The 63,402-nt window shown below is 41.3% G+C and overlaps 2 protein-coding genes across 6 annotated transcripts; one reads left to right on the forward strand and one right to left on the reverse strand.

The window, feature by feature from the left end:
- The first annotated feature begins 5,920 nt into the window (after positions 1 to 5,920).
- On the forward strand, positions 5,921 to 40,485 carry CPM (carboxypeptidase M). 2 transcript variants are annotated; one of them, XM_074825449.1, is made up of 9 exons: positions 5,927 to 5,989; positions 6,173 to 6,323; positions 26,641 to 26,738; positions 34,764 to 34,936; positions 36,413 to 36,597; positions 36,845 to 37,015; positions 37,858 to 38,010; positions 38,939 to 39,087; positions 39,831 to 40,485. In XM_074825449.1, the coding sequence occupies exons 1-9, from the start codon at positions 5,972 to 5,974 to the stop codon at positions 40,062 to 40,064; spliced, it is 1,332 nt and encodes a 443-aa protein (XP_074681550.1). In that variant the 5' UTR covers positions 5,927 to 5,971; the 3' UTR covers positions 40,065 to 40,485. The 2 variants fall into 2 exon arrangements, with proteins under 2 accessions (XP_074681551.1, XP_074681550.1); XM_074825450.1 differs by lacking the exon at positions 26,641 to 26,738 and having other exon boundaries at positions 5,921 to 5,989.
- A 1,199-nt stretch (positions 40,486 to 41,684) lies between these two features.
- On the reverse strand, positions 41,685 to 60,524 carry MDM2 (MDM2 proto-oncogene). 4 transcript variants are annotated; one of them, XM_074827269.1, is made up of 12 exons: positions 60,411 to 60,524; positions 59,951 to 60,039; positions 59,756 to 59,828; positions 57,506 to 57,580; positions 57,024 to 57,157; positions 56,816 to 56,865; positions 55,423 to 55,490; positions 55,182 to 55,272; positions 52,465 to 52,622; positions 51,341 to 51,496; positions 49,609 to 49,686; positions 41,685 to 48,112 (listed from the first exon to the last, which is right to left on the reverse strand). In XM_074827269.1, exons 3-12 carry the CDS (start codon positions 59,822 to 59,824, stop codon positions 47,543 to 47,545), a joined length of 1,449 nt encoding a protein of 482 aa, XP_074683370.1. In that variant the 5' UTR covers positions 59,825 to 59,828; positions 59,951 to 60,039; positions 60,411 to 60,524; the 3' UTR covers positions 41,685 to 47,542. The 4 variants fall into 4 exon arrangements, with proteins under 4 accessions (XP_074683370.1, XP_074683367.1, XP_074683369.1 ...); XM_074827266.1 differs by having other exon boundaries at positions 52,465 to 52,625; XM_074827268.1 differs by lacking the exon at positions 59,951 to 60,039 and having other exon boundaries at positions 52,465 to 52,625; positions 60,411 to 60,518.
- Between the last annotated feature and the right edge of the window lie 2,878 nt (positions 60,525 to 63,402).

Raw genomic sequence — 63,402 nt, forward strand, 5'->3', positions numbered from 1 at the left:
AGCTATTGCTAGAACTGAGGCACAGCACAAGTCTCCCTCTTCTGAGCGCAGCTCATTCTTCTGAAGAAACTCTCTTCTGACCTGTGGTATCACATACCTACCTCCCTCTAGCCAGTAGTTCACTCTCAGTTCATTCTCCCTGTCCATGGGCCATCTAGCCCTTCTGCTCCCTCAGCCAAGGCCAGTGCTTGTATGGGCTGGATCAGGGAGCTGAGCCAGGTGAAAATGAAGAGATTTTTTGGATTTTGTGTGTGTGTGAGTTTGGGTTAACTTCCAGATGCCCCAGTTCCCCAATCCAACTGACCACATGGCTGCTTGAGTGCTCACACTGGCAAAAGGGAGACAGCAGAGTTTGGTGCAGGGATGCCTCTCTCAGGCACAGCTCAATTTTAGGTTGGTTTAAGCTGGTCACAAAACCGTGTCCATATCTTTGGAGAAATGGAGCCTTCAGAGAGCCATATGGTTTAATAAATGACAGTATAACCAGTACACAGCCAGGATGGATTAATACCAGAAAAGACTTGCCAGCTGCTTTCAGTGAGGTCAAGAAAGTGGTATATTTATTTATTGCACCACTAAACATTAATTTTTAAACTGCTGATCAGCAAATTCATAGCTATTGTATATCTAGAAAGCTCCTTTTTCATTTCTCTCCCAGAAGAAAAATGTTAGTTCAAAACATCACAATGTGTACTTTTCACTGATAGGAGATTTCAGCTCATACTGTTTACTTGGTTGTCTGTGTAGAGGCCCATTATGCATAAATCAGTGCAGAGAAATAGAGGATTTATTACACGATGATGTTTTCCAAAAATGCCTTAATTTCTTGTTCAGGAAATGGCACCATTGTTTACTTGAAACAGATATGTTAAGCGGCGGCCTGGAGGAGTTTTGTTTAAGGAGACAGATTAGCCATCATTGTGAGTAAGAGTGTTTCATTGTTCTTGACAATGGCAAATAGGAAGATATTTTGATCTGAAGGTAACTAGCAAAAATGGTGAAATGATATTCCAAAGCTTGATGAATTTTCCAACAGTTGAAAGCTGAAATTAGTCCAGTTCTTGGGACAAATTTCAGATTACTCAAAAGTATTGCTTCATATCAACAAGAAATCAGCTATGAAGAATCTCTGTAATTTCCATGGTACTAACTGCAATGCATTTCATATACAGATTAGCAGACCTGACAAGATGCTATGTCAACATCTTAAATCCCTCAAATTTTGTTATCCTGGGGACAGATTAGCAAGATGTTAGTGAGCAGAAAGATTACTCTCAGTCCTTTTGCATATGAACCCCCCCCCCAAATCCTCTCAACCTTTTTTCCCACCAACAGTATCTATAAGCCTTCCACCTTCCAGCCCCTTCTCCCCAAGCTCCAGTCCTCCCACTTCCTCAAGACCTCTATGGACATTTCTCACCTTCCTTCTTCCCATTTACTTCCCTGAAATCCATTGGTCCCCAGCCCACTGAACTTCCCATCAAACCTCCTGGCTTTCCCCATTTGCTGTGCTCTTACCTACCCAGGGACCCATTATGCCACAGGTACAAAATTAAGTTCTGCCTTTCCAGAGATAATTTATTTTCAAATTACATCCAATTCTGGTGAACTACTGAAAGGGCAAGTATAAGCCAATTTAAGAGGAGAAAGATAAAACTGAAACATTTTACAATTGTATTACAATACCCAACACACAACACTCAAGACATTTGTCTTGAACGAGATCATGTTCCCATGCTTCAACCCCCTGTGGAGCAGAACTGACCTGTTCCACCATAGCACATAACAATGTGTTGTCATACGGTAGCTCAAAATCTCTGCTGTATGCAGATTTTGCTGTTTGCAAGACGGGATGAGCGAGAGGCTTGTCAGGCAGCTAGCTGTGGTTCCAGATTCTTCAGCTAATTCAGTGCTTGTCTGGACAGCTCTAAACTATACCAGCTGCTAATAGTCCCCCTTGGGATCATTTTCTAATTGCAGATTACCAGACACAGCAGAGCATCCTTTCTTCTCCAGGGGTGATCCTTATGCTGGGATGGAGGCAAGGAGATTTATGAACCAAGTATGCAAGCCTCAGCTAAGAACTGCCTGCATGGTAGAGACAATAATAAATTGGTGAACACTTGAGCAATTTCTGGTGCTTTGTGCTCTTTCATGCAGGAAGTCTATCTGTTGCCTTACTAATATCAGCCTGTTGTTTCATCAGTGTGGGTATTATACACCAGAATGGCTTCACTGCAGTTCATTCAGGTGACTGGTATCTGGGTTTATGCTAATCCAGGACTGTGCTGCCCTAACAAATTCACGTATCTGTGTCATCACTTGTACTGAACTCACTTCTCTGGTCCATCTGACTTGAGAAAGCCTTTATCTCGTGTTTTTCCCACACTAGAAATCTGATGTCAGGTCCTTGGTGTTACATCCATTGATGCAAAGAACAGGAAGTCTGTATGCCTAGGACATGATTTGAATTGAGGAAGTTTTAATAGCAGTGGTGATCCTTAAAAATTTAATCCTTGTTAGTGAACTCTTTGTATTTATTGCCAAAAATACTTTGAAGTTTTAGGTATAACATGGGGCACTCATTTTTCTTAATAATCTTTGGACAGTGCAGAAATCCTGCATGAAAGATGACAAAACACTGAGTAAGATTTCAAATTTCAAGATTACGTCTGTCAATGGCTCTCCAAAATCACAGAAGTTTCCAGAAGATCTTTTTACTGCTGATACCTATCTTAACGTTGTGTCTGCGAAGTGTCAGTCTTGCGGTGCTACCTAACTACTGCGTGAAGAATAATTCTTCGTACCTGTTGCTTGTGATAGGATTTTCTTCACCTGTCGCTAGAGGGCAACACAGCTACTCATATCATTACACCACCCCGATATACTCTCAAGCAACTCTGCTGAGATACACGGGTGCGAATTACAGGTCAAAATTTGTGGGTTTTTTTCCCCTAGAGAACCCATGCTCACGTGCTAGCTTTAATAGTTACTTGTTGAATACTTTTGAATGGACAATCCGGAATGACACTGAGAGGAGACCAGTTAATGCTGTTTACAGCAGTAGGACTTCTCTGTTTATCTCACTTCCTCATAGAGGACATTGTCCACTGCCATGCTAAGAACAATCACTGCAATCAGGTTCAGACATGTAGTCCCTGATTTTCAACTACTGATGCCAATGGGAGATTTATCGCTGACTTAATTTCGTACAGGATTTGGTCTTTGGTACTGACTTTTACCCATAACTGCGTATACCAGAATATTATTTGACCAGGTTGGATTAAACTGACCTTCTGAAAAGTGATGCAAGAGCAACAGAATCACAGAATCACAGAATCATCTCGGTTGGAAGGGACCTTGAAGATCATCTAGTCCAACCGTTAACCTAGCACTGACAGATCCCAACTACACCATATCCCTCAGTGCTATGTCAGCCCGACTCTTAAAACACCTCCAGGGATGGGGACTCCACCACCTCCCTGAGCAGCCCATTCCAACGCCTAACAACCCGTTCTGTAAAGAAATGCTTCCTAATATCCAGTCTAAACCTTCCCTGGTGCAACTTGAGACCATTACCTCTTGTCCTATCACTTACTACTTGATTAAAGAGGCTCATCCCCAGCTTTCTGCAACCTACAGAATCACAGAATCATCTAGGTTGGAAGGGATCTTGAAGATCATCTAGTTTGTGCAGGTTGGGGGGGGGTGGGGAAGTTTGATTCTGTCACATGTAATTCAAATATTGCCAAACAGGCTGACTTGTCTTAACTTGCAAGCACCTAGCATGGAAACAATCTATCATTTTGAACACTCCTAAATACAGTAATGCTCTCATTTAACCATGACTATGTTGGCTACATTAAAGGGTGGTGTAATTTCCAAAGGAGATAACGCTGTGTGATCACCTAGTATCAAAGGTGATTTTAGTTGTTTCACTGAGATTAAATTTTTACAGCCCCCTGTGATGTTTACCATGTTGCCAACACCCTACTCTGTCTTGGAGTCAGAGCTCTCTGATTTCATGTGATTATCTTGGGACAGTTTCCAAGTATGTATATGTTGGATTACCACATAAGTATATTTTCTTCCCTGCTTACTCAAGTGGTGTCTCATCTTTCATGGAGCCTATAAATATATATAGATATATATATATTCAAGCCTCACTAATTCAAATGTGAAGCTCACATACTTGACTCCTTCCTCTTGCTTCTCTGCAAACACATCTACAGTGTAACCCCACAGTTTCTCTCCCATTCCATGTAGCAAATGCATGTAACTCTAAGCAACTGTTAGCTTTTTTTGTTGTTATTTTAGAAAGAAGGTAAAAGACATCCATATTTAGGTCTTGTCAAGTTATAAGAGTTAAAATATGATGGAGTCAGAGCATGGGAGAAAGGCTCTGGGGCTGCCCTCTCCCCCAAAATGCCATGCTTGAAGGAACACTATTCAACAGAAGCCTAATATATCTCTTTTAACCAAGTAGCCTTGTACATTGCATACCTCCTTTGTCATATCTGAAATAGAAGTCCCTCCCATGAACTAAGAATACTTGAGGGGTCTGAAGGTAGGTATCTTACCATTTTTAGATGTATATGCTTCTGGGATATTGGGATACAGCAGATACTTGTGTTAAAGTACAGTTTGATTTTTTTTTTCCTCAAAGATTTGGGGTAAAAAAGTACCTTTTAATTTAACAGCAACTTTTTATTTAACAAGAACTTTTCATTAAATACAGCATCTTCTATTCAGAATGCAGGACTTGTTATTTGGGACTGGCTCATATATTCATCTCCTTCAATATCCTTTTTCTGTCATTGACCAGCATAGCAAACTTCAGAAGGCAGCAGATGAAATCCTGCTGCTGGTTATAAAGAAAACTGCCATTTTTCTTTCTCAGAAAAATTATGCAGAATTCACAAATAGTTGTATTCTAACACTCTGCTATATCAACATATTTTAAAAGAAATTTAGATGCTATCCTAAATTTTGTTGCTGGAGGCAAGCTTCACTTTTGTCTCTTAGTCCTTTTCAATCTTAAAGACAATAAAAGGTGATGAAAAAGTCTTTGTGGTGAATCCCGAGACTAGGATATCCCCAAGGCAATGTGGTTAGTGCAAAACCAAGAAAAGCATTTAATTCTGTAGACAGAATCCAGTCCTTTCAGTGAGTGAATACAAGGCTATTAAAAACTCATCTTAAAAAAACGCTAGGCAGAGATTTTGTTAGGTTTGGGCAGATAAGTTGTCTCAAGAGTGCAGCAGGTTTTGTCTCTGTGCCTCAGGTGCTGACACCCTGATCACACCCCAGGACCACGCAGGCTCTGAGGAAGAGCAGTGGTGTGACAGTACGTGTCAGCCAGAGCCGGGCAGCTGCCACACCTCCCATTAAAAAAATATTTTAAAAATTAAAAAAAAAACAAACCAAAACAAACAAGAAAAAACAGCTGTATTTTTAAACAATGCTTCTTATGAACAAACAATCACTACAAGTCAAAATGTGAACTTTTGCGCCCCCTCATTTATTCTTTTTCCCCCTCCAGAACACCACTCACCCCCTCCGGGAAGAAAAATGAGGTAAAATCAGCTGGGACTGGCCAAAACGCCACCGCCCCGCAGCGAGGCCAGCCAGCGGGTTGGCGACGACACGGAGCCAGCAGCCAGCCGTACGGTCGGGCCCTTTCCCTCCCTTCAACCTGCAAGGCGGGACAGGAGGAGGAGGAGGAGGGTTGGCTTCACCCCAGGGGGCTGCCGAAGACAGCGGGGAAGGCTCGGCGCTGACAGCAGCCGCGCCCCGCACAGGTGAGAGCCGTGGGCGAGGCGGGAAGGAGGGAGGGGAGAAGGCCTTGGGCGGGCCGGGGGGACCTGAGTGGATGAAGCCCGCGTCAGTCAGGGGCAGGGCAAGGCCGGCGCCGGGGGATGGCGGCTCCCACCCGGCCTTGGGGCCGCAGTTGTGGAGGAGCGGTGGCATCATGCGGACGACCGCCGGGGTAAGGGCGGCGGTTGTGGGTGTCAGGGGAAAGGCACCTGCTCCCTGTGAGGGGAGACGCGGGAAAGCTCCCTCGGCGGGCTTGTCGGTGTCAGCGGCAAGCCCGCCGCTCCCCTGGGCTGTTCGGTTCATCTGTTGTTTTGTTTTTTTGGGTTTTTTTTTTTTTTTTTTTTTTTTTTTCTAGGACGTGTTGGGCATCTTCTGCCTGTTTTCTGTGGCGGCCGCGCTGGATTTCAAGTACCACCACACCGAGGAGCTGGAGGCGTACCTGAAGGGGGTTCATGCCGCCTACCCCTCCCTCACCCACTTGCACAGCATCGGGCGCTCGGTGGAAGGTAGGGGGTAAGGGCGGGGGGAGGTGGCGGGTAGGCGAAGGCTTTCTGTTTTATTTAAATCGGGATAAATGTTGGTAAAGGTGGCTGCGATGGCGTTTTCCTGCGCGCTTGCTGGCGGCGGGGCTGCTCTAATCGCAAGTGCAGGGTGCCTCTCTGCTTAAATCTCTGTGAAGTTTCCTCTTCCTCTCGCTTAAGCGTGAATAACAAGCTCTGATGACACGTACGACGCTTCAGCTAGGGTAAAAGTTCTCCCAACACCTTTTTTTTTTTTTTTTTTTTTTCTTTTTTTGAGAAGTGGCAACCTCCTGAGTGGCGGTTTCAGGAACAGGGCTGACTTTAAAGAGCTTAAAATGTGGGACCCCGTTTGTTAAGTGCCCATTCAGGGTGGGGCTGTAATAAGTGTGTTTTCTAACGTGTGGGTATCTTAAAAATATCTTCGCTTTTTGGCTTTACCTATTATTCCAGTAAATCTGGACTGACTAGAAAAAGGATTTCAAATTCCATACTGATGCAAGGTCTTGTGTTTTAAATGAAGAATGGGATTTCAGTCTTGAAAATATATTCAAATCAATTATCAGCTTTCTGGCCTTATATAGATACTTGAATTTATCTCTCTGTGATTGGTACTTTCTTACAATAAATTTATAGAAAAAAACGGAAGTTTTAAATTTGTTTAAAGGGATTAGAAAGTTTAGTGTTTTATTAGTGTATAAATACTTTAATGCAGATCTGGCTAGTTTTAAGCAAAAAAAGTAGATTTCAATTCAGAAAATTAAATGGCTTTGATAAGAAGTATAAAACTAGACGGAGGAGTTCATTCTTTAGAAATGTCATCTGTTCCTCTAATCCCATTTCATACCACTGGAAGGAGACAGTTGTAGCATCTATTATCAAAGCTATGCTTGTGTCTGAAAAAAACCCAGACCTACAATCTTCTGGGTAGATAATTATGAAGAACACTAGTAGTTTATTTTCATACCTCCTTCCTTGTGTTACCATGTGTGTCTTCAAATTTTTTAAACTGTATTTCTCTGGCACACAACTTTTAGTTGAAACGAGGATTCTGTTTCAGTGAGGTATCAAACAGCTGTCATGTTGCTGTGGATATGTGATCTTGTCTCTGTGCATGTCTGCACTCATTTTTTAGAAAGTCTCATGGGAAGGCTCAAACTGGGCAAGGAATCTTAAAGTTATTTAAGTTGTGTTCTTGGTTTCATCAAAGGCGGAATCATATTGGATTATGTTATTCATCCACACAAGAAAAAGCTAGTCCCTTTAAGTACAGTTCCTTCCAGTACAAACTACCTATTATCCACATCTTCATTTTCCTACCTTGGGGGGACTTAGCTAACATTTTAATGATAGGACTAGATTCTGACTTCTCTGGCATGAACTCTGCTGGCTTATCTTTGTGCAAGTAGGACAAAAACTTTCATCCAACCTGAGAGATTGAAATTTTGGCTTTTGCATATCTAGCCATCTGAAAGTTGGTAACATGAAGTGTTCAACTTGTCTGAGTTCCACCAGCCTGAAAACTGGAAATGCATCATCTCTTGATTGTGATTGAGCAATGCACTGAAACTTTATTCAGATTTTGGTATATTGCCTTCTGTTTGCCAAACTGTGTGAGAAAAAAGAATTACGTGGGCTCTCCCTTGTTCTGCCAGCTACACGTCATGATTCACAGATTCACAAAAAGGTGATCAGTTATGCTTTTTGCATGCCCTGTGTGCCTGCAGTATTCTTCTGAATGGAATAGGCAGTCAGTGGAAACTTTCTCAGTGCCATATAAAGCAGGATGGCAGTGAAAAATGGTCAGTGCTTCTCTGTTCCTTTTTCTTTTTTTTTTTTTTTAAATGTTAAGAGATTTCCACCTCCGTTAAGAAACGTGCCTTTTGAGTCCATAGAAATATGGTAAAGGATGGAACTGAATTGGGGTATTTTATTTTTTCCTCATACTGAAAGAAAGTTTTGTGACAACAGTGGTTATATAATTTTTGTGAAAATGAAATTTCAATTTTAGTCAGTGAGCTGAAGTTCTATTCCTCTTTTCTTAGATAAGCTGACAGAAACAAGTGGGTGCCTACTTGTATGGGTTTGCTACTGTTGTACCACTAACAATTAGCTAAACTGTGATAGCAAAATATATTAATGGATGATGAGAAACAGAAATTAATTTAAATACTATAAAATTGAGATCAATGTGATGTAGTAACTTTTCTGCTAAGCTGTTGACATTCCTGATATGAAAACTGTTGATAGTGAATACAAATCCTGTGAATGAGTGTGGTGGCTATAAAGCCACCAGACATAATTTTTGCTGTTCTCATGAATAGCTATTGTTCCCATGTTATTCTTAAATCTAATCTAGGTTTTCCTGTAATTTTATCTAATACTCTGGTACTATATACTGCTATCTAGTCTTGAATTATGAAGAATGTGAAGTGAAGGCTTGACTTTTAGTTGGCATGTGTAGAGCCTGTGAGTGTACAGAATCTACTGTGAGTAGTACAGAATCTACTCTTAGAAGCTCAAATGTGGAGAGTGATAGGGACCTCTGTATTACCACTTCGGAAAGTGATTGCATGTAGTTTTTTAACAGAAATATCTGAACGCTCTTCATGTCAGAAGCTCCAGGCAACTCATAAAGTAATTTAGGTCTGGAGGTCATCTAGTCTGAGCTCCTGTTCAAAGCAGGCTTAATTTGAAAGCTAGATTATGATGCTCAGGGCCCTCTCCACGCAAGTTTTGACTATTTGCAAGGGTAGAGATTCTACAGGGTGTCTGGGTACCTGATCCAGTGCTCAGCGACCTTTGTTGAGGAAATGTGTTTTCCTGCATCTGATTAGACCTTCCCTTACTGTGAGTTGTTACCTGCTCTTTTGCTGTGCACCTCTGAGAAGGGCCTGGCTCTGTCTTCTCTATAATGTCCCTTTAGGTAGTGGAAGGTTGTAGCTGTATCATTCTCCAGGTTAAACAAACTGACCTCCCCCAGTCTCTCCTCAGATGCAGTGTGATCATCTCAGTTGGTCCTATGCTGGAATTCCTCCAGTGTGGTGGTGCCTCTCTTGCGCTAGGGAACCCATACTCCAGATAGAACTTTGCTAATGCTGAGTGGAGGGGAATAGTAGTTTCCCTCGAGCTGCTGGTTTGTGTTCTTGCTGATGCAGCCCAGCATACAGGTTGCCTTTTCTGCTGCGAGAGCACACTACTGACTTGCATTTATCTTGTCCACCTGGATATTCCTCCCACACTCTGCAGCCCCTAAATCGCAGAGCCGCAACCTGTACAAGCATGGCGTTATCTTCTTGGGTTGATAATCCCAATATGGGGTTCTTCCATTCTAGGTGCAAGACTTTGCATTTGCCTTTGTCAAACTTTATGACTTTTCTGTTGAGAAGTTCCTTCAGCTTGTCAAGGCCCCTCTGAATGGCAGCCCTGGCCCTGATGGAGATGTTTAACAGTATCGGCCTAAGTATTGACCCTTGGGGAATGCTGCTGATAATTTGCTGTCACTTGAACCACCAATTCCTCAGTCCAGCCAGCTTCTGACCTTATTGTAGTCTACTTCTCTAATCCGTATGTTCCCAGATTGTTTACAGAGATACTGTGAGGGTGACAGCACTGGAACAGGCTTCTCAGGGAGGTTGTGAAGTCTCCATTCTTGGAGATATTCAAAAGCCGTCTGGACACAAGGCTGTGCAACTGGCTGTAGCTGGGAGGAGGGGGTAACAGCAAAAATTATGTCTGGTGGCTTTATAGCCACCACACTCATTCACATGATTTGTATTCACTATCAACTGCTTGAGCTGGGAGGAGGGGGTGTTGGACCACATGACCTCCAGAGGACCCTTCCAACAGCTTCTGTGATTCTGTTGAAAGCCTTGCTGAGGTCAAGGATAAAGAAATAGAGTGCTTTCCTCTCTCCTGCTAAGACAATCATTTCTGCATAAAAGGTAGGTGGTCAGTTATGATGTCATGGATAAATCTGAGGCAAGACTTACAAAAGTGTGTTTATTTGATGTATGTAGACCATAACATCAATGTACACAACAGAACCAGTACCAAGAGCCTCACTGGAAAACAAACTAAAAGATGCCTGATCTGCTTTGTAGTGGTTTACATCACCATATGGAAATTCACTGCCCCTCTGCCCCGATTACTGGGAACACCTTTGCTAGATTACTGGGAAGAATGTGTTCTAGACTGGCAATGGCCTGTTCAGTCTCCAGGTCTGTACATTTGGAAGCTATGATATATAATGCATATCATCTGCTGAACTATTATCCTTAAACGAGGGGATAAGGGAGCTTAAAAAGATGTAGCCCACTGGCTGATAAAACTAAGTGTTATCTGTTTGGTCTAATTTAGTAGGTAACCTCAAATCCCTCAGGATTTGTAGGTGATTTGTATGTTTGTGAGAGACCTGATACAGTCTTACCAGCAGGTAGACAGAGATGTGCGATGGCCCAGAAAATATCTTGGTTCTTTTATATTGTTTCAGATGTTGTTGAATAAGCTCGTAAAAAATCTTTGGCAGGCGCTCTGTTTTCTAATACGCACAATATCCAACCTCAGTACAGTATGTGCACTCTATAATAATAGAGGAGGCTGCAGAGCTGCGTCAGGCTGGAGAATGGGACCTGGTGTAAGCGTATTAACCTGTCCTGCCTAATGCCACCCCCATGAAAAACAGACTGACTCTTCAGTAAGCAAATCTTACAGTGTACATTATCAAAAAGAAAATATTTGATGTATGCGTATGTTCTGTGGCTTTTCATTGTTCAAGATACTGTGCTATTCTTCCTTGATAAGAAAATGAGAGTGGTGGGAAGCAGAATTGAGGATTCCCTGATGACCTTATTAGGAGAACAAAAACAAGCGAGGTTGAAAGATCTGAGTGACTTTTGTAGTCGATCCACACTCTTTAAAACTCTTTTCAAATAAAGTGATAGCATGCCAATTACATCTTGTTTTAGATCTAGCTTTTCAGGAGCCCAGTCTGCATTTTTAGAATTCCAGTCAAATTGGAACAGTTGTAAACATCATCCTTAAGCCGGATCCTGCTCACTGAGCAGAAAGTGGTGTATGGTTAAAGTACCTCTGTATTTACCTAGTGAAGAGCTTCAAAGCTGACTTAATAGATTAACATCTCCTTGGCAGATTCTATCATTGGACAGACAAAAAGCAAAACAAAAGAAACTGACCAGATTTTATTGTGGTTTCATTAGAAATTTTCAGAAATAGCTCTTGCAAAGGAGCTGTTCTGAAAGCATTTTTAGGTGAGAACTATGTGGTTTAATCATTTTATTCTGCTGCTTACTATTCAGTTGCTCTCTTTGTTGCCTTTGAACTGGCACATTCAGTCCATTAATCTTAACCACTTTGCTAGCTTTCACTAGTCTACCAAAAAAAATATCTCACTTACTAGCATTCTGTTATTTCTGCTCTATAAACAGAGAGGCTGAAGCATGCAGGGGTGTGTGTATTTGGTTGGTTTGGTTTTCAAAGTTCATGCAGGACTTCCACATAGCTGCGTGCATAGAAGATACTCTGTACTACAGGGAGGGTGTACTAAGCAGGGCTCCCAGCAGGCCAGGTTTCTCAGTGGCTCAGACAAGGTCCCTCTTGGAGCAAATCATATCTCCTTCCTGCCTGCATTCATGGGTTTCCCTCCTTGGGAAACAGAAGGGAATGACGCATGCTCAGGTTTCCATCTGATAAGCAGCTGTGACTTCAGCAAAAGGGCTCATTAGGTATTAGGATTCAGGAGCACAGCAGGAAGTGTGTGCTTGCCTGATATAGGGTTAATGGCGAACCTAGGCAACTAACCTGTCCCTGCCATCATTTTGCACAAACATCAGTGGAATGTGTGCTCAAGATGTGCCAGGGGTCAGTTTAAATCTCCTGACTGTTCTGATACAGTGTGATTGGTACTTTTAGGTGTTTACGGGAGGCTATTGAACAGGGGAGTGCTAATTTCAGGTTCATTGCACTCCAGTGAAAATATTTAATAATAAAAGACAAGGTATTGTACTTGTCTAGTCTATATATTGATAGTCTGTGTATGTAGCTGAAAAATTATGTCTACCTGGGGAAAAATAGGAACTTATTTTCAGACATTTCTTGTGATGCAGTATGGAAGGAGCCTGGGTTACTCCCATCAACAGTAAAACGCACTGAAAATTTTATTGAGTTTACATTAGAAACGCTTACATTCTGATGTTTTTACTTTGTTTAAAGTACTAGAAAACAAGTTTTACTGCTGGAGAAAACAAAACTGAAATGTATCCATAAAATGTTTATATTCTACTGGAATTGTTCTTATCAAGTTAGTTTCAGGGGTCTGGCACTGTACAAAAATAGAATGAGAAGGCAATACATAGCCCTGTGTACTTTGAGGTGAGCTTCTCAGTGTTACCCGTTATTAAATGTTTGTACAAACTAAATGTGGGTACCAGTGTATTTAAAAAGAAGGAAGAAAAAAAGGTGATGAGACTCTTTGTCTTGAAAATAAACCAATTGTCTAGAGGAAAATCCACAAAGAATGTGATCAAATGTCTTCGAAAAGAATATTGCATTTTTTTTCCTGTGGTTACATGATATGAGGTGTGTTTGTGTAGAAGGGTATTGGCTTCTGTTCGTTCCTCTTGAATAACTCCTGCAGATGGCTTTCTTTCCTGTCTCCAATCCTTGATAATGTCTCCCCTTCCCCCCTCCTCATCTCCCACCCCACAAATTTCCTCAGTACTGTGAATTACAGGCTCACCATGCAAGCATGGCTTGTGTAGATAATACAAGCAATGAGATTTTCAGTGTTCAATTTTAGAAACAAGAATGAATGAGACATTTTCCACTCTGAGGGCCTCATGTAAAGCACACTAAAGTCACTTGGCTCAAGTCCAGAGTTTCATTTAAAAATGGGCATGATAGTTAAACTTTTACCCATTCTTGCCTGCTTCTCTTCTGAATTTTTTTCCCCCCTTTGTGTGCCACTTCCTCTTTTTGGTCTCTTCATAACCATCTTTGGTCTAGTCTTTGTCAATACTTGTGGCATATAAAATGTATGTTAACAAGATTCTGGGTAGGTTTATATGTTCATTTTATTATTGAAAGGGTGTTTGGGTTCATGGATGGGCTTAATTTTAACAGCCTTGTAAACTATTTGCAGCATATTATGTGAGTCACTGTGATGGGAAGGGAAAAATAACAGAGGAGGAGGAGGAGGAGGACTGGCTCCTTCAGGGTTTATGTAGTCAAGGCTAAACATGGAAAAAAAAAAAAAAAAACCCAAACAAAACAAACAAACCAAGCCATAAAACCAAGAAGTATTAGACTGTATTTTTGAAAATCTTTGGCTTCCAACTGAGCTTTGCTCTAAACCATGTGCTTAAGTAGAACTGGATGTTACTGCATTAGCTTTAACTTCTAAGTCCCATTTGTCCTAACTGAAGCTAAAAATTCTTCAAATGTTGAAACATAGTTTCATATTTCATCTGACTGCATCCTCTAGTTACCAGAATTAGTTTAAAGGTGAATACTGTGTATGTCTACTTTATAGGAGAAAAGCCATAGCACTTCTACCTTCTGCAATAGTAGTGTAACCACTGTAATGTGACACAGGTAGTTTGTGTGCAGTCAGTCTTCTGGTAGCCAAGTACTAAGATTTTGCCTGATAGCATGACTTAACATTGCTTTCCTGTCAGTATAGCTATGCTTTTTACACAAGTAATTTATAAAAAGTACATAGCTTGGTCAGTGTCAGATGTTTAAAAGATTGATAAGACGTCACTCTTAGAGATGCAGTCAGTGACTTTGACCATGTTCCTGTTCTCTTGCAGGGAAAGTAAAATAATTTTCTTAAATCTTCTCTTCTCTACACTTGCTGTGAATTGGTCAATCATCATTGTCTTGCCTTCTATGCTATCTCCTACACCTAACAATAATAATGAAAATGTGAGTATGTATTGTGCAGTTTTCTTTTGCATATACGCGCAAATGAAACTTAAATACAGTTCTTGCAGAAAATCTTGTGGAAAGGTTTTTTTCTGTGAAACATGCCATATCAGAGATTTCTGTCCCAGCCTAAAAAAACAAAAATCAAACAACTGATTGAAAGGAACCTCTCCTAGCAACATAGATCAAACACTTCTCGTATTAAAACTGTTATCTAGTACTGGAATCTTTGTTGTAACTTTGAAATGGGAAGATCTGATCTGTTTGGAAATAGTCCTCTGTTCCTGTGAGCAGCATTTTTTAAGACCAGTGTCGTGGGAAGGATCTCTGCTCTCCTGACTCCTCTCTACCCCTTGTTTTGTAATTGTCTAGTTGCAGCAATATTTGTCAAACTTTCCTTCAGAGCAGTAAAGGTCTTAAGCCTGCAGCCATCCTGTTTTCCCTCAGCAAGGCTTTGCAGCTTTCCATGTTTGTTTAGAAGTAGACAGAATTGACAACTGGGCATAGTAATTCACACCAGTGAAGTTAGCAATGCTGGGGAGTTTGTGTAACATGGAATCAGCAATTGCAGCTGGTGAGTGCATTTTGACTCTTGTCTATCTCCTTATCCTGTAGCTGGTGTTGGAAAAACTAAGTACGTAGAAGATATTTTTGAAAAACCAACCAAGCACAAAAACACAGAGCTCAGGATACTAAACTGCGCACAATGGACAGATAAATTACCAGGACTTTTTTCCCTCACTTCTTGTAGGAGTCTGCTTTTTGGAGTATTGTATCTTTAGGCTTACATCTTGCATCTTTAGGCATGTAAGTAAGAGGTGTGATCTTGAAACATGGCTTGTGATCCCTTGTATAGCTCATAAATACACTGATAATTTAACTCTAATTTATGGTCTGCTGATTGCAAGGGGCAAATTAAACCCGTACTCTTACTTCAAGTTATTTTATATGTAACTCACTGTTGATTTACACTGATCCTAAGTAGGTATTCAGTTCCTCAAACCGGTGTTTCTTGGATGCTGTAGAGTAGCAGAAGAAGAGAAAGATTCTCCAATGAAGAAAAAAATAAAGCATAACCATTAATCAAGAGATGGCCTTCAATTAAGGGTCTTCTACCACCACATTATGTCTCTTTATTAGCCTGTTGCAGCCTACATGTGCTGGTCTTTGGGTTGTGCTACAGGGCCTGTATTTCCCTAGGAATAGGGAAAATCACATGAATGTTTATGTTAATGATCAGTGACGTGGGTTAAATTGCCCTTTCAGTACAATGTGGTTAATTTTTAAGCAAATTTTAATCACAGACTTACTTAAAAAGAAATAAAACTCTCACCCTATGCCTGTATTTTAACCAGATGGTCGATCTGCATTCTCCTCTTACTTGAGGAAAGCACAGTAACACATCCCTCCTACCCCACTTCAGGGTATGAGGCTTTTTATTAGAAGAGCGTTTCTAGTAGCTTTTTATTCATGTCCTACAAAAGGAGAAAAGTAGTGCACCTTGCATCCCTTTGGATGGCCCTTCTGCCTAGGACCTCTGGCTGTAGATCCTTGGAGCTACCGGTATTGCTGATTTGCAGGGCTGCTTAATTAAAGCTTTACTGTATGTAGCTATGGTATGGCATATTGTCTTCAGCTAGTTCACAAAAGTACAAATGGAGACATTAATTAGTTGATGGGCAAGTTGTGACTTCTTACCCTGAAGCATTTGTTCTTAGGCAGTTGTTCCATGTGTTATTTTGCATAGAAGAGAGATTTAGAAATTTTTTTTAAGACTGGGTCTTTTCTTTGCATGAAAGCTGGATGTGCACATGATTGCTAGTTCTGCTTTCAGAACTTTTTGTGAATAAGGTAGCTATTGGAGATGGAAACAAATAATATGTAGGGCTGGCTGTAGCTCTCTTCCTCTCCTAGCTGAGATACTACCCTCCCTGTAAACTGCTCCACTTCTGGCACAGCAACTTTTATAATCTATACAGTGGTTCAGATGTGAGGAAGAGTTTAGAGGATGCTTCTAAGCAGGTGATTCTGTGACTTGCTAGGGCTTACTTCTTGTTATGGGAAAGGTCAGTTCATGGCAATTGGAGTTATTTAATTAAATGACTGTAGCTACTGTGTAACACGCTGAGCTCACAGTGGATTTAGGACAGTTGAATTACATTTCCTGTTTGTTCCTAGCCAATGTGTTCTACATCTGTGGGTCGTGGGGTTACCTGGGGTGTTTAAGCAGAGCTTGAGCAGGTCTGCAAAAGTAACATTTAACCTACAGCTAAAATAAAAGCAAACTGTGCTCTCAATAAGAAATGCAGTCCTACTGTGTCAGTTCAAATGTCCAGTCTGCTTCAGTATTCTTTTTTCCAAGAATAGCTAGAGAAGAGTCTAGGAATAGGGTAGGCACAGAATGATATCTCCCCAGTATATACTTCTAGCCACATGCAACCTGACAAAGTGTATTGCCTAATTGTGGTGGACCTAAAGTAGGTTAAAGTACAAAGCTTGCTTTGATACACAATGCATTAGGGTGATCTCAAAATCCAGGAGGAAATAAAGGCCACCAGAACATGTTTCTTGAAGAGACAAAGGACTGAGATACTCAGTTCATAGGTAGTAACACTGCCTGAATTTTAGTTCCTTGTATTTTCTCTGGCCTTTCCTAAAAGGCAGTCACTGATGTTTCTGAGGAGATGTTATCCATTTTGATGGAGAATCTGGAAGCAACTGGTCAAACTAACGTAGCTTGTTAACTAAACCAGAAACAGATTATAAGGACTGACTTCTTTTAAAAAAAGTTCACCTATCTTGCATTTTTTCCCCCCTCCAGCCAGTTTAAAAAAAAAAGATGGTGAGGGGAAGCTGCTCACTGTCTGAATTTGTAGGACTCTGCTTGCCACTGTTGAGATGTTGTTTGGAGCTTCCTATTCTTGGAGCAAGTGTAATGTCAGGGATCTGCCAAGGATGTTTACAGGATGTGCACAGCAAGTCTCTTGATGAGGCACTTCAGTGCACTGAAACCCTCAAAGTGCACCAGTAACTTCTCAGCCATGTAGGAGCAACAACCTGTAGTGTCCTCCTGGTTTTCCACTCCCTCTCTTGCCTTCAGGTGGCAGGAATAGTTTTGGCCTCCTCTGCCTCTGGTGGCAAAAGGGTAGGCCAAAAAAGACGGTTGAATCTGGATAAATTACACTTAAAACCAGACCATCCCCTTCCTTGTGCCTGTCTTGTTATAAGCAATCACTCTGCTCATGACGATCCAATGGTACTACTGTCAATAGATAGTTACTTTCTTTTATGTATACAGTAGCTTTTCTGAAAATTACTAGATGCAGTTTCACACCTTTCTCAGAAAATAAAGCTATTTCCTGGTGAAAAGGAAAAATAGTCTGGTTTCTGGGAGTGAATGTGAAACCAGTTAGTGTAAATAGTGGGGAAGGCCTCTTTAGGCTAATTCTGTGTGTGTGGTGCTCTCCTCTGTGAGCAATACTGAATAAGGTTAGTGTATATTAATTTTAAAACAGTATTCCCTTCTGGGTTGTTTTTGTAAGAATTTTTTAAAAATTATTTGTATTTCTTGATTTGCGTTTAAATATATATAAGGTGCTATTGTAGTGACTGTGCTCTGGATTGGCAATTTGTCTTGTTTTTGTATATAAAGAGTGGTTGGTTATGAGAACTGGAAATGGTACAGTGTGATGAGTCACATATACGTAGGAAAGAAAGAGTTGTCGTTCTCATAAGATAGAAGTCCTGTGAAAGTGCCTAAAGCAGCTATGGATGTCCCAATCATCCAAAGATTTGTAAACCTTTAGGAAGATAAGCATGTACATCAACCACGAACTGTTCTGATTCTCTTCCCTTCTCAAATGCTTTGGTTATGAATAAACAGTATCTTTTTTTTTTTTTTTTAAAGAGTCATTGGTCATTTCTATAGTTCTGCTTATAAGGTAGTGATTCTAAATTGGATTGTCTGGTATAATCTCCAGAAGTAGATAGATGCTTATTAAATAGTGGGAAATTGTTACTTGTATTTACTTTTTCTCTTCAGAGAGAGAGGTAGCCTTATGCCTGTAAGAAGGGATACAGGGGAAGAGACCAGAAGTGATAAGCTAAGCAGTGGCCTCAGCATAGTAACTCTGACAGTGGTAGTGCATCTGTTGCTGAAACATTCTGGTACTTTGTATCTCAAGAAATACCACAAACAGGCTGAGATGGGACTGTCTGTATTAGCACTTAAAGTTGACAAGTGAAATACAGAGCACAGGATACTCCTAACACTTTGAAATAAAATTTTAAAATGCTGCACAGGTACTGTACCAATTAGTCTCTCTTGCTGTTATCCTCAAACAACCATTTGCTTGCTTGTCAATGATTTTTACTCCTTCCAATAGCTTTTTAAGAACAGTGTGGTTAGAGTAGTTCTTGCTAAGTATGAACTCTTCTACAGTCTCTCCATCAGGCAGGATACTCGGGGAAACAAAACAAGTAGCAAAACCTTTTCTCTCTGCCCCCCCCCCCCCAAGAAGTGGTATCAGTTTGGGGCAGGGCAGGGTGGGGAGGTGGCCATGGTAGACCTACAGTCTAATGTTACCCTGGGCTCTTTTGGGTTTGTTCTGCTTACTTATGCACCACGCTGAACATTGCCAGATATGCCTGGTTTACATATATGATTGATCTGTATCTTTTTAATCCTTCAAAATACCTTGAAGACTTTAAATAAAGTGTCCTAGCTCTTCTTGAGAGACCAACTTTGTTCATTACTAATGCTAATCTGGGTCAAGTCTTTAGATAATCCTTTCTGTCTCAGTGGACCATGAGAACATGGTATACTGAAAGTGAGGATGAACTCTCACAAAAGAATCTGATGTACTACAGCTGTTCATACAGATGTCTATCTGATCCCAGCTTCAGGTATGTAGGTTATTCTGAGTATAAATTAGACATTTAGAGTATCTGTGTTGTGAACACACAGCTGCCTTTTTTGGCTGATAACTTACAAAATTTATATCCCCAAAGGCTACGCTTATATTACTTACCATAATCTGGAGGGTGCTTTATTCAACAGTCTGGCTAGATTAAACTCACATATTCATTCATGTTTGTAAGGCTACTTCTGCAGTGCTACTACCTCAGTCATTCTGATTAAACATTTATGGTTGTATAAATGTGTTGGTTAACTCAAATTCTGTTAGAATCTGAGTCAAGCTGTGTGTGCTGTTGGACAGTCCCCTCACAGAAGACAAGTTCCAAAATAGCTTTAGATTTTCAAGCTTGAATTGGTGATGGCAAATCAGAGTACCAGAGGGCAAGGATGCTGCTGGTGCTTGCTTAGCAAAAGGAAATTGCTTCTGAAGTCCTTCATTAGCTGTGGTTGTGTTTTGCCAGAAGACAGTGTTGCCCCACTGTTATGGAGAAACTAACACTTTGCTTGTTGAAGCTTGGAAGTATAATACTAAGCTACATAGGCATTTAATGTCTTTGTATTTCCATCTTCTTGTCTATGTGTGTGCACATAGGTGGCAGTTGTACTCCTGTCTTAACACACTGACAGAACTGAGCGTTGCAAGGAATACAAGTACACATCAGAAAACTTAAAAGCCAAAAAATGGGTTATGTTAGTATGCAAACAGATTTACTGTGAATGTGATTTAAAAGTTAGAATTGATAAAGCCAGGATTGATTTCTTCATCTCTCTCTTCCTGCAAGACAAGGAACTTTATATAGTAATAAGCATAGTTTGACTTAGTCTTAGAACATAGGTGTCAAATGCAGCTGGGAAGATACCTTGACATAGTTCTGCAATGAAAAGAAAACTGTAAAGATGCCCTAGTATCTTGTATGGTAACAATTAACCCAGATTTACACTACTATTACAGGTAGTCAGTAAGGATGGAGTATCCCAAAGACATTGCAGAATATGTTGCCAAATGCAGTTAAGGAAATGTTTTGAATATTAGTATGCATAGTTAAAGTGGATTAAAGAGCATATGAGAGATTATGTGGGAATTGTGGTCTATCTACAGACGCATGTATCAAGGAGTGACTCTCTCATGCCATCCCGTCTCCCCACAATATTTTGTATAAGTAATGCAGATGCTAGTTATTTGCATCGTTTCTCTTTCTTCTGACAAACCATAATTATGTAATGGTTGCTCTTGCAGTGGAAGCTGTTATAAAAAACAGCTGTATGTTTATTTCACTACTGTTCCTTGGTGTTCTCATCATAGAATCTAGGCTGAAGCTCTTCTGCTTATGCTGGAATTGAGCAGGATTGACACAAGCTATGCCTAAGGCATAGCCACTACCCTCTTACCTTATCATTGAATAAAACCTTGTCTGTCTGGTCCCCCTTCTTATTTTGCACTGCTTTGGTTGTATGCTTTGGGGGTCAGAAACATATTTTAAAAGTCTGGGTGGAGCACAATAGAATGAAGCTCTGATAGGGAGAGTTTTCAGGATTGCTGAAATATCAGTAGTCAATAACAAACTGAAGAATAATGATAACGCTTTTAAGTTGTTTGCGCTTTCATTTAACTTCTCTATCTTCCTTTCTTACTATTAGTGTGGCCTTACCTACAGCTTAGGGCCACATCTTTCCGGGTAATATGCAAACCACCCTTGTAATATGCTACTTGGCCTGTAGAGTTTGTTGCCAAACATGGGATAAGTAAGAGTAAAATGAGTAAGTTTTAAGGAAGAGGATATGAAATACAAAGAAGTAAATTGTGGCTAGTATCAAATCTCAAGAGTATATTTTTTGAGGTCATTACTTTTGATTTGGTATAATGCCATATCTTTATTTATAATCTAGCTTTATGCATTTTATAGGCAACATAGATGGATCCAAGCAGATTCATATCTGAGTCTTGGATTTAGACATCTGAAAACTCCATTTTCTAGCCAGTGTCAGAGCAAGTTTTGTATGAGCTGTGTTCAGTGCTGTACTATTCAAATGGGTATTGAGTCAGATGTGGAGCCAGAGTAAACTGGTTTTGACAGTGTTTCCCACAGCCTTCTCCTGGACAAAATGGTAAGATGCAGACTGGATAGGTGGCCTGTGAGATGAGTAGGAAACTGGCTAACAGGCTGTGTTCAGAGGGTGGTCATTGATGTTTTTTACTCAGGCTGGCAGCCTGTCACAAGCAGGATCCCCCAGGGATCCGATACTGGACTCTACACTGTTCAACATCTTCATAAATGATCTGGACAATGGGATTGAACGCACTGTCACCACATTTGCTGATGATATCAAACTGGGTGGTGAGGTGGACAAGTCAGAAGGGTGAGCCGTCTTAGAGAGATCTGGACAGGCTGGAAGAGTGAGCTAGCAAGAACAGTGTGAAGTTTAACAAAGACAAATGCAGAGTCCTGCACCTGGGATGGAATAACCAAACAACCCAGCACAGGCTAGGATCTGTGTGGCTGGGGAGCAGCCTTGCGGAAAGGGAGCTGGGGGTCCTGGTGGAAATAGAGCTGAACTTTAGTCATCAGTGTGACGCTGCAGCAATGAAGGCAAATTGGATCCTGGGCTGCATCCACAGGGACATTACTAGCTGAGATAAAGGTGATCATCCCATTCGGTGCACTCAGGCTTCATCTGAAGTACTGTGTCTGGTTCTGGTACCCATAGTTCAAGAAAGATGCAGACAGACTGGAGAGGGTCCAAAGGCATGGGGGGGTAGGGTGGGGCATAAAGATATTTGAAGGACTGGAGAACCTGTCCTGTGAGAAACAACTGAAGGAGTTCAGGCTCTTCTCCCTGGAGAAGAGAATACTCAGGGTAGAACCTCATCATGGGATTCCAATACTTAAAGGGTAGCTACAAAGAGGATGGAGGTTCTCTCTTCACAAGGAGCAGTGTGGAAAAAAGACAAGGGGCAATGGATACAAGTTGCACCAGGAGAGGTTTCATCTCAATATAAGAAACAAACTCGTTATAGTGAGAACAATCATTCACTGGAACATCATCTCCAGGGATGTGGTAGAGTCCCCATCACTGGAGGTTTTCAAGATACAATTGTACAGGGTGCTTGATAATCTCACCTAGGCTTGCTTTCCCATGAAAGGTTGGACCAGATGATCTTCTGAGGTCCCTTCCAACCTGGGCTGTTCTATGGTTCTGTGATTGTTTCTATAATTAAATTGTTCATAGACCTTGCATTCTAATGAGAGTCAGTTTTCCTCTTATTTCTGTCCTGTGCCTTTCTAGGTAGGGACTGCCTCAATATGGATCAGCGTTACTGCAGTTCCTACCCATGAAGTCAGTGTGCAACACATGGCCAGCTCAGGACGACTGTAGTCAGCCTATTGCTTGTTCTGGGTCGAAGTGGACCTCCATGCAGACTTTGGAATCCATAGTCTAGCTTGAGTGGTACTGACAGTGGGTCTGGTGGGTTGCCCAGTCATTTCACTTCATTTCCTAGCCATAACTTTCTTTGAAGTGGCAATAGTTCTTTTTCAGAAATGAAGCTGTAAAGAACAAAGTGAAGAAAAGTAGGAATACATTTCAGAACAAAACAAACTAGGGAGTGCAATCCAGATGGCAACATCTACAAATGATTTGGTTTCTTTCCCACTAGATCTGGAGATCAAATTCAATTCTCCATCTTAATTCCCTGTTTTCAGAGATCTGTTTAGAATACTGGTACTCTGCCATGAACTGTAGCAATGCTAGAAAATTTTTTTAAGACTGTTAATTCTGTTAGAAGCTATGTGGCCTGGCTCTGTTCCAGTACAAGTCTTGTCCCGGGACACACAGTTAGAAACACACAGTGGTCCCGATTACTTGAAATACAGTTCACTATTTAGTTGAAGTCAGTTCTGGTTTGGCAGTGAAAAATGGCTTTTTGCTGTACATTCAGTTGATTCAAAGCATAAGAGGTAGCTCAGCTGTTCACTTCAGGTACAAAAACAGAGTTATCGAGGCTTTACTGATTAAAGGAAACTTATCTATATGCTGAATCTTTTTATATGCAGTAAATTACTGCTGTATGGAAAGAAATCTTACATCATCCCTCATAGGTACAGTATCCAGTACTGCAGGCTGAGCAGACCCAGGAATTTATTTTAATTGTTAATGGTAGGTTTAATACTTCTCACAAGCTGGAAATGCCAGGAAATAATTGGTGTCTCAGTTCATGGGAGTGTTTATCATTTAGATGGCCCTCACACAAACTATAAACAGTCTAAATACTAATGCTGGAAAGGCCAATTTAAATCGGTACTTAATGCTAGTCTATACTTAGCTCTTCCTTGTGTTTCCCATGAGTGCAGTATCACAGTGATAGCAGCAGGAATGAGCACTGCTGATAGCAAGGCACTGGAAATCTCATTTTTCTTAATTTGAAGTCAGAATACAATGTTATTTGTAGAAAGTCTTAAATGACTGGAATAACTATAGTGTTTTAGCTGTACTTGGACTCTTAGTGCTTTAGTATATATAGCACTGCATTGGTGCTAGTGCTGCTATGGGGAAGTGGCTAAAGAATATGGCACTACATTGGCTCACAAGATGCTCCAAAAAGTCTGTGTGCAATGGATGTGGATGTTGTTATTGCTAGTAGTTGGCCTTGAAATAGCCCTTGTGATCTGCTTCCTTTCCACGAAAACCAGGGACTAATCTTAATGTCTGGTGAGATAAGATGCTTCTTGTTCTAGGGACTACAGTATTGTTTGGTTTCTGTGATTGGTTGGTTATTTTATATATTAGATATATTCATATATTAGATATATTTATATATTAGATAATAATTATGTACAGAAAGGTAATATAAATGTAGTAAATATATTGGCTAGTTTAGTGCAGGATCAGGACATTAAACCTGCCTTCTAGGTCACTGCTTTGTGCTTGTGTAGGAAATCATCAAGGATTTGAGGAAGCTAATGCTTTTAATCAGCCCTTAATTCACTTGATCTGAAAGGACGTTTTACATGTAATTCACTGAACCTGTTGGCTCTGAGATATTTTGAAGACCTGTCTGTGTGCTTGATACTCATGGTGATAATGAGCAGTCCTAGGGCTGAATGAATTAATTTTTTTTATAAAAATATGTATTTTTTTATAAAAATATGCCTTTACAGAAGGCATATGTCTCCTCTGTAGAGGAGCGTCTCTTACAATTTAGCTCTATCCACCTCCATCCAGGAGGGAGCTGGGACACCATCAGGTCTCCAATATAAGTCCTTTGCTACCTTAATCTTATAATTTCACCACTGTCTTTTAGATGTGGGATGTGCTTTTTGGCGCTGCAGCTTGGTCTGATGAATCCCTAGCTAGGGAAGCTGCACGTTGTGAGTTCGCAGTAGTCATCTTAAGTTTGGACTGTGGCAGAAAGGCTGCAAATACAATTGTAAGCAGGTACATTCCTCTTGGTGCAGCAGTCCATATGGCAACTGACAAGTTGGGAACCAAGGAGGGATGTCTGAAACTTCCTTCCAGTAGAGAGGAGAGCTGGACAGAATGGCTTAGAGGGTATAGGAGCACTCTGGAAGGACATCCTTCATACTCTATTGCAGGTTGTCCCTGGATACAACCATGGAGAGGATGACACATTGCAGAGGTGGAAATTGAGATGGTTGTCCACACTTGACTATGAATAAAAGTAACATGATTTTTCCTGACTAGGATTTTTTTCAGTTCCAAACATACACTACTGCAGTAAGACTTATCATCTGTTTTCACAGAATTTCAGGCAGGTTGAGATTGGAAAGGACCTCTGGAGGTTATGTAAGAGAGAAGGGCTAGGGTGGTGGGGATGGGTGATTCTCTTTCTTTCCTTTTTGAAGAAGGATGTGCTCAAAAGCTAGTATCTCTGGTTTCTCCACTCTGTAGCTTGTCTAGACTTACAGAAATCTAAACTATTTTATTTTTTTTAATGGAACAGTAGCTCTGCATACAACAAAGCCGAATAACTACCTTCCTCACCAAAGCACTTACAGTGAACTTATTTTTAAAAGTATGGATTGCTTGCTCACATTGCCCTTTAATGCAAGAGTCAGTAGCAGCATCTCACAGCTTCATGCATAGCATGTGGATAGAACGGTTGAACACCAATGTCTTCTAGAGAGACTGTGTAAAACTACAGGATCTTGAGACCTCTCCTTGTTGAATCTGTCTCCTCTCAGTGCTGTCTTGTTCCTTCTTGATTCCAAACCTGAGACTCTTTCCTCAGTTTTACCTGTCTTGCAGTGTTTTCCTTTCTAGCTATGTGACTGGCTCACTGCAGTGATACCATGAGGGTCATGGCTTCCAACTCTGGGAAACTGTTATGCTCCAGAGGTTGTTTGTGGATCATCAAATCTGTAGTAAAGATTTAGGAAATAATGCTTTTTATAGTACTGGATATTCTGGCTCAGCCAGACCCGGTACAAGCAGCACCTACATTCGTCTTTCTTGTAAGTAATAATGACAGCTGGACTCCTGAAACAGCTCATGAGTCCCAGGAAAGCCCTTTGTGAGAGCTGGGGACAGGTAGCATGCATACAAGGGTCTGGGCATTAGCAATCTATAGGCTCTGACTGCTGTTATCAAGGATCTCATCGAGTTTCATTGCTGCCATCTACTGAAACTAGAGCTTTCCACCTCATTGAGCAGGCTAGTGGGAAGCATAGTTTTGCAGATGAGGTATGAAATGCCACAATATCCCTAAAAATAATAATAAAAATACCCCCCTTAAATGAGGACTTCCAAAATGTATGCATATTTATTTGGTTTTGTTACTTAAAGTTCAGCTTCCTATGCAGCATCAGTGGTCCTAACTAATACTCTTTCTGTGGCTACTAATTCTTTCCCTGCTGATTTTTTTGTCTCTGATACAGCTCTGCCTGGTATCTCCTGTTTTCTGAGCAGTAACTCATGAATGTGTTTAGCTTTTCTGTGTTGTCTTTAATACAAAAAATATGCTCTTTGTGAAAAAGCTCTGTATGTACTTCAGAAAACCCTTATGATTTAATATGTTGGGGGGAAGACTGTCTTATTTTAAATACTCTTTAGCTGCTCGGTGACTTTGCTTGACAAGATCTTGCTTGCTAAACTTGATTTGAAAAATGTTTATTACAAAAAAAAAACCCCAAACTCTTTTCTAGCACTGGTTAAATGCTTTTGAAATTGCAAGGTTCACTACAGACTTATGGTCAGAAGGCAAAACATGTTTATTCGTCTAACTAATATAGCAAGTACTCATAGAATAAAAACCCCACAGTCTACTTTGATGTGCTATATGTAGGACTGACTGGGCAGCAACGAAATGAGAATTTGTACGGTGGTCTTAATGACCAACTTTAGTTTGTTTTTGTTTTTTTTTTCTCTAAGGTTTGTATGATTTTATACTTGTTTAAAAAAATGTCTTTTCCCCTTCCCCTCTTAAAGGTAGAGACCTGTGGGTTCTTGTTCTGGGAAGGTTTCCAACCCATCATAAGATTGGCATTCCAGAGTTCAAGTATGTTGCTAATATGCATGGGGATGAGGTACGTTTCAACTTTTGCACTGTCATTTATATCAAATACACTTACCAGGGGTTTAGACTGAACTTCTCTCAGGCGTGTGCTACTTATTATTGAGGTATCTCATACCTCAAAGAGGACATAGTATGTGTGTATTTCTTGAGGCATTTCAAGAATAAAGTTCTCTTGTTTTAACGGAAGGGCTTTAGGCAACCTTATATCACTGCGAAGAATCCTACAATCCCACACCGAAGACCTCTCTTAAGTAGAGAGCTTTGTCTTCTCCACGTGAATAAACCCAGAGACTTTAACTTTCCCAGCAATGAGTCAGATGCAATAGTTTGCTTGTACATTATTATTACCTAGGCATGAAGATAGAACTCTTCAAATAAATCATAAGATTGAATAATAATTGCTGTGAAGCACCAGATGATTTATTTTGGGAAGAAAATTTCTCTTGGGAACTTTAAGTTAGGAATCCCTAGATTCATCTGAGATAACACAGTGAATACAAAACAAAAAGCAATTTCAGGATTAACTTGCTCTGGAAGGAATGCCCACTTATTAACGATAAAGGAGAAAATGGTGATTATGAACCTTTCTGGTTTAGTACATGAATCTGGAACAGAAAGACTCAAAGTTTCACTCTTCTCTATAATCTTTTCTTGCTTTCTATTTCCCTTATTCTTTAGCTTTATCTGCTTATATTAGTCATGTTCAGGATAAGTTTAAACTACACAATGTATTTCTATGCAGTCTTTAATGTGAAGGGTAAGTAATACAACAGAAATGACAAAATTCGTGCATATCTATATGTATATGCTAGACCGTCAATTCCAAAAATGAAGAAAAACAGATGTAGTAGGAAGTGTATCCTGTGTAAAGCATAAGATATCACAAGCTATTGCTATTACCGATACTGTGTGTGAGCACTTACACGCCTACAGACACTTGTGACGTTATGTGCCAAGAATTTTCCCCAAGTTAGACTAGTTTCACCTTGTTTGACAGTGGCTGTGCTCGAAGTGCTGCTGGGAGTCTTGAGTGCTTTGGAGTTTACCTGTGTGGGAGTAAGCTGATTCATGGTTTCAAATGGGTACACATGTTACTAGATGCCCAAGATGGGGTTTGCAACTCCTAAAACTCCTGGTGTATGTCAGCAGGCTAGTCCAGGGTGCCTTGGAGCTGAGGCTCCATATGACAGTCCCTACAGACTGCTGAAGGGAATTGCAAACCTACGGCTACAGATGACCCAGCTTCAGTGGGAAAGAGATGGAGGGCAGGATATAATCTCATCCAGAATGGCCTGACTCTCAAACTCAGTATTGCTGGACTGCAGAAGGCCACTCCTATTGAAACATCCACAATGAAGCACTCCTGCCATTACGGCTGCCCACCTGGAAATGCACAAGGAACTTTGACTGTGGAGAGACATGCATTGTTCACATATCCACAGGGTCAGGAATTGCTGGAGATCAGGCAACCTGGATCACTGCCTAGGATCTAAACTTTTATATTGACTTTGTGAGGAAATGAGGCAAGACTCTTTTTTAAAGTATCTGGCACTGTGTCTGAGTTTGAACAGGGTTGATCCTTGAGCTGCCTAGGTACCGTACAGCACTCCGTGCCATACTACATTCTAGACTGTTCATTAGACCAAGAATGCACATAAGGAAGATTCTGGAAATAGATCTATTCTTCCTTTTCAGGCCCTGATGATGAACTTTGCCTTATGTTTTTTTGTGTATGGATATAATGCACAGTTGGTGTTTGTTTTTCCTATCTGACCATGAATGTATTTCAGATGGCAGGAAATGAGTTCCTCATATAGAGGAGCATTGGAGAACTTGAATATTTTTTTCCCATGATCTGAGATTCTGCTGGGCTAATCACTGGGGAAAGATTCAACTACACCTATAATATATTAAGCAGATAATTTTTGCACTAACTGTATATGACAAGCTTCAACTTGCGCTCCAGTCTTTGGTGACATAAAACTGCAGTATTATGGCTTCATTGATCTAGTTAGGTCTCTTGTGCTTCAGTGATGCTTTCCGTAAGTGTTACAAAGTGAGAAAAGTTCTGTTCTCAAGTGTTGTTCGGTGATGCTGCCCTTCTAACTTGTCATGATCACACAAATGACACTTTCCTTTTTTGACTCAGCTGGCTGGCTGTTCCTGAAACCTAAAAGTTGCGGGGGGAGCCTGAATTGCATGTGTGCAGGCTGTTCACACATGCCGCTGAAAGAAAACCTGGGTTATTTGGAGAGCTGCCCAGTGGGGAAGTTCTAATAAAATAATGTGAGTACACAATACTAGGAAGAGAGTACTTTTTTCAGAACTGGAGGGATTTAAGTACGTTAATTTTTCTTAGTATTATAAGACATGACCAGCCAAGGTTGTGATCACCATTGCCAAATAGAGTGAACTTTTGCCCCAGATCCCCAGAGATGCCACAAAAGACTTGTCCCATTCTTTGTGTGCCTATATGAAGTTGGACACCATTTTTAACAGTACTCTTTGTTTAACCCAAGCCAGATTAAAACTAATAATTGGAAGTAGTTATCGCTTGCAGCTATGTGAGACTTTAATCAAAATGGCACTAATAGACTGCACAAAATGCATAAGCCTGTGAAATGTTAATAAAGTCTTCACTGAGAGATGAGTTGCCTGCTCTTCTGGGGCAGCTGTGGTTCTGAATTAGGCAGCAGTCTCTCTTGTCCCAGGCTTGTACTCTTACTTGAAAGATCTCTTCTTCAGTGTGTACGCTCACATGTTCCTCTCCGGGGAAGAACTCATTCCACTTAACACTGACCACAACCGAACCCCCAAACACTCCTAAGTCATAAATGGGAGCAGAACTATCACCTTTTGATCAGCTGTACCAGTGACTTGAGTCCAGTCTACACAACTGAACCATAGCATCTAATCAGAAGGCTGTTCCTAAACCATGTATCTGACAGCAGGAAAACCCTTTAAGGAAAAACATGTCTGAACAAAGTGTAAACTACCTGTGCATTTCTGTTTGTTCCTTTTAAGGAAGCCATAAACTTAATACATTAACTTTCTGCAGCTACAGTGTAACTGGGCCATCACAAGATAAACTTTTTCCCAGGATGGTAATGCTGATACCAACCCTTTTCTCCTAAATCATCCACTTCTGATCACTTTCTTAGTGTCATAGTATTTTGCCTCTTCCATTATGTGAAGCTGAGCCTGTACTGATAGGCCTAAGCTAGCCTACGTGAAAGGATGTGTTTGTCTTGCTGGCTTATCCTGTGATTTAAGTTAATGCAACTAGATCCTATTTTCCATGTCATCATAGACAGTCATATCCACAGAAGGGTTTCCTGAGATACAGTGATTTATTAGGCTTGGGTGACTGAGGACTGGGGTAGGTTTATTTGTGGTCTCAATATAATTTGGTCTTAAAAAAACAAACAACAAACTTAACGAGCCTTGTGTAGAATTTCTCACTCTCAGAAAACGAATGGAAGCTGCATTTACACTATCAAAATGTCACTGAAAAAAAAGTGGGGTTTTTAATCACCAGGTTGGACAAAGTTGTGTCTACATACTACACAATCTGCTGTAAGGAATTTTCAGCACATATTCCTATGTTGTTCTTACTGTGCAATATAGTGCAGAAGTGGTGTGGCAGGGAAACAAATACATGCTCGAGAAAAGAGGATTTAAAAAAAAAAAGTCTTGTATAGTGAACTGTTTTCCACCTGGCTTCAGTATCAGCTGATGTGATGTAAAGAAGGTCAGAAGCACCAGAGATTTCAAAATTCAAAGCAATCAAATCCATTTGCTAACAGACCTAAAAAAAAAAAAAGAAAAAAGAAAAAAGAAAAAAAAAAAAAACTGGATGCTGCTGAGATCTCTTTCAACACAGGTAGGCTTGCTGCCTTGCCCTGTTTACCTTTTTACTTATCTTTACTCCCACTCTTCTGAGTGGAAAAAGAAAAAGTGATCCATTTCTCAGCCAGGTGAAGCCTGTGCTGAGAAGCCTGAAGCCTGTGAAATTTGTCCAGGGGGTAACACCTTATGCCAGTTACTAGTTCAAATGCGGGCTTTATGTTATCATTTCCTTCAGTGATAAACTAAAGAACTGCGATTCCCTGTCATACATGGGGTAGCTCTTATATTTCTGTAGTGATTGCTGCTATAGAAATAAATGGGTATGTGCACAAACAGTCACTTTAACACTGGTGTATTTCAGTAAAGAAGGACAAACACAGTGGGGTGTGTCACAGCCATGCATAATAATTAGCGCTGTGCAAGTGTTCAGAACAAACGTCTCCTAAGTGTGGCATTGAAGTGGTAAACCAGGATGGACTATCGGTTTCTCTGCTGTAACCCTGCTTCCTTGGGCGGGGTTGTGCCTGGTATGCTGCGCTAGGTCTGTAGAGCAGTCAGGGCTGGAGCAAGGAGACTGGCAAGACCGTGCTGCTCTGAAACAGGCCCTACCTGATGGTTTGGATCTTTCTTTCAACATAGTTCAACTTAAAAACCAGGCCACGTTTAAGGAAAGAATTTTAATCATAAAAATGGGTAGAGTCTATCCACCCATAGTCCCCTGGTATTAGGTCTTTATCATGTGGTAACAAAAATGTTTTAAAAACAGGGGTGCTGCAGTAAAGCGTTACAGTGCAGGTGCAATAGGAGCTGACCTTAATCTTTTACCTGGCTGTTGCTGGGGCTTCTTGAGTAAGCTCTTCAGCAGCTGAGCAGGGTGCTGACCCAACCATGCCAGAAGCAATAGTCAGCAAGTTTACAGGGTATGTCTACAGAAGCAGCAGTCACACCCTTTTCTGCGGCGTTGATCCATGCCCTGACACATGTATGCTTCTTCACTGAGGACTTCCCCCGAGGATCACCGAAAGCCTTTCCTGCTGACTCTCTCCCTTTCGGGCACACAAGGAAACTTGACAGATGAAAGTGCACAGAGAAACTTAATGTCTAACTGTATTCCTAGAGGTGGGAGAAAGGGTTTTCCTCTGCCTTTGTGTCCCCCCTCATCTGAGCTACAGCAAAACAATGCACCTGGGCATCGCCCTTGGGCTACTGCAATTAAAACCAAATACATCATGTATTCTTCAAGTCCCAGAGCACATAAAGGCTGTCTCCGGCTGTCTCATCTTCATATTGGACTAGAGGCAGGTTAAGGTGTCTGTCCTTGACATTGCTGTGAGCAGCTTCCCTCCACTGTGTCTAGATCATTTATTTGAAGTTCCATAGTAAAAACAAGTGTCTCGTAACTTTTTTCCCCAGGTACAGCTGACCTCTCTAGTAACAGGGTAAAGCTTGGCTGGGCAGCAGATGCCTTCCAAGGGCTTGGTCAAAACTTGAGCTATATACTTTCCCAGAAACAAAAACTTTCCCTTTCCCTCCCCTCAAACACCTCCAGATGTGCTTTTTCAAGAAATGCAGGGTAGTCTGGACTAAAACCCACCCCTCTGTCACCCCACCAAAACACAGTGGTAATAAATATACTCTTCTTCCACTGGGGAATGATCAAAGTACCAACACTCTGGGATAGAGATCAGCTGAATTGTTTAATGTACTAAGTACTCAGGTACAAGAGCTATACAAGGTTTCCTATAAAATAGGGTTATTTTTTTAAAATACTGTATATGTAAGTAAGTCTGGGTTTAAGTGCAAATAGTGTCATCTATGAAAAACTTGTTATCTTCCATTCTTTATAAACATTGTCCTTTTCCTTCTTGTTGATTTTCTTCATCTTTTCCTCCTTCCTACCCTTTCTTTTCTTTTTGTCAGGCACTGAAGAGAAGTATGGTAGGAGCAGAGGCGCTTTCCCAGTTTCTTCAGAGAGCAGTCCAGTCTTGTCTGTAGCTTAGCTATCTCTGTGGTAGGGCTGTTCTTGCTGCTTCTGAGCCTGCTAGCCTTATCTCTTATGCCCAGGGCCATGATTTGGCTGACTTTTCTCTCCTCCTTTCTTCCCCCTCTCCCTGTGCTTCCCAAGATGTCTATCACCCAGAGCTGGAACTGAGCTGCCTGTACAAGACAGGTTCTATTGCATCCCTTCTTAAATTTCACAGAGCAAGTTTATCAAACCTGCAGAGCAGTCTGATTTCATGTACTCAGGTGCTGTTACAAAAGCTACTGGAAAAGGAGGAAATTAGGTACCTCCCCTCCCCCCCCCCCCCCCCCCCCGCCCCCAGCCGTAAAGCCCATTTGCTGTACTGTCTAGAAAAAGAACTGCTTACGTGGCTTCCCCAGATTACTGGATGGTGGCTTGCAGGAGACCAGCAGGAGCTGACAGGCAAGGGTTAGAGAATTTGGGAACAAATCTGCTGGGGGGCAGGGTGGGAAGAGATCCTTCCTTTTCCTTGTACAAACAGCATGGCAAAATTGCTTGAGTACCAACTCAAAGACTCTGTGGCTGCCTTCAACTATGACACTTAAAACAGTGTGATCCGCAGCTTAGTGGGATCATGTTTAGCACTACATTGTTTGTTTGTTTGTTTCTCCTGCAATAAACAGCAATTGCCAGCTCACTGGCAAGATGTGGTTTGCTCCCAGTCTGAACAGCAGTTAGGCCCAGCCCTCCTTGCCCCATGGTGTATTAACTCAGCTCCTGCAGGCAGAGCAGTGTCTGTGTTCCTGTTTACCTTAACACCCAGAGCAGGATTTGCCACTTAAAATGCACCAGTGTGAAAATTCAACAAGATATTAGTGCAGCAAATAGCTGTGGATAAATATTCCTTTTCCTCTGCCTGATTTCACCTACCTTTTACCTTAGTCTGTACCAGTCTGAAAGCAAAGACATATTTATCTGTGACACCAGGTTCATCCAGTAATGCCACTCCATGTTCCTCACTTTAGGAAAAAAAAATTCTCTGCAATATTTCCACTTCAGTGGTGCAAGACTCATTCGAAAAGATACTGAGATGCTGTAGCTCTGAATTAGAGCCTGCAGTGATTTACCAGGCTTTGTTCTTGTAGATAAAGATAAATTATCTCCAGAGCACATCTAGTTGCAAGTCTTGTTTTGTTCCCATCTCAGCCAGGGCTTAGGAACCCTACAGTGCTCTTGAGGCATGGGTTGCCATGCTATAGAAAGTGCTCCTGGAAAGTATGGTTCAGTGAATGCTATATGGTGGTTTCTGGGGTAGAAACTCACTGAAGCTGGAACTTGCCACTATTTTGCCTGAAATCTGGTAGAGTAGGCTAAAGGGAGATGTCCTGCCAGCTTTCTCAACCTATACAAACAAAAATATATATTTAGCTTTTTCTCTGCCACTGCCTTTCCTTGATCCAAAGTCTGCATCGAAATGTCCTTCCATCTCTTTTTCTAAGGATTTACATATACCTGTTTGGTTTCCCCAATGCCTGTGTTCATGGCATTAAAATAAAGCAATGTAACACAGTTTTATATATATATGTGTGTGTGTATATATATATGTGTGTGTGTGTGTCTGCGGGGCCTCTCTTGATCCTGTATTAAAGTTGACTTTCTGTAAAAGAGGAACAACAAAACCTGCTCTGTAGCACCCTGGAAATCATGGAAGGTTTCTTCTGAGCCATCACTGCCACATGGTGATGCACAGCACTGACGCTTGTGTGCAGGGCCCTGGGTCCCTCGGGCATCAGCGCAGAGCTGACTCCGCGGTGCAGCTGAGATAATGCAGTGGTGCGTTTCCAAGCCCACGTGATCTTTAACAGGCAGCCTACGCAGTTTTAGTTTTTGATAAAGCTGTGCCTTATCCATACAGGATTTAAGCAGTGCAGCTGACACAGTCAGTTTCCCATTACAGAAAAAACTCTGGTTGATCTGGGTTTAAAACCCTTGTGAAAACTTTCCAATGACTCATTCCATCTATTAAATTACTTTAAATATATTTAGGAGAGAGTGTAAAATAAAACAGTGTTAACCAGAATGTTTTTGTATGCCTTGTGTCTTGTATGTCTGTGTAATTCAGTAAGAAAAACCTGTAAATGCAAGGTGCTGGGTCTTTTTTTTTATTATTATTATTATTCTTCCATAGAAAACTTAAAATAAAATCTATGCTTCTTTATGCAGACTGTTGGGAGAGAAATCCTGCTCCATTTGATAGACTTCCTGGTGACCAGCTATAGACGTGACCCAGTTATTACCCGGTTACTCAATAATACCCGGATTCATATCATGCCAACAATGAATCCTGATGGATTTGAAGCTACAAAAGTGCCTGATTGTTATTACACACGAGGAAGGTAAGGGTGGCTTAGGAGGGTGGGAGTAGGTAAAGGAAATGGGTGGGGAGTAATAATCAGAGATAGCCAAGAGACTGAATCATACTTGGTGGAGAGGATAGCCTCGAGGATGTGTTAGGGCTAATTTTGGCCTGTGCTGTTCTGAAGACGCACTGTTACGGCATAGAGTTTTTGGAAGACTGAGTCAGACTGGTGTTTATACGTGGTGCGGCCAGAGAAAATTGGTCAGAATGGTGTAATGACCTAACCTTTTAGGCAGGAGACCCAGATTGCAAATAGAAGCACAATTACCTATTTAGACCTTTAGGGTACTACAAAAAAAGAAGGAAAACTCCACCCACGGGGATCTATTTCAATTGGAGAACCCTGTAACCCTTCTTAATGAGGAAAAGGTGTGTCTAAGCTTGTTGAATGGACTTCTAGAAGTGTGCTTAAAGATCATGTTGAATGAAGATCTAGTAAGAGGGAGGAGTTACGTAAGCAGATAGCTATAACAGGTGCTGTACTAATAGTAGTGCTAGGAAAAAAACCTGTGCAGAAGACAACCTAGCATTGCATCCTGTGCTACTTTTGCATTCTTTAACATAGCTATTGCAGAGACCAAAAAGGGGATGAGAAATTTAACAAGCTAGAAGAGGGAAGAAGAGCATAGAGTGAGAGAATGGGAAGAAGTGCCAAAGGGATAAAGTTGGAATGGGCAGAAAAAACAAACTCATGAGCTAGAAGTTCTCTTGGATCACTGGCCGTGGCAACATCAGAAGCAAGTGAAAAGGTAGTTTAGGTAGTTTAGTTCTGCAGGTGACCAGTGTAGGTGCTCCTTTTTATTAGGAAAGAAATCTATTCCTCAGCAGGACTTTTACAGAGAGTGGTATTTTTTATTCTCTCACTGTCAAATAAATAAAGTTTAACTAACTCAGTTTAAAAATTAATACAACTGACCTAAATACCCTCTCTACTCTTGTACTGACCTGTCAGAGTGAAAAAGGAAGAAAACATTTGCACAGCCTGGACCTGCAGGTACAGGGAGAAGAGAATACATTCTGTGTTTTGAGGCAGATTTTTTGCTCTACACCCAGAGTGTAGACAGCAGTGCAAGGGACACAGCCATCCAGTGTTACTTTGGTCTTCTGTACAAGTGGGAAAAACACACACAGGACAACATCCTCATTATCTGGCTTAGGTTTTTCTAATTCACATATGTGTAGGTGTGTGCATGCTGTATGTGTGTTAAATATTATCACTGTTTCCACCTGAAATACAATAGAAGAATTGTTTTATTTTGTCCTATGAAAATTCCAGTGCTGTCAGAAAGGAAACTAAAGTCTGTCTTCTTAATGCTTGAGAAGATTTGCAGGTGGTCATCTTGCCTGTTTCCTGAAGACAAGGGTGTGCCACGGATCTTAAGTATGGGGAGACTGGGGATGTGGAAGTGTCTTTAGGCAAAACAGTAATGGGAATGTCTTCTCTCTTTTTAAGGTACAATAAGAACGGAGAAGATCTGAACAGAAATTTTCCTGATGCCTTTGAAAATAACAACGCTAGCATTCAGCCAGAGACTCAAGCAGTAATGAACTGGATAAAAAATGAAACGTTTGTTCTTTCAGCAAACTTGCATGGGGGTGCCCTGGTTGCCAGTTACACCTTTGATAATGGTAACTCAGGTAAGCTCGTAACAAACTCCTCCACAGCTGATTTGGCTTAGGAATATTAGCTGAACCAAAGCAAAATTTATAAGGATTTCTGCAAGGTTTTTCCAGCTTTTTAGCTGGGATGGACAGACTCTGATATACCCCATCAAAATTCACTGCCTGACATGGCTATTTGGGAGAAGTTTAACCTGTACATAGGTCAGCACTGTATGTTACACCAGTAGTGAGAGTTAACGTGATGGCTATCTTTATTCTGCAGTTACCGGCTCTTTGAAAGGCTATAGCAGGTCTCCAGATGATGATGTCTTTATTCATCTGGCAAAAACCTATTCTTTCAACCATGCCAGCATGTACAAAGGGATGGGGTGTGACAGCAGACAGACCTTTCCGGAAGGCATTACCAACGGCTATTCTTGGTACCAGCTGGAAGGTAAGAATGTCAGTGGTAGTTTTTTCAGCTGCTTCAGGTATTATGTTCTTACTTTCTCCTGCCATCTGTGATGATGAAAGGGCTGTGATGTTGCCCAGAGTAGCAAGCTGATGGGGGGAGTAAGCCAATACATTTACACCGATTCTCTGAGCAGGACCAGGATGTTTGCAGGCTCCCCCAGTCAGCAGTTGCACAAGTGGATGAGACAGTCTCTGCTGTCTGGCTGCTGCTGTGCCCTTTCCTAAGGCCCGCATAGCTGTATAGATTACATACACATGCACGCACTGGTGTAGCACCAAGGTCTTGTCCTTTCAGAAAGAAAACCAATCTTCTGTTTGTGTATCATCCATTTTTTTAACATTTGATCACTGAAATAAATGTTTTCATTACTGTTTGTGTAGCCAAATAGAATATGGGTCCTGCGTACTGTGACACACTGCGTGTTGCTTCCACAGTCTGAATTCAAATTCTTAAAAGGCTCTTAGGATGGCTTTGGCAGTGGCAAACTCTGTGCCGGCCTGTGAATTTATCTGCCCCTATTTAGTTGGGAGTGCTTGATTTAATTTAAGTCAAAGACCCACCCTTCTTCAGCCATAATAGTCATCATTCCCGAAATGCCACTGTGCTTTAGAAAACAACACTCTACATGTAACTAGAGTAATTAAGTTGGTTTTCCGCAGGAGGCAGTAAATACAGGTGTGGCATTGAGGAATAATTTATCTGATTTAGTTTTCTTACAGGTGTGATGCAAGTACCAACATTTTAACTCTCCTGTTTTTCTTCTAGCTTGAACTGAGTGCTTCTTTGCAACTGAATGCTGTTTGTTCTATTTCACTTTTAAGGTGGAATGCAAGATTACAACTACGTTTGGGGACAATGTTTTGAAATTACATTGGAGCTGTCATGCTGTAAATATCCTCCAGCAGACCAGCTGGAAAAGTTCTGGAGAGACAACAAAGCTGCTCTGATTGAATACATAAAACAAGTACATCTAGGTGGGTATGCGAGCGGGGAAGGGAGCTAAAACTGAGGCCAGGCCGGTGGGCAAGGTCGGAACTCTTCAGGAGCCTGGGTCAGTGTCAGAGCTTGCAGGGGAAGAGCTCTGGCGGGAACTTTGGAGCTATCTCTTCTGAACAGCAAGTGCTGCAAGGCTCGGGATGGGTACAGGAGGAGAGCCCTGTACCCCCCTCAGAGACTCCGCTTTCCTGAGCAACCTTGGGGGAGTCATTTATTTCAGAGGTCTCTAAATGTCTGTGTGTATGCGTACACAACATTTCATGGGTCTTTGTTGCTTGGGTTTTGTGTTTTTACAAGGCTATTCTCAGTGTAATCTTGACTTCACAGTTAGAAGACAGCTGCTGCTTAGTGAAGCAGCGGTACTTCACAATGAGTTGATTTGCACAAATCTGTTGCTTATCTTGTGTTTTGTTGCCCAGAAAGTCTGACTGCTGTTTTATCTTTGCTTAATGTCGGTGCTGCCTTGAAGGTGGTGTGTGAGAATTTAGGGAAACTACTTCATAAGCAGACATTGTTGGTATTCTGCTATTGGGAAGTACTAGGTAAGAGTCGGACTTATTTTAAAATTTAAAAAAAAAAGGTGAAAAACCCCAAACCAGTACTGAAGATTGAGGCCCTTCAGTAAAAGACACATACAATAAGTATATATGATGCTTTCAGCAAATGAGATTAAGAAGCAGAGATTAGTGCTGCTTTCTAACTTAACGTGAGGGTAAACTATTAACAACAGCAAAGGATTTTCTATTTCAGTTCCCTTCAGTAAGATAGAAGTGACTTGTGATGGTATTAGACGTGCTTGAAATCAGTGAAATATCCTTGGAGTGCATCCAGCAACAAATAGTCTGACTTTCCCGGTAGAGGCTCACTGCAGTTACAGGTTGTGATCTTCCTCTCCCTTTTTCATAGGTGTGAAGGGTCAAGTTACTGATAGGAATGGGAATCCTATTCCCAATGCCATCGTGGAAGCCAAAGGAAGGCCTCATGTCTGCCCCTACAGAACAAATGAACACGGGGAGTACTTTCTTCTCCTTCTGCCTGGGACATATGTGATCAACGTAAGTGTGTGACCTTAGGAAATCATTGTCTCGAATTGCATGAGTTCCTGAGCACAGTGAGACCAACAAGCTGACCTTGCTCACGTCATATACAGGAGCTATAAAGACTCTTCAGCATATTTAAAAGAAAATATCTTAAAACGTGAGTCAGCAGAAAGGAAGTTTTTTGATAGAGTAAGATCTTGGGTCCCCAGAACGTCTAGAGATAAGCACTCATCTGACCCGGGTGGTGGAGCCAGCTGGGATGAGCGTCTGGACCACGGCAACAGTAGCTTGAGGTGTTGGAAACAAACCACAGAGCTGCTTGAAGGGTGAGGAGGTGGAGGCTGGGATCCATGTAGCCCCAGGCAGTGACGGGCTGACAGCGCCATCAGTGACAGTTATTTCCTTGGGTGGAAGCAGCTTCTCTGCGGAGGTTGTCAGTAGCTGGTATTTAGAGCATCTGTGCGGCGTAGGCTCTGCCCACCGCCAGCCAAGGGCTTCTGTGTAAGCAGAATGGCAGGATTCCCTCGCTCGTACAGCAGGTGGTGCCCCCCCATTATAAATATTCTATTACTGGTTCTGTCTCGGGTTTTGGGGGGTTTAGTCTTACTGCTATGATGTGAGAACTTTTTTTTCATTCTGTGTTCTCCAAGTTTTTCCTATATGCTGAGAGTGTAAATAACCACCTTAGACAATGATTTGTTTCGCAGCTGAACTCAACATTTCAAACCTAGTAAGAAAACTTCAATGTTTGCTCCTAGGCTACTGTACCAGGATTTAAATCGATGCTGAAGACAGTGGAAATACCTGACAATACCGGTAACTTCAGTGCTTTGAAACAAGACTTTTCTTTCTCAGAAGTCTCTATCAGATCACGAGCTGCTTCATGTCCCAAAACTCCCCTCTACCAAGACCTCGAACGGGCTTCAGCTGCCACAAAACCAACTCTACATATCTTGGTTTTAATGACCGTTATGCTTGTCATTTTCAAATAAAGTCAGGAATGACGTGACAGGGGCAAGGCACAATCTTCTGCACAAATGTGGCTTTTCAGACAAGGAATTGCATATGCCAAAGAATGTATGGTTTTTTTATAAACTAAATTCTCAGATTTACAATATGTTTATTGTATTTTGTAAAATACTGGCTTGACAATCAAGTGTTTTGATTATAATAGACTATCGTATTTTTCTACGTAAGTATTTTACTCTAAAGAAATTCTGTACACCCTATGTGGAAATAACTAGAATTTTGATGCAGAAAGTACAAATACATTCTGAAGAATTTGCCCAAGTTCAAAGAAGTCTAGGATTACATTGCAAATGTTTCATGTTGAACCAACAGCTCATGTGCCATGTAACTGTAAGCCATTAGCTCAACCCTAATTTCTCAGAATAAAGCCACTGCTGTAACTGAGGAATGGTGTTTTTATGGATGTTCTTTCTTACCTGGGCACCTGAGACTGCTCAGGGCTGGAGTAAGGTAAAGACCAGTAACACAGACACGTTGTAAGACAGGAAAAGGGAAATGAAGTGTAAATATGTGCTGACAGGCCGTGTTGCTGGAAGCTCAGTGATAACCTGTGGCATCAGGCAAAAGAGCGACTTGAGTCTCTGAAAACAGTGTTTGGTATGGAACAGAACTGCATACACTTTCAGAATTTTGTAATCTGAATAGTTTCAGCAAGGGCTTTAGAGTGTTTGTTTCACAGCCCCACTGCTTGGCTGTTTGGAGCATGTCTGACATGTGCCAGCAGCTGGCCGTACACGCAGCAAGGCGCAAACTGCCTCCTGATACAGAGGCTGGTTTTGGTGACAGCTGAGCTACCCCTGTTCCCCTGGCTGGGCTGTGCTATGTGCAGGAGGAGGAAGTTCCTCTCGCCTGGCAAGTCATTTTCAGGGACCTCTGAAGCTGTCCAATAAACACAAAATTTGTCAAGAAAAGCCAGTTGGTACCATCTCCTGTGTTTCTTTTAAAGCATTATCTGCCAGTAATTTTCTTAAGCGATTTCAAAAGTAACCAGAAGAGATTATCTTTGGAAACATCTTTTCCTGTATACAATAAATAAGGAAAAACACAGGAATGCAGTTAATTTTTTGATGCCTTTTTAAACACACCACCTTTACTGAGACAGCACCTGTGCCTGTCACACCAAGCCCCGCCACCTGGGCTGGGAGCTGGGGCCCTGCTCCTGTGCTTCCGCACAGCAGGTGAAGTTGTAAATGCACTTCAGAAAATGAAAGAGCGATGCCGATTTGGAACGAGGGCTGTGTGCGCACAGTCCTGGTTTATGAATGTTTTCATAATCTGTTTGAATTTTGTACCTTTTTCTCCCCCTCTTAACTGCTGTGGCTTGTCTACCAGTCAGAGTATGTAATTACCCACTACTCCCACCACTGATACTTGGTTCTGATTCTGTCACTTACAGCAGGAAGAAGTAGGGAGCCCTTGAGTTGAAAATCCCCCAAAAGCATGAAATCTGGGAGAAGCCAGCAGTCCAGGAGCTGAGGGTAGAAAGAGCCTGTGCGCTGGCTCACAGAATTAAAAATGGGTATGGAAACCATGTAGCAGAACTTGTAACAATCAAGTCATTGACATGAAAAAAGAACAGGAAGGAATATATAAACAAATCTTTATTTAAAGCTTTTAAATGCAACATAGTATTTCGTTTCCTCAGAAAAGGAAAAACTGAAAACTGAAAGACAAATGCAGTACACATGAAAGTTATTCTCATCAGTGGATCTATACTCTGCTCAAATTGCACAGATATTTGTATTTTAATGGTTACTGATTGTGGTAGTACGTGTGCACACCGTGACAAGTTCTTGAAAGCGTGGTCATCTAGGAGTAGTGGCAAAATTGCATAGCTATTTAAATTCACTATAAACCAGTCTGTTCTACCATCATTCCAGCTACATGTAGTCAGACAAGGTAAGTCTCTGCTTTTGGAAAAGCTATTTGGTATTGTTTTAGGTATTATGTATCATCATGTTGACGGCCGTTAGTTTAGCTCAAAACCAAGAACTGTCCTTTAAATCAGGCTCTTAAGTTAAAGGAGCATCTACTCAGAAGGGGACACAACACCTTTTTAAGTATCACCAACAAATTTTACATGTGGAATATATATATATATATACACACACACACAGAGACACATTACAGAGAGGCATTCACCTGAAGCTTTCAGTGCAGCTGTGCTAAACTAAAACAAAAAAGCAGCACAGTTAAAAGCAACAATTTTTCATGTTCAGTAAGTGCAATCCATGGTTAAAAGATACCTTAAGCCCAGGTTTCGGGGTGGGGGCAGGGTGGTGTTTTTTGCTTTACATTGCTTGCACAACCTTTAAATGACAAGTAACTCAAAGCTTTGACTCAGGTATGGATGAGCTGGAAAGGTCCGTTCGCGGGGTGGGCAACCCCCAGGCACAGACCCACTCCCGCCAGCCAGGAGAGCTGATGCTCTAGCGAAGCGCTGGCCAACGGGAGCTGGGGCCCTGCGCCCCAGAGTACAACCCTGCTCCGTAATGCGCTTTGTTAGGTAGGTACAGGGGTGACCCTACAGCCGCCCAAGGCCTACATCCGCCCGCCGGCACTGCGAACGACCCACAGCAGCCAAGAGAGCCCCGACAGGGCTGAACGCTGCCCTCCTGCGCCTCCCCTGCGCTTCTTGGGCGCTCCTTCCCACAGGGAAGCACCACAACAGCAACTGCCCCTTTTCAGGCTGAGTGTTGCACACAGAATGTCGGATCTTCCTGGGATAACTGCTGCCCCACCACACATGTGGCAAGTTAACATGCTGAGTAAGTTACCTGCTGTAAAACGATAAACACTACTTCTAGAGTTACACCCCAACACAACAGCAGCTTTAGATTAAGATGGGGAAGAAAAATTCTTCACCCCTAATCTTATTTATTCCTTTCAGTCTATTTAGTTTCATTATGCTTCTAATAATTTTCTAAACTTTATAAGAACACAACTTTCTGCAACAATTATTCTTTTTGATGCAGAACTGTTTTTCCCTCATATTAAGTCTTTAAGGGGAAAAATCAGCCTGAAGTCTTGCATGTGGCTTCATACCCACACAGACATTTAAGAGACAGCAACATTTAAACAAATTTACAGCAATCACAATTCAGCGATAAAAACTGTACCATGCTGCTAGAATAAATGTAACACTTTTCATCAATTAAAATTTTGTAGTACTTTTACCCTTTCTAAATCCACCTGCTAACTGAAGCAGAGCCACAGGCCCCTGCGCAGACAGCACAGCACGCATTTCTTCCAGTGGGCTCGTTAGTAACACTAAAACAACACTCAAGGGGCACTGCTCCACAAAAAGCATCATCTTTGCAGTGGGAATGTTCAATATAATCAGCAATCCAGCTACATCTGTTTCAGCTGCGCAAGTTTTTTGAAGGACAAAAGCAGCAGACTTCATAACTAATGTATCTTAAGTGAAGACTCAATATTAAAGGTTCTCAAATATAATATTCAACACTTCTAGGCTTTTTAAGAAATGTCAGACACTGAAAAAAGCAATTTTGCCACGTGCCTCAAGTACTTCACTTTGCACTTCGCTTCCTTGGGTCAAGAGTTGAATTTCAATACTAATAAATAGCTACATAGTGAAAAAGTCTTAATCAAAAAGTGGGTTTATTGTGCTTTATAAAAAAAGAATAAAAGCAAGTTCTTGTAGCATTTGTACATAACAATTGTCTACCTGAAGTACACGAAGGAACAAAGACAACTACTGAATATTGTGTACTGGCACATTTTGTCAGCATCTGGCCACCCCTTCAGCTTTCTTGGTCACGCGTGCAAAGGCAAAAGCAATTACCACCCACTGCAAATTAACTGTGAAATCTCCCCTCCCGTCCCCCCAGCTTCCAGAGCATCACCTCTGCTGTAACCAGCACAACGAAGCGGTCAGTCAGCTTCTTGGCTGTTGCACTCGGGGATGCAGAAGCATTCCAAAGGAAAACAAACACCATCAAAATATTTTCACTTTGCTAATGTTGCACCAGCCGTGTCCACCTCTGTTTAATAAACGTTGTTCAGGTTCAATGCAGAAGGTGTTTTAAGGGAAGAAAAAAAGAAAACAAAGCCATAAATCTTCCTATGCCCCTCTTCATCTGAATATAATCTGAATATTTATTTTAATGCTACAATTTCTTAAATACTCTTCTTGTGGTGATTAAGTATGCATATTTATGTATCTACACATGTACCAATAGACTAATTCAATAAATTAAATCTCAAACCACTAACTGTAAACACAAGAATATTTACAAACTGCAATAAATTAAAAACGTGTATGATAATATATAAGGATCTCAAAGACCTCACCAAGTAAAGAACAACGGCCAACTTCTGTGCTAAGATTCTGCTGACTTTTGTGCTGCTACTCAAGGCCAGAAAGAACAGGGTGATGATAAACACCAGGCTGGTCACCCCCCACTCCCACACACCCAAAGATTTCAGCCTTTCAGGCCGCAGCACCAGGGTCACAGCGCCACATACACACCCCCAGGCGTGCGCTTGCCTGCCAGTGTCTCCTACAGGAACTGGAATAGGCACCGATACTCATCACTCCCTCATTTGTAAGGCATGCTTTGGGGGGAAAAAACCCCAAACAAACACACACTAAAGTTTTACAGGAAGTTACCATGAATAATATTAAGCCAGAAAATATAATTAAAAGTAGATTCATGCTGACACAGTAGTTTGGCCATAGATGCAGAAATCAAAATTACCCATGTCCTCAGCTTTGTATGGAGCACAGGGTATTTCCAGGGCTATTCTCCCTCCACAGCAGAAGACATGCTAGGGAAGTACAATTTTAGATCATAAAAGGGAAAATTCATTACACTGTACGCTCTCAGTTTATCTTTTGCTAAAACAGAAAGTGTTACTGTGAGATTGTTTTTGAAGAAAAATCCCAAAGCTGAGTGACTGTGAACAGCAAAGCTGATCGCTCCGACCATACGTGCCTTTTTGAGAGCCAAGTATTTTTTTTAAACACGGAGATCACTCAAGGGGACTGACTGGAAGAGAATGCCAAGAGTGGGATGGCACAATTTGTCCCAGCAGGAACTAGGCAGGAACAGCTGCTCCCCCGAACGGCAGTTACACAGCCATCCCAGTGACTGTAGGGAAGGCATCACCCTGAAAAAGGGCAAGACACAGGAGACAACGCCATGGACGAAGCTTTTTAAGTACAGTCCCTGTGTTATCAACGCTTCTCCCCAATATAAACGTCTACAGTTCTCAGCTGCAGATTCCAGAGCGTGAAACGAGCGCTGTTTGGTTCTGACCTGCAGGTGCAATGGAAGAGCCTCTGCCAAGCTTCACTGCACTTATGTTTATCAAATCAAAAATTAAGAAAAATAGGAAGCAGTGTAAATTAAGGCAGGTAGCCACCTATCGGAAGCATCCCTACTTGAAAAGTTTAAATATCTACCCAAAGGACTTCTCTATCTCAGGCTGAAGGATTATCAAATCCCATGAAACACATGAAAGTTTCCTGCTGACTAAAGAATTTCAAGAACTTCCAGCTACCTGCTCCCACTTCACAAAATTGCAAGGGGCAAGAAATTTGCAAGTAAGAAGCTGAAGAAACATATACAAATGGGTTTTTTTGTTTAGTTAAAATTAATTATGGTAAAACTTCAGAGATACCAGTATCTTTTAGTAGTATTTTTCAAACATTGGCTCAAATGTACAAACAAAACATGACTGAAGCTGGTAATTCAGTCTTTACCTATGACAGTATTTCTTTGCGGGCAAGTATCAACCAAGGGCTTACCAAGTCCCTCCTGAACAGCGCTATGTCCTTTTCCTAGGTACTTCCTTGTCTCCCAGGTGTCTGCAGCCCTGGTTTACAGAGGAACTATTTCAGCTCTGACATGAAGGTAGTTATAGCAGTGAAAGTCTCTGTGCTAGCACGCAGGTGTCAGCAGTTTTGTACTGGTGGTGGTAAGGAAGCTGTCTAGCCTGCAGGATAGTAATGCAGCACAAGTCCTGCATTTAGGCTACATCTCCATTCTTGGCACTCCCTGGCTACTTATTTGCCATTGCAACTACCTGTAAAATTAAAAGGTGCTAAAACCATACAATTCCTCTCGTAATCTAGTTTTCCAAAGGAATAAATACAACTCACCGGTACAGAAACTCTCCATCTGAATGACAGCTCAGGTGAGTAATCTAACCATCCTGAAGATACCTGAGCCTACAATAACATATGCCTGCTACCTACTCTGAACACACCACAGAACCGAGTCAGTGAGTAGACTCCTTACAAAAGGAACTGATAACTTTCACAAAGTTTTTGACAAAGTACAGTGAGGAAACAAGAGCTAAAAGCAGTAAAGGACAGGTCCAATGAGACCATTTTTGAGTTGGCCAAACACCTTGCAACAGATTTTCAGAATTCTTGTGATACAGTGTAAGTTGGGAAAACTCCTGCATGTAAAGAATGTCTACGTCAACTAGAACAACACAGCTTATTTGTTGCTGCAGGTGGAGTTGGACGTTTCTTTTCTTACTATTTTTATTCAAGCGAATGTAGTAATCGAGCTGCATGCTATACTGCTGAACTCAAAAACAAGTGCAGAAAAAGAACATGATTGTCCCCTATTATGGCCTGACTTGACATTACATAGCATCTCCCTTCATTTATCTTGCTTGTTGAAATCTTTTCTCTGCTAAAATAATAATCAGGATAGCGCAGACCTCCAAACCCACAAGGCATTTTAAAAGCCAGTTTCTCAGGACATTTAAGAGATAACAGCAAGAATGAACTTGGATCAATCACTTCTCAGGACAGACACAGCAATGAAGTTTACAACACACACTATAAAAACAAAGACACACAATACCCTTTTCTATTTCCAAAACCTTACGTTATTTTCTATCGCACCTTCCCCAAGCTCCTGGTAAGATCTCCCCCATAATTTGGTTACTTGGAGGAATTTAGGTTTGGGGAATGAGGGAGACAAGATTCTATTTATTTATTTTATTGACTTATTCAGAGGGTTCTGACTGAGCCTGGTGTCTTCACCAGGCAACAGATACTGGAATCTGGAAAATCTTCCGTCTTCTTAAGAGGAGGAGCTCACATGAACTAACTCTTCAACATGCATCTCCTCCTGTAATTACTGAATTTGGGTTTTTAATGTATTAATCCAGTAAAACAAACATCACTAACTTGTATGGAACATAAAACACTTGGAAGAGGCAGGCAGTTTACAGGAATTGGTTGCTTCTATTGAGAGAGATTTAAAATCTTCAAGTTGACTTATGAATACCAGGCTAACCTCTTAACAACTCCAGTGCATTTATTTCAGCAATTACTTTTCATACCAAATGTAAAGAAACCCAAAATACTAATTTTCCAATAAGCATACAAAAATAGTTTCTTACTCTCTTAACCAGTTTATGAATTTCCTTTTGCTGCTTTCCAGTCAACATCCATCTAACTAAAATAAGTTAGCACAATCATTTGTATGGGCTGCCTGCACACCGGACAGGGTTTGTTCCTCTTCTTAAGTTTCCTTGCACAGGTGAAACATGACATGAGGTGTCCTGTTTTGCCATGTACTATGCAGCCATTTTTAGGTCTGCTCTGACATATGACACAAGGCTCTATGCTGGTAACAGGCAGACTGGATTCCAGGCTTTCCTCTTTGTCTTGCATTTCTCTCTTCTCAGGTTCCTTATAGTCCTCCTGACTGCTACAAAACATGCTGCTTGATGTTGATGGCTGGGAATAATCTTCACTTTCCTGGGACTCAGAAATTTGTACTGCTTTATCCTCACTCTCCTCCACAGCTGGTTCTTTATCTTCAGTCATTTTCACTTTCTTGCAGTCAGGAACATCAAAACCTTCTTCAGACTCTAGAAGGAAGGAACTTTCTAATTTGCTCTTTTCCAGTTTATCACTCTTTTCATCTGGAAGCCAGTCCTCACGAAGGGCCCAGCATCTGTGGCAATGTCGTGGAAGCGGAGGATTCATTTCGCTACATTCGGGACACTTCCAATAATCCTTTAGTGAATTAAAGGTTGGAACAGCTTAGGCTACTCGGAATGCTTACAACTGAAGTATTCAGAGATTACAAAACAATTTATTACTGCCAAAATAATACTTATCTTGAGCTATTGACTTGTTTATCATTTAAAAATTCCAGTGTATAACTTAAAAATTCCATTCATTTTACAGTTCTAGATTAAAATAGCCGATTTTAAAAAGGCTCTCTGATTTTTTTTTTTTTTGCAGTAGATTTGTGAAAGAGGTAGAACAGTAACGATTTATTATTTCTTAAGCAAAATGAAAGAAAGCAGACCACAAAAGTCTTCAGAGAACCTTGTGAAAAACTTTATGATAAAATGGTCACCATTCCCATTATTTTCAACAATAGACTTCTGAAATGGAAACTATTCAAGATTGAAGATTCAAGACTGAAGGACATTTAACCTGTGGGATACTAAGCTGCTGGGGTGCTAAACGGCCGGGTGAGGGCACTCTGACACAGTAGTATTAGAGAACAGAAAACATCAGTCATTAAAAAAAAAAAAGAGGGGGGGCCTGCATCACTGTCTCAGAGGTTACTCCATACGCTATCCTGAGAATAAACCATCTTATTAAAAATACACTTCACTTTTAAGGAGAAAGACCCTTCTTAGAAATACTACATGCCATAGGGGGACTAAAAATCAGTTTTGTTTCTTGTTTTTGAGTCCTGAATAACATCAGTGACATCAAAAGCTTAAAAGACCAATTTTAATTCCTAAAAATAACATGCAAACATATTCTTCCATACATAAGCAGCGCAATGTTTTTAGATGGCGCCTAGCCCTGTGTTTTACACACACAGTAAAGTCCCTGGAACACTTCAGACAGTTTCGGAGAACAGCTTTATTCAAGCTTCAACTATGAAAAGCAAACATAAAGATACACTGCGTTTTAATTTCAGTGTATGCTTTTTAAAAATACATCCACATATTTTGCCTCAAACCCCTGAATTTTTTCCCACACTTCAAGAATGGTCTCACAGAATTTAGAGAAAAACTCAGAATATTTTAATTTTACAGTACTGTTCTGAAAACAGGTATGCCTTCAGATCTGTATGCTAGATTCCTTTATTCAGGTTGGACAATAAAACCAGGTATTATGATTTACAGGAAGAGTTTTCTAAACACATGTCTAAGACTTTTTTATTGTGTGTGTGCAAAAGTCATATTTTGGCTCAAAGTAATTTTCTTCCATTAAGTCAGTGAAACTAAGCTAGTGCGGCGTTTTCTTTTAATGGATTAAGAGGCTTACCAATTTAATAAATAAAAAAAAAAAATCAAGTTTCTTAGTAATCACACATTCAGTAATTAAAATATTGTCTTGGAATCTTCAAGCATAGAAGAAAAAGTCAGTTTAATTCTTTAAAAAAAAAAAAAGTCACTGGTAGCAACAGAATTCATCTATACTCCTCGATCTAGTCTGTCAATTCCCGCAATTTATGATGCTTTGTCAGTCAAGTTTTTACTCACAGCTAAAGAAATCTCTGGATCTTCATCAAATGAATCAGCATCACTGTCTTCATCTTGGTAAATAGTCAGCTGATATACCTGGTTTAAGTAAAAAAAAGTATTGATGTTAACTGGTTTTTGGCATTCAGTTAAAAGTCTGATAGATTTTTAATCTGACTGATTTTCTGATAGACTTTTAATCAAATGTAATAATGCATATATGTTAATTTATATATGTTAATTTACGTTAGCAAGTAACTTCACAAAAACCGATGACTGGCTTGGGGGAAAGGAATTCTGCTCACACATCTAACACACAGTTTGAAGAAACATGTAGACTAGACAGACAGAAGATACCACTTTCTAGAGTACAGGTGATCCTTCCCCTCCGCTCAGCACTGGTGAGGCCACACTTGGAGCACTGTGTCCAGCTCTGGGCTTCCCAATACATGAGAGATATCCAGAGCTACTGGAGAGAGTCCAGTGAAGGGCCACACTAAGATTATTAACAGCTTGGAGGACCTCTCACATAAGGAAAGGCTGAGAGAGCTGGGACCATGCAGCCTGGAGAAGAGAAAGCTCAGGGGGTGGGGGGGTTTATCCATACGTATTAATAAGTGAAAGGAGGGTGTAAAGACAGAGCCAGGCTCTTTTCAGTGGTGTCCAGCAACAGGACAAGAGGCAATAGGCACAAATTAAAACACAGGAAGTTCTTTCTGAATGTCAGGAGACACTTTTTCTACTGTGAGGGTGACCGAGCACTTGGCACAGGTTGCCCTGAGCAGCTGTGGAGCCTCCATCCTTGGAGATACTCAAAAGTCATCTGGACATGGCCCTGAGCAATCAGCTCTGCTTGAGCCAGGGAGGTGGACAAGATGACCTCCAGAGGCCCCTTCCAACCTCAAGTGTTCAGTAATTCTCAACACTGCTGTTTGGAAGCAGGGGCACACCTCAATCTGTTCTTCCTCCAAATCACTGTCTTATCTCAGGGTGCAGCTCCACAGCACTGCATCAGTACAGTCAGTCCCACTCAGTCTCTCAAGTGTCACAATCATGTACGTCCCTGGCGAACTCTGCCTCTGGTACTTACCCAGTCTCATCATGAATGAATTCATCTCTTTGAAGTAACAGAAAACTAACCCAGAAAAAAAAATAGTTTCCCACTTCTTTCCTGACATTCCAGGTATCTAGATCTCTTGAAAATAATGGTAATCACAATTTTACTGTCTTCCTGCCTCCTACTGAAAACTTCTAAAATTGTGTTTCAGCATCTCTATGAAATATTTATATTCATAGAGGCAAATGATTCAGAAATATCCCTTTGCAAAGAGTTACTAGGAAAATTTTCATTTGGTATCAAAAGTATTGTCAAAGCTCAACACATACTTCTATAATAAAAAATGCAGAAATAGATGTAACTACACATGCTGCCTTCAACTCCAACAGCTAGTGAGTGACGCTAAACAGACAGACTTTTCCAGGCTGTCCAGAGTCTGTTTCAGAGCCTGTGGAAAGCCTTAGCACCGTTCTAGCTACTGCCTGGCAGGTGTATACTGGTGACCCAACTGCACAGGCATGTAATTTGATTTCATGAACGACTGGGTGCAGTTTGTGACATAGCCCATGCAGTCCTGAAATAAACCTGAAGAGCTACGTCTTCTTGTTGGAATCTCAACATGAAGTATTCCCAGAAGTTTCATTCCCGTCTCACCACTCCCAGTCAAAAAAAATCCCAAATAAAACAAGTGTGTACCTCATCATCTTCATCTGTGAGCTCCTGTCCTTCTTCATTATGGCTATAGTCTTCTGAATAAATAGACTCAACTTCAAACTCTACACTGAACTGGTCTGAAACAGAACTGTGCTCAAACCAATCAGAGTTTTCGCTTAATGAACTGGCATCAAGATCCTGAAAAAAAGAACGTAGCCATTCAACCTCACCAGTCCGTAACCATAACCGTTACTGTTGAGATGGCCTGTAAAACAAAACCTAACTGCTCAGTTTAATTAGCTATGGAAGAAATGAGACCAGCTGCTGATACAACATCTTTTGTGAGACAAATTATAGGTAGGTCAAAATAAAGCTGGATCTAAAAGCCTTTTGTTGGCTCTGTACTAAGAGGCTGCAGTCAACCTTCAGCCAGCGTGAAGACAGCAGCTACTATTTCACAAAGGCTCTCCTAAAAAGTGAAAGAACACATGCAAGAAGATGCTGTCTTTTGGCTGCATGTTGTTAAATTCTCTATTCTCATCAGCTTTAATGTTATTTTGAGATAGTGGCTAAACAATTATAAAATAGCAAGAGCGAAGATACAGTAGTCAATTCAGAATATAGTACGTGACTAGGAATACTGTTAGTTTAGCTCTTCATGACTTAGCCTAACCACAGATAATTTGCCTCAGTGTTTGCTGAAAACAGCAATAAAAAAAACAGTAAAGGCTTGGAAAATGAATACAGCCTATCGTCGGGGCAGTACTGTGTACAGCTACCAAAGCTGTACCAGAAATACCAACTATTCCGAACTATGGAACTTCTGTGAATCTATAACTGCTTTTCTTAGCATTCTGAGAAGTACTTATTTTAAAACACAAAATGTATCTGGCATTTTTTTCAATACTGTGCCGCGCTGTAAGAATCTGTTTTCTAAAGAACATTCAAAGTTAGTATTTTAAAAAATTTCACTTCAGCTTCGTCAGCAGATCTATGAAAGACCCCACTCCACCCACACACCAACTTTTCTTTCAGCCTCTTTTCTCTCCTCAGACACCACTAAAGGCACTGCTGCTTTTAATTAAGAACATGATGGTTTAAGATGCATATTTGCACTTGTGGTTATCTGCAAAATTTGTACCACAAAAATATATATTTTGACTTACAGGGATGGAAAGAGAATCTGTTGAATCACTGCTATTGCTTCTTTCACGGCACAGACCACTGACTACACACCATGAGAGACTTTCATCAAATGTCAACGAAATGCTGTCTGACTTGTGTCGTTTTCTTCTGTCACTATGCGGATCATCTGAAGAATTTTCTTCTGGGCACATTCAAGAATTTTTATTACTCCAAAAACATCTATGCAATGTGCAGTTTTGAATATTCTTAACAGAAGCTTAAAATATAATTTACTTATGTAGGAATTTAAGAAAAATAAAGTCATTCAGTGTTATTTTATGGGGAAAAAAGTAAAGGCACCAAATATTTGTTTAAGAAGGACACAGTAACACTGAGAAACATTAAAAGTGTGAAACATTCCTGAAACCAGTATTTCAGGGGCTGGCTTTCCCCACTTGTCCCATCAGTACAGCTTGTAAACGGCAGTCTCCACATGCAGGAAATAAAATAATTGCAAATTTGGAAGCATTTTTACTCCACACGTGACACATTAAACCCCTAATTTTCAGAAATACAGTTAGGATCTTAATTCTCTTAGCTCCCTCTAAAGTCAGTAGACAGAAAGGCACTTTCAGAGGGCTTCCCAGTCCATCATAGAATTTGCAGGGAGACAGAACAACTAGCTCCCAGGTCACATGCATACAGAAGACTCCATGGTAAGCAAGGGAAGTTCACGTTCACATTTCAGACACCTCAACAAATTTATCAGTTAATATTTGGACTATATGTAATTGTATTTACTCAACAGGATTTCTACAACAAACCGTTATGACTTTCACCATACACTAGCAAGAAAATCTTCAAGGCATACTATGTAAAAATTGAACCCTGAAAGCATCGCTTTAAGCTGTGCTTATTAAATATGCTTAGTTTGAAGGCAGAAAGGCAATGCTTTTTAAATACATCATGTTTTTAAACAATCACCTACAGTAGCATAAGGAGTAGGGGGACAGCATTTTAGGGGTAGGTAAGTCAAAATTCAGCTCCACTGACTTTCAGAGTGTTTGGTAAGAAACAATTTTATTTTAAAAGGCATTGCAAAGTCAGTATGCAAGTGCAGCAGAGTGAAAACTCCCCAAGAAGCCTGACAAGTTGGTTCAACAGGCCTCAGTAAGAGCCTGCTGCACCCCTACAGGTGCCTTCTGCACCCACCCTCTATTGCCCAGCTTCTCCCTTGCCCTGTAAAACACATCCTGACAATCCATGAGTCTTCAAGTCTTGAATCTTTCATTGCAAAAGAAAAGAGAACAAAACACTTGTACATACTTTGAGACTTCTCTTACTTTCCCTTGGTGCTTCTTGGCTCAGCCCCTCTCTTTTCTTTTTCCGCCCTGAGAGCCCCACCAAATTTGGTGCCCCCAGGCCCAAGGGTTGCTCCTGTCCATCGTTGTCCTCATTTAGTTGTCATGGCTCCATGCTGTACTGATACTGTATCACCACAAGGTTTCTATACACTATATAAGCGGCTCCAAAGGAGCCGCTACCATCCCAATTTAACAAGAATAGTGGTTTAAAAGGAAGATTTCCTATAAATTAGAAAAAAAGTGTATATAAAAACACTATATTAAAAGAACTTTTAAGGTTGTAACAAACTAATAAATGGATGCAAAGACAAGAGTTAATAATCAAACCTACAATAAGTAAGCACAACACAGGGCCTTATGTGCTCTGGGTCACGCCTAAATATTACAGGTTATGATGTTTAACCTGGACTTTCCATCCGTTCACCAGTTTTTTGTTACAACATTAAAATGTTCTTTTAATTTAGTGCAAACCGCTCAGCAATGCAGCACAGTTTTTGGACTGACTAACATAACAGTGGCCTATGATGAACACAAAAAAATACTACACAAAAGCTGAGGAACTGAAAAATGTTCCCAGGCGAGTGAAGAAAATGAAGTTCTATGCAGTGACAGAAGGTTATCACTGCCCAGGTAATTGCAACCACCAACTCATGAGGTAACAGAAGTAAGCGATGGAACAAACTAATGTAAGAAATTCCACAGAATAGTATTTAAGTAGAACTGTAGAGAACACTTCCATTGAGAAACTTACTCAGCTTTATGCTGACCAGCTTCTTATTTGCTAATTATTGGAAGAAACATTCCACATTTTGAAAATGTATTTGCCAGTGACTACTGAATAACCACAGTAAAGAGAAAGAGGAGACAAATACGATGCTTAAGTCACCAGATGTTTTTAAAAAAGTGCTTAATGAATGGTCAGGTACCTAAACATATCCAAAATCATTCCATGTTACTACCAGACCTCTGACGTCTGCCAATTGAAATCCAACGAAAACTGGGTTTAGAGAGCAAACAAAATGTAAAATTTTGTGACTGTCTACAGGGAGAACTGAAATTACCTCGACTACATCAGTCTATTATAAACACAAGTGTTCTCATCATGAAGGTAACACAACTGATTAAGACCTGCTGATGGGAACAAGTTTACAGATCCATGGAACGAGTTATTCCATCATCTTACTAACAGTTCCAGAGACCCAAACTGTAACATGACACTAAAACAATGCAAGGAATTGTGTATTTCTACCAGACTGAACGTTTAGTTTTAGATACGCAGATAAACACGAACAGTTATTTGTCAGCATCTTTCAAGGTCAGTAAGGCAACCGAATGTACTTTTTTTCCTAAGTGGCCATCCTACTGAAAGCTCTGCATCATAAATCTGCACATACCAGATTCACTGTGTGTTCTCCTCCTAGAAGAGGTAGTCGGTCGGGAAGTCACGTTTGAAGTCTGCTTCTCGTCTAACTCTTGCACAGATTCCTGCTTAACAGAAATACTGAGTAAGCCTAAGCATGAATATGAAGTAAAAGGCTAGAATCAACTAGTTGCATCTAAACCATTGGCAGTATCATGCAATACTAAATAGAATTTACATCTCAGAAAATTTATTTTAAAAAGAAAAAAAATCACCCTTAGAACATTTGCTTCTTCAAGCTGAAATCTGGCATCATCCTCAGGTGTGTCAGCACGCCTAGAGTCTGAAACCAAACCAAAACAAAAAGCTGTAATACAGCACAGCAGAAAAAGTCAATTTCAGGCTCAAAACCAGTAGAGTAAAAGCAAGGGACAGAAGTTAACTGCACACAGCATTTACAAAGTAAATTCTAAACAGAACTTACAATACAGACATTTTGCAATGATGGAAAAAAAACCAGCCCCATTCTGTTGCTTTTCAGGTGTGTGCAGCACTTTCCCTGTAACATTACTGAAGTGGGAAAGTGGGGAGGAAGAAGAAATCTCAACTGCAAAGTAGCTCAGGATTTTATTATAGATGCCTTCAAATGAAAGCTGTGCATTAGCTGGGATTCTGCAGATAGGAAAGAATACAGGCAGGAAATATTTCACAATTCTTCCTCTACAAAGTATATTTTACTAGCTATCACCCTATGGGAACACTGAATTAAAAAGGCATTAAGTAGAAGAAAAATTAACTATTATTATATATACTTATTACCAGACAGACCCTGAATTAATAAATTATCTTTCCAGAAAAGAATCTGAGAGGTAATTTAAGTTTGAAAGCATAAGAATAAAGGATAATAAAGAGAGCATCTTCAGCAGCTGAACACTTGCCTTTAGGAAGAATCAGAAACAAAGGGTGTCTTAACGTGGATTTAGAAGTCAATTTACAAAATGGCTTCCATTGTTCAACTTCTGGTTCACTCCTTGTATCAAAGGAGTCAAAAATTACAGCTATATTGAGCACTTCTATACTGCAGGAAAGATGACTGTATGTAACAATTCTCCATTTATGGAGTGGCTATCCAGCAAGTTACCACAAAGCTCCTTTTTTAAGTATACAGACGTTTTAGAACCGGACTCTGTAGCTGAGGGTGACCAGTTCTAAATGCACTCCACATTAAGTTTTGAAAACTAAAACAGAACACTAACAGAAAGAATGAAAAGCATTTGCCCTGACTTCACTGCTGGCACAAGTTCAAGAAGTTGATTTTTCATTTTAAAACTTTTTATGTTGTTGAGGGCTTTATCTGTAAGAAATACAAGCAAATGACTATTTTTTCAATTTAGTGCTGTCTTCAGCTGCAATTGTGCTTGTTTGTGTTCTAGCTCAATAAAATTACCCAAATGCTGTTCAGATATTTTCTTTTTCTCCCCCAGAAGAAACAAGTGTTTGCTTTGATTCACTATTTGTGATTGCTCTGGACCGTAGCGTGTAAAGCCAAATAGCTAGTTATGGAGCGAACAATGTTATCTGATCCACTACATGCAGGATGCATTAAGGTAAGTTATATTTTTCCTAATACTATTTCCCAAAACAAAACATCCTCCCAAACTAGCTTACCTTGTTGATTGATTGCTATCAAATTTCTGGAAATCATTGAATATAGTCTCCTTAGAAGGGGATAAAGAAAGAGATGTTGCAAGTTAGCTACATGTCATTATAAAAGAGAGCTTACCATCTCTGAAGATGCAAAGAGTTTTAAAAGGCCATACGCATCACGTTCTCCATTATTTCACAACCAGACTCTCAGAAAAGAATCCCATTTTACCTGTGTTCTTTTACTGAAAAGCTTGTTACTCCAAATAAATCCCCCAGGAGATCATTTGCACAGTGTACAATATGTTGCTGTTTTTCATCATACAATTGTTTAGACATAATATATTGTCCAAGATAGAATATTACCTGTAAAATAAATGACATACACAGACATTAAATACCTAGGTTCTGCTGTTTCAAGTTTATGAGAAAACACAGTAAATTAATTGAGATTTGCTCTTCCCACTTTGAGCTGAGATTTCCATGTATCATTGCCCAAGTACTCTACTGTTCTGCTGACCAACAAAATACTTTTGTTCAGGTTGAGAAACTTGCTAAACACCACCTATCAAGTCAGCAGGAGAATAAAAACAATACCTTGTCTCAATATCTTCTAGTTAACCTGTGAACTACACTGCCACCCATTCACCCAAAACAAAAGAACAACCTATCTGTACTCACTGTAATCTACTTTTAGTGATTAAAGGTACTCACCTCCTTCATAGTAAAAGTGTCCTTTTCTGCACCAGCTAACTTTAACAACTTCAACAACAGTGGCTTTGGTTTAACCTGTGTGGGGAAGAAGAAAAACTACGCATCAATTATTCAGCAAACACGATTTATACAGGTTGGCTTCCTCTTTCTGTATTAATTCGATATACACACAACTACAGTAAAACCCACATACAAGTTTTCTACTTTACAAAGTTAAAACAACACGAACCCAATCATACAAAACTTCTCATGCACTGTACATCTCTGCTCAAACCCCAATCTTTCACTGGTACATACACATTCCTCGATTAGAGCTACAGGACTCATTTGGTAGTTTCAAGTACAGGGCTGGGTCCTGGGGAATTCAGCTTCACTCCTTTAGTCATTACTGTGACTCCCTCAGGGGAGGGAGGGAGGGAGGGAGGCAAAGGGGCCTCTGTGACTGTCTCTCGGGTCCAGAGTGCAAGCCATAAAGCAAAATAACAGTCCACCTCTTTCCTAGTCTCTTCCTGTGACAGTTTTGGTGGCTGCAGTTTTGCGTTTGCCAGCTGGGCTGCTTTACATCTGAAGACTTTTTGTAGCTGGGATAAGCACACCCTGTCCTTTCTATCGTACTTCAATCACTTCTACCTCTGCAATGGCCTCCCACCCACCCACTGTGCCAGCAGAGTTGTATCTGCAGGCAGTCTATGACAATTTCTGAGGTAGAGGAGGGAAAAATTTAAAAAAAAAAAAAAAAAGTCACTTTCCCCCGCCCCTGTTTTTTTGGTTGGTTTTTTGGTTGGTTTTTTTTTTTTTTTTTTTTTAATCCTAGCCAGAGCAGTCTCCTGATCCCATGCACTGCACTGTTCCACAAATAGCTGCACCAGTACCAGTGCAGGAGAGGAGAACAAGCTGCAGGGGCTGTCACAACTACAAAGAAAATGCCTGTGGAGCCACTGACGGTTCCCAGTGCAGTATCTTCTAGTACTGCCACTTTAACTATAGCATAATCATTCTAAGAACAGGCTAATATTCAGCCATCCTAGTACACTCCCTAAAAATAAGAAAAAAATGCTATAGAAAGGAAACATTTTATAGGAAGGTGTGAATAAAATATCACCAGACACGGAATAAATGCTTCAGGGAAGGGGGGGAACCTCCCTACGTTCCATTTCAAATACCTGCTAAAACCAACGTTAAGATTTAGTGCATTAACAAGAGATTAGTTGCAAGAATCACACATAATGAAAAGAACAAACAAGCTTGTGGACAACATTAGATGTCTATTCACCCCTTCCTAAGTGCTGAATTATTTAGAGCATGCAGCATATATTAGTTTCATAAAGGAAGCAAACAGTAACTTATAAAACTACTTATGACAGCTGAGCATAGGAAGGCAAAGCAGTTTCAGATCTCTGAATCCAGAACTAGACCCATGGGTTCAGATCGTTTTACCCCCCAGCCCTCTATCCCTGACTCCTGTAACTATGAAGTTCTGCCACGCAGATCTGACAGCAGACGGTAGCATCACATTATGATGACTTAAGAACAAACGAAAAAAAAAATAATCAACTTTGCAGCGTTACTTCGCTTTTTTGATGTTCTGCTATCAGTCTACACTTTTAAGCTTTACCCTTCTACAAAAAATAATCTATTTCAACCATCATTGCACACATGCCGGTTTTAACTCTCATCTCCGGTAGGACACACAGCCTTCCATCCTCAGGAAAACTTACGTAGAAAGCCACTACAGCAAAACTGTCACTGTATCATAGAAAGCCTGGACATGCAAAGCCATAAACACAAACGAAGACTTTTATTACAACTAGCTTACGAATTCCAACAGAGGAGGAAGTGAAAATGCCAAATTCAAAAACTTTTAGCTGTAATGACAACGTTATTTCACAAACAGCATACGCTCTGCGCAACGGAGATCTTCCACAACTCTTCAGTTATGAACTGTGAGCAACTTCCACCATGAAATACTTACCATGATCAAATGGGAGCATGAGATGCTTTTTTATTAAAAGAAAGCAACCTGACCTTCACAGGAAACAAGAGTCTACACCTAAACGATCACCCTCAACTCTCCACCACGAATGAGAAAGATTTGCTTCACAATTGCAGGATCAAAGAGGGACCATCTTCACCGGATTTCCTGGCTTTTCTCAAACCTTCGCTCGCTGAGCAAAGCGGCCCTTCTGAATTAGCAGATAAAAAAATCCGCAAAAAGCACGAAAAACTCGCACGTCCGACAGAGCTACTGACCAGCGCCTCTGGCTCCGAAGCGGCGACAGAAGACGCATCCGTAAGGGAGGACATCTTGGTATTGCACATTTGCCTGCAATTAAAAGCGAAAAACCTCAAAACCTTGAACTCTGCCACACGAGCCGGGTTGCCCCCAGCACAGAGTCACCCCCGAGCGGGGCGGGTGCAGCCGCCACCCCGGCAGTGCCCGCTCACCTCGGTACCCTCGTCCAACCCGTACGCCGGGCTCCGGCGGCGGGTATCTGGGCCGAGCTGGGCCGGGCCGGGCTGGCCCTTATATAGCGCTGCCAAGAGGAGGCAAGTCGGGGCTTAGCTCCTCCGCCGGCCGCGGCCCGACATGCCTGAGCATGACCAGGAGCGGCGGCGCTGCCGAGTCATCGCGGGGGGCGGGCGGGGGCCGACGCTGACTCACCGCGGCCGCCAGAAGCGGGGGGGGGGGGGGGGGGCGGCGGCGAGAAACATCCCCATATCCGCACCCCCCCCTCCGCTCCCCGCGCCGGCCTCGCTCCCCCCGCGGCGGCAGACACGGCGCCCGCCTCAGCGCCGCGCCCCGCCGTGCTGCAGCCGCCCCTCCCCCACCGCCCGGGCCGCCCCGCGCGAGAAGCGCGACCCGAGCGACCCCTCCGCCCCTGAGCGACCCGCGGCCCCCACGCACCACCAGCCGCGCCCGCTCCGCTGCCCGGCCCGCGGCGGGCGGAGGACCGGAGGGGCCCTACCGCGCCGCAGCGCGGTCTGCGCCCGACGCCGCCATTTTGGCCGCCGCGCCGCGCGGCCCGCGGATCTCCCCAGCGCCCCCTAACGGGCTCGGGGCAACGGCCGCGCCGCGCGCCGGCCTGGGGCGATGCCTCTACCACAGGCAGCTGCGGACCGGGCCGGGCCTGGCTAGGCCGGGCCTGGCGAGGCTTGGCTAGGCCGGGCCTGGCGAGGCTTGGCCAGGCCGGGCCGAGCCGCCTGACCCCGGGGCGTTACGGGACGGAGGGACAGAGCCCGGGCCCGCGGAGTCGGGCGGAACAGAAAAGCTGAAGGATAAGTGGGACGAAGGCCTGGCAGCTGCAGGTCCTATGAGACCCGCACCGGCGGGCTGCGGGAGAGCACGACACTCGGCCTCTACTTTGCCAGCGGCTTTTTCTTTCCTTTTTGGTGTCACTCCCCTTTTTGTCCATCCCCTTTTATCCCCTCCCGATTGTGTTTACGGCTGTTCAACAGAAAACATGGGGTTGCGGTAAACAAAACATGTTGTGGCTTGTGGATGTGAAGCATTGAGGAGACAGAGCGGGAAGAGCAGGGCTTGTTGCTAATAGCAAGCCTAAAAGAGTATGAATGTTATAAAAATTTTTAAAAAATCCTGTGTTGATGTTGAGCATCTCTCTGACTTCCCCCTCAGACACATCTGCCAGTTTTGAGGCGCAGCCCTGCTCATGCGGGGTGAGGCTGAGCAGCCTCTGAGGGTGGCAGCCCTCTGGACCTGGATTTTTGAACTCCAGTTCTGAAACATCAGACCTTGTTTGGGGATAAACAGCTTTAAGACTTTTGATGGCAACCTTGTTCTTCTGTAAATGCAGCTGCAGCATATGTTAGTGATAGAAAACTTAATTATGTCAATTTACTTCAAGGTTAGTAAAAGCAGAGACTCATGCTTATAGTCCACAGAAATTCAGGGACACAATAATAAAAGTGTTTGTTGCCTGTCTAATAGGTAGTGACACCTTTGGATACTAGTTTGATTTGCAATGCTCATTTGTGCCTTTTAAGTTGTTTTTTCACTTAGGGAAAGGAAACGAGGAGAAAACTTTACATCCAGAGAGTTGGATGCTGTCATATTTTCCTATATTCCTGTCATCTCCCATTCTATAATTTTGAGAATCTTTTAAGTGTAGGGTATTTGGAAGTATTATTTTGACAGGTACTTATTAATTGCTATTTTTCAACTAGAACTAGTTAGTTTTCAGTCTGACTCCCTTTTCTAATTCTCAGGTTTTTTCTTCGCCCATGGTGACATTTTAAAATTATATTTGAATAGTGAAGAGATTTGTTAGAGAATGAGTGCTGCAGATAGTGTGTAAAGATATGGTAGAACAGAGTGAGCATAATGCTAATTTTCCATGACAACTAACTTGTCCAAACAGGCAGTGGATAACTGCCTGGACTTGTCCATTGGCTAAATATAGATTCTCAGCAACCATGGCACCTTGTAAAAATTCCAGCAATAGTTTAGATCTAGATATTTGTGTGATGCCAGATTTTCAAGACGAGCTTGTTATCCCTCTAGAGCATAAAGCTCAAGGTCTAGTGAGGGCCAGCCAAGAAGCTGCCAGAATTTTGCAAAGCATGCTCACCTCCTGTTAGCACTGGAGTTTCAAGGCAAACAGAAATCTGGTTTAAGTGGAATTTCCTGCCACAGGCAAAGTCAGGTAGCTGCTGATTTCCACCCAGCACCCCAATTCCTGAGATCCCCAGCTAGCTAGCTTCATTATTAGGAGAAAATTACATCTCCACAAAAATGCAAGAGGATAGAACTGAGTGGCTACATTCAGTTGATGTAACACTGAACAGCAGTATTACCGAAGCTCAGTCTTGTCCTGATGGGGCATGAAAACTATTTAATTCCTATACAAAATGCATTTTACTGAAATGAAGCAAAACAAAACCAAAGTGTTTATGTAGTTTTCCCAAAACTATATCACATTATTGAGCCTTGTCTTAAGTGCAGTATCATTTTGCTAAGGCCATGTGGAAATTAAGGTGCTTTTTAAATTAGCAAGAAATTTTCTACAGTCCAAGACTTACCAAACTGGTAACTATGACTCTTTTTCCGCTTCTCAACCAATAAGAGACTTGTGACCAATGACTGAGATTAAATCAGGATTCTTTAAGTAGTAACTTCCCTTACCAATTCATTAACTGCTAAGGATAAAAAAATACCAAAAACACAAAACACCAACAGTTTCTGTGTAGAATTTTTACCACTCTTCAAGGACAATCTTATCTCTTTTCTCAGACAGACTAATCTCAAGTAAGGGAAGGCTGTGAGTACGCAAATATGCTGTCTGTGCTTGCTCAGGGAGATAGAAGGATATTTTCTGACATGACTTCTGTCCTGTTTGTCACCAGTTTGTCACTACTGCAGCACATGCTATGTCATCAACATGCGTAATTATTTTCTTATCCGTGATAATTCAGGACAAGTATAATTAAAAAGTTTTACTTGGAGGGTGAGTAATAAGCTTGTATAGTTATGAGAGCTGACTTCCCCACTATTTCGTTGTAAAAAGAAAAGGAGACATCGCTATGGCAAGACCCCACCTATGTATTTTATTTATAATGCTTCAGAAAATATCTGGAGCAGATGTAGCCCAACTGCTTTAACTGGAGATATCCACTTCACATTGTGGCTAACTAATATGGTATGAGACCCTTTTTAATATAAATTTAGATTCTAACTGTAGACACTTCATTGTTTAGTGCTTGCAAGCTCTTTTCTGAGATGGATCTGGTCTACCTATAGACACATATGCCAGAGGAAAGATGGGTCACTGTGCTGCAGGGGTGCCCAACTCAAGTGAATGGATGGACTGTTAAAGACATCCATTTCAGGTTTTTGTTCCTCACCATAATTAGTTATTTTTTTTCTCCCAATGTGCCCTGCT

Source organism: Strix aluco, chromosome 5 (assembly GCF_031877795.1).
Source record: "Strix aluco isolate bStrAlu1 chromosome 5, bStrAlu1.hap1, whole genome shotgun sequence".
Classification (NCBI taxonomy): Eukaryota; Metazoa; Chordata; class Aves; order Strigiformes; family Strigidae; genus Strix; species Strix aluco.

Bases quoted from the DNA above. Each gene is read 5' to 3' on its own strand.
- CPM (XM_074825449.1), top strand. The intron at 26,739-34,763 runs GTACGTTTCAAC...TTCTTTATGCAG, and splicing joins CTAATATGCATGGGGATGAG to ACTGTTGGGAGAGAAATCCT. The intron at 38,011-38,938 runs GTGGGTATGCGA...CCTTTTTCATAG, and splicing joins CATAAAACAAGTACATCTAG to GTGTGAAGGGTCAAGTTACT.
- MDM2 (XM_074827266.1), bottom strand. From the start codon at position 59,824: ATGTGCAATACCAAGATGTCCTCCCTTACGGATGCGTCTTCTGTCGCC. The intron at 55,491-56,815 runs GTAAGCTAGTTT...GTTTGGTTTCAG, and splicing joins GATAGCAATCAATCAACAAG to ACTCTAGGCGTGCTGACACA. The intron at 55,273-55,422 runs GTGATTTTTTTT...TCTGTTAAGCAG, and splicing joins AAGAAGCAAATGTTCTAAGG to GAATCTGTGCAAGAGTTAGA.